Source organism: Nipponia nippon, unplaced genomic scaffold, assembly GCF_047370975.1.
Source record: "Nipponia nippon isolate SJK-2023a ecotype South Korea unplaced genomic scaffold, ASM4737097v1 scaffold_31, whole genome shotgun sequence".
NCBI lineage: Eukaryota > Metazoa > Chordata > Aves > Pelecaniformes > Threskiornithidae > Nipponia > Nipponia nippon.
In genome coordinates, this window is record NW_028262349.1 from 2695777 (window position 1) to 2763954 (window position 68178).

The 68178-nt window shown below is 46.5% G+C and overlaps 6 protein-coding genes across 16 annotated transcripts; 2 read left to right on the plus strand and 4 right to left on the minus strand.

Annotated features, from left to right (window-relative positions):
• Positions 1 to 5867: 5867 nt before the first annotated feature.
• Positions 5868 to 15237, minus strand: AP1M1 (adaptor related protein complex 1 subunit mu 1). Its single transcript, XM_009471893.2, has 12 exons — positions 15115 to 15237; positions 14304 to 14460; positions 13855 to 13922; positions 13158 to 13288; positions 12865 to 13012; positions 12150 to 12276; positions 11644 to 11786; positions 10709 to 10780; positions 10260 to 10418; positions 9494 to 9619; positions 9218 to 9293; positions 5868 to 8633 (listed from the first exon to the last, which is right to left on the minus strand). Exons 1-12 carry the CDS (start codon positions 15154 to 15156, stop codon positions 8611 to 8613), a joined length of 1272 nt encoding a protein of 423 aa, XP_009470168.2. The 5' UTR covers positions 15157 to 15237; the 3' UTR covers positions 5868 to 8610.
• A 492-nt stretch (positions 15238 to 15729) lies between these two features.
• On the minus strand, positions 15730 to 16982 carry FAM32A (family with sequence similarity 32 member A). The gene is made up of 4 exons (XM_087769690.1): positions 16855 to 16982; positions 16641 to 16779; positions 16449 to 16502; positions 15730 to 16264 (listed from the first exon to the last, which is right to left on the minus strand). The coding sequence occupies exons 1-4, from the start codon at positions 16929 to 16931 to the stop codon at positions 16196 to 16198; spliced, it is 339 nt and encodes a 112-aa protein (XP_087625816.1). The 5' UTR covers positions 16932 to 16982; the 3' UTR covers positions 15730 to 16195.
• Positions 16983 to 17622: 640 nt separating this feature from the next.
• Positions 17623 to 23063, plus strand: CIB3 (calcium and integrin binding family member 3). The gene is made up of 6 exons (XM_009471894.2): positions 17623 to 18116; positions 18404 to 18438; positions 20147 to 20258; positions 20626 to 20773; positions 21695 to 21890; positions 22386 to 23063. Exons 1-6 carry the CDS (start codon positions 18066 to 18068, stop codon positions 22405 to 22407), a joined length of 564 nt encoding a protein of 187 aa, XP_009470169.1. The 5' UTR covers positions 17623 to 18065; the 3' UTR covers positions 22408 to 23063.
• Positions 23064 to 26129: 3066 nt separating this feature from the next.
• RAB8A (RAB8A, member RAS oncogene family) lies at positions 26130 to 31709 on the minus strand. 3 transcript variants are annotated; one of them, XM_087769687.1, is made up of 8 exons: positions 31382 to 31695; positions 30809 to 30869; positions 30495 to 30555; positions 30023 to 30100; positions 29469 to 29558; positions 28754 to 28819; positions 28193 to 28243; positions 26130 to 27246 (listed from the first exon to the last, which is right to left on the minus strand). In XM_087769687.1, the coding sequence occupies exons 1-8, from the start codon at positions 31503 to 31505 to the stop codon at positions 27154 to 27156; spliced, it is 624 nt and encodes a 207-aa protein (XP_087625813.1). In that variant the 5' UTR covers positions 31506 to 31695; the 3' UTR covers positions 26130 to 27153. The 3 variants fall into 3 exon arrangements, with proteins under 3 accessions (XP_087625813.1, XP_087625815.1, XP_087625814.1); XM_087769689.1 differs by having other exon boundaries at positions 30495 to 30589; positions 31382 to 31519; XM_087769688.1 differs by lacking the exon at positions 26130 to 27246 and adding an exon at positions 27253 to 27515 and having other exon boundaries at positions 31382 to 31709.
• Positions 31710 to 32024: 315 nt separating this feature from the next.
• On the minus strand, positions 32025 to 41614 carry TPM4 (tropomyosin 4). 4 transcript variants are annotated; one of them, XM_009471899.2, is made up of 9 exons: positions 38713 to 38838; positions 37763 to 37986; positions 35570 to 35703; positions 35183 to 35300; positions 34772 to 34842; positions 34452 to 34527; positions 33767 to 33829; positions 33604 to 33673; positions 32025 to 32320 (listed from the first exon to the last, which is right to left on the minus strand). In XM_009471899.2, the coding sequence occupies exons 2-9, from the start codon at positions 37892 to 37894 to the stop codon at positions 32238 to 32240; spliced, it is 747 nt and encodes a 248-aa protein (XP_009470174.1). In that variant the 5' UTR covers positions 37895 to 37986; positions 38713 to 38838; the 3' UTR covers positions 32025 to 32237. The 4 variants fall into 4 exon arrangements, with proteins under 4 accessions (XP_009470174.1, XP_009470173.1, XP_009470172.1 ...); XM_009471898.2 differs by lacking the exon at positions 37763 to 37986 and adding an exon at positions 41312 to 41614 and having other exon boundaries at positions 32059 to 32320; XM_009471897.2 differs by lacking the exons at positions 32025 to 32320; positions 37763 to 37986 and adding exons at positions 32824 to 33054; positions 41312 to 41612.
• A 10036-nt stretch (positions 41615 to 51650) lies between these two features.
• On the plus strand, positions 51651 to 66678 carry TINCR (TINCR ubiquitin domain containing). 6 transcript variants are annotated; one of them, XM_087769691.1, is made up of 4 exons: positions 51651 to 51943; positions 58755 to 59196; positions 61066 to 61190; positions 61879 to 66678. In XM_087769691.1, the coding sequence occupies exons 1-2, from the start codon at positions 51684 to 51686 to the stop codon at positions 58756 to 58758; spliced, it is 264 nt and encodes an 87-aa protein (XP_087625817.1). In that variant the 5' UTR covers positions 51651 to 51683; the 3' UTR covers positions 58759 to 59196; positions 61066 to 61190; positions 61879 to 66678. The 6 variants fall into 6 exon arrangements, 1 of the variants encoding a protein (XP_087625817.1); XR_015707373.1 differs by lacking the exon at positions 51651 to 51943 and having other exon boundaries at positions 58685 to 59196; positions 61066 to 61207; XR_015707374.1 differs by lacking the exon at positions 51651 to 51943 and having other exon boundaries at positions 58685 to 59196; positions 61071 to 61207.
• The last annotated feature ends 1500 nt before the right edge of the window (positions 66679 to 68178 follow it).

Sequence of the window (68178 nt, forward strand, 5' to 3'; positions counted from 1 at the left end):
TTCTCTGCTGAATTCATGTTTCCACCCCAATAAAAAAAAGAAATCTTGTTTGCTACAAAGAAATTTCACTTCATTAATCTAAACCCCTCTGGCTATACTGTCACAAAATACTGCTTGGAAAAAAGCAAGCTGCTTCAACACTGCTGCCTCAGAGAGCTCGGTTACTCAAACACTGAAGTCAGGAAGACCGAAATGTTCCCTCCTTTCCCGCCACCTCCAGCAGCATGTTGCAAGAGCGAGCAAGAGGGAGAAAAAAAAAGCTCTCACAATGCCCCATCTATGCAGTGTGTCAGTCCCTCAGAAATAACTCCTGTTGTCATCAGCCCCCGACATTTTTGGTATTCGACACAATACACAGAGATAAGTCTGGGGACGTGATTTTGCACAGCGATCCAGAGCCATTCGACGCTGCAGCTCCCCGGCTCTCGCGGCACGGCTCCGGCTTTGCCCAGAGACGTCCGGACCCTGGGACAGCGCTGCCCGGCAGGCGCAGCACCAACCGGCACCGGCGAGGGATGCTGCTTCGTGCCAAACGAAGCTTGTGTGACCAGCCGAGTGCTGGAACCAGCCCGCAAACTGCTCAGGGTTTTCTTTTGTGTTATAGAATAAAAAGAAAAACAAAATCCTGACTTTCCTTCGGGTAGAAGTTGATCTGATTGATAACAAAATGCCCCCTTCGCCATCCCTACCAAAGAAGTTGCTATACAGAAATAACAGCGATTTCTGAAGTCAAGGGCTGTTTAAGAAAAATTGTAGTAAGAGTGGAAATTCGAAAATCTGACTTTGGGAACTCTACAAAAGCAGCCATGGATTAGTGCAGTAAAGGCTGTGTAGTGCTGTTTATTCTGAAGGATTAAAATGAACCCCCAGCTATTAGAATTTCTCATTATGCACTCTTTAGGAGAAATGTTGGGCTGTCATCATGCTGGGGTTTTGTTGTCGTTTCTCCTTCTCGGTAGTTACAGTTACTTCGGACCAAAACAGTGACGGCAGCTATGGAAAAAACCACTCCGGCTTTATCAAATGGCCTGAATGAGGTTTGCTATAATCAGTGAGCGGTGTAATTTGGTACAGAATATTAATTGCAATATTGGCCCCCTTCCAGCTCAGCTCTTTACAGCTCCATTTGAACGCTCTTTGCGCTGATCTAATACTAGTCATAGACGTTGCTGGACCTTTTTTGCCATGAACTGCGTGAGGCAGAAGGGCTGTTCCTTTCAACACGTAGATCATTCAGCGCACGGAACGCTTCTTATTTCAGAGCCCAAATATAACATTTTATCATCTAGCGAATCTGAAATTTGCTTGGATAGAGCTCAACCCTGCACCATAGAAGTCTGCGAGTATTTAACGAAAGCTAAACAAGGCCTGCATTGATATGATTTATGGATTCGTTGTTTATTTGCTAAAGGTTTCTTTACAAGACTTATATCACTATGTTAATTACTTTAAATGTGTCCGTCTGCACTCAAATAATAAAAATATACATATGCACTGTAATGAAATACCACCCCGAACCATGCAGGGCAAGAAAAATCATTCATGCTGCAACTATAGCAACTACGAAAATAGCAAAGCACACTGATTTCTGACATGAACCTGTTCCTAATGTCCAAAAGACACTGTGTGCTGCGAGCTTTATATACCAGCTCCCAAAATATCCGAGTCCTGATAGGATGAGAAAATACTGTCATGTTCTTGCACCAGGCCAATTACAAAGCTGTAGTTCCTGTGCTGGTAAAGATGTTTCCTGTTGATAACGCAAAAGGACAACATAGCACTTAGCTGCTAATGTTATCTGGGACCCTTGTGACCTCTCGGAAACTTTAACAATCGTGGAGTTCACAGCACGTAGAAGCGCTCTGTCTTGTGCTTTTGTTTTAATACATAAGCAAGAAAGAAAATAAACACTCGTTCTGCAGCCATGGGCTGGCTATGGCTCAGGCAGCAGTTCGCGGTGGCCGGAGGCAGAGGAGGGCGCAGCTCTGGCAGCAAAGGGTTCCTACCTCTGGCGTGGGGCAGCGCGTGGCCGAGAAGCCCTTTTCTAAACAAATACAGTGAAAAGGTGGAATTTTACACCGTAATATTTTCTTTTGTCAATTTTAAACATCTTCTTTTCAACTTTATAGACTAGTTTTTTATGTTTGAAGATGAAAAAGCAGATTTCATTTGTTTCTAACACTGGCATTTCTAAACAGACCTCACTTGTATCCTTCCTCCCAAGCTTTTTCTCCAACTTTTACACTGCAGTCTCTTCAAACTCCTCCTGTCTGCGTAGCTTCGTCCCATCTCCTTGGCTAGACTGCAGCAGCCACCGGTACGCAGCCTGGAACGCAGGAGCTTTAAGGAAGAACTTCTTGAAAATATAAAACCGCAGCTGGATTTGGGTATTATATTACCCCTTAACTCTCTGTTTCTAATGCACAGTCGAGATCTTTTACCCGACACCCAACTGGTGTTTGCCAGCCCACTCACAAAGCCCTTATGGCAAAATCTCCTAAATCTCGAACCGACGAGAAACCCAGTACCTCTGCTCCTCCTGGACTTGACGGGATTCTCGAATCCCTCGTTCCCTGCTGGTGCAGGAGCACACTCACACCCAGCAGAGCACGGGCAGGAACCAGCAGCTGCTACAAGCTCTTTAACTAAGGCTTAAAGTGGAAAAACCCAGAGCGAGATTTGCCCTCTCTGACCTGGAGCATAGGCTCGACCCCTGGTTTCCCAACAGCGCGACCCAGAGCCTGCCGGTGAGGAATGGCCCCGCGGAGCCTGCCTGGCGATCCGACAGGTACATCGAGGGCTTGGAACCCAGCGGCTTGGAGAGTCATAACTAACAGATTTGGGGATCCAGCCTCACCTGCCTGATTTCCCTAGATACTCCTCTATACTTCAAAATCCGTGGTGCAGCAACCCTGCTGCTTCAGATGGTCTAGCAAAGTCTCAAATCAGGTATAGGATGCTCCTTTTTAAAGCCTTATAATTGAATATTTGGGCACAATTCTGTGCTAAGGGCGAGTCCTTTCAATGCTGCTTAAAACACCCCACCGCTCTTCACCTATACCTGCCCAACTGGAAGAGCAGAGAGAAATCTAGTCAGCATTTCTCCTTGCTCAGTTGTTATTCCTGCTGGAAAGAGGCAGAACTTCTTGCAATAGTTTCCTTTGAGCAGTGCTTATTCACAGCAAGTCACAGTGGGAGAGGGTGGGAGGCAGAGTTCATTCATTTTTGTAGCATAACATAGAGCAGATTGTGTTTGGATTTCACTAGATATTTGTTGTTTTACGTTTCTTTGCTTTATATTGGAGAAGGGCCTGCAACAAATCTTTGATCCAAGGTACAAATCCACAGCCAAGATTTGAACTAAGCCTACAAAACTTTCTCCAGAACAGGCCGTAGCCCAGCACGCTGACTTTGGGAGCGTCTTGTTCTTCACGTTGCTGATCATTTGATTCAGGCCTGTTTCTGCTTATTTATTTGACCATCAGCCTGCAAATGAACTTGGAGTTCCAGGTTCTAGTCCGTAATTGTTTGAGAATAACCCAGAGGAATTCCACCTACAGCACAACACAGTTGCATCAGTGCGATGCTGCAACGGCCAGGGCAGTCAACAAGACCAGAATGAGCATAAAGAGATGCTGGCAGCTTGAAGGGGGGAGGAAAAGAGGAAGGAGAAAGAGGTCATAAGGTTAAGATGGGCATAATTCCTGATATTAAACTCAAAATTATCCAAATTCTCTGATTCAACCCGTCTGCCAACAACAGAGCGGCAGAGCAGCTGAAGTGGGAAAAGCAGCTTTAATCTTCCCGTGCAATGCCATTGGTTTTGCAAGGCTATTGACGATCTCCAGTTCAGATGGCTGTTTGCACCGAGTTCCTGGGAACTTAGCCCAGAACCCGTCCTAATAAAACAAGAATCCTTCGTTTTCAGGAGAACAAACACAGAACCGAGTTTAGCTACAACTCCTATCTTTAAAAACACATTACGGTTTTCTGTTTAGGAACTGGTGCGCAAGGAACAGAGCCGGCCGCGCTGCTGCCCAGAGCAGCGGTCACGACGTCAAGAGCCGACGGCCAGAGCTGGCCACGACCCGCACACGGACCCTGCGCTGCCAAAGCCAGAGATCAAAGTTCCAGCCCAGTTCACCAGGCCGGGAAGGGAAGAAATACAGAAGGACCCAAAGTCTTTAACTAATGTGCTAATAACAAAGTGAAAAAACTACAAAAGGGAACCTCCTGCATCTGACTACAGCGAGAGCTGTGACTAACTGCGCTTTCATAAACGCTGAGTCAAGACAACGTGCTGCAACTACAAGAGAAACAAGTTTTATCTGTGCGTAGGGAGGGCATGACTTCTATAACACTCCAGATTGCACAAAATTCAGTGGAAAAAAAGGTTTACGATCGTTTGTGATTTCAGTACAACTTCTCCTGTAGCATAAACAACATTGTTGTATAATTAATTACCATAGCAATGAAGATTATTCATATTGTCCCTTAACTTTGCTCTCTCATGCTATTTCTGCAAGGCCATCAACCCTCGTGGTGCCAGGGCTGCTGAAATTACAAACAGCAGTGGGTGTCAACCACAGAGGGGGAAAAAAAGCGCTGAACGAATTGCAACATACTGCCTTTGGCACAAGATAGAGGTGCCAAGGTTTAGCCCATTTCTTGTCACAGATTATAAAGTCAGAAATAAACAGGTGCAATCTCTTAACCCGCGACAAATCCCCTACGGATAAAGTCGTATTGTCTCTCTTCACGCGCAAGAATGTTTTATAGACAAAACCAGCTCAGATTAGAGTCAGGAAGCAAATATAAGCAGTCCAGACAGTGTACAGGCATAAAAGGATGGCAATAAGGAAGGAAGAGGAGAAACACGTAAAAGAAAACCAACAAAAGAATCTCCCCAGCTGGAAGACAGAGGTGGAATGCAGCTTTTCTAATGCACCCGTTTGACGTGACTGGGAGGTAGGGCCTGGCTTCTTTTATTGAGACAAACCCAGTTTTCTCTAGAGGTAATCAAGTGGGCAAAGGGAAAAAAACCAAAAAAAGACACCCTCTCTCATATGTTGTATCAAACGGGAGCTTTCAGACCACCAGCTGAGTCTTAACTTTGTGACCCAGCAATGTCCACCGCCACCAGCGCCCAGCCCGAGGAGCGGCTTCTGGGGCGCTGCAGGGCGGCTCGTCCCTTCCCTCTGCGCGATGCTCTCCGCTCTGCTTCGCGTATTGCCCTCAGCGGCCACGGGAGAGGAACAGAGAAATGAGAACGTCAAGAGAAAACGGTCAAACTAAATTGAGAAGTTATTGAACTCCAAAAATCATGCTGTATAAGGCTAAAAAAAAATAATTTCATTACAGTTCGGGTTTTTTAAATGAACTCAGAGGCACTAAAATCGAGTTACCTTCCAAATCAAAAGGCACGTATTGCACATACTGTTTGTGCGACTCTTTCTGATGATTAAAGGGAAGCAGGCGGCGTGCTCAGAATGCCATCTGCTGGCAGAAGCGGCCAGAGGAACAAAAAAGCAGCAGGTTGTTGCAATCTTTCCTGGTAAGCAAGCCGGCAACCAGCTGGACACCCAGCGCTGCGGGAAGTCAAGGCCCCGTTCGGCTCCCGCCATCGGATCAGCCAGCAATTAAACCACGCGTAACACGGTGCCAGGTTTGCCCGCCTGGGGACAGGGAGAGTGGGATGCTTGCTGCTGCTGAAATACCCCGAGCAAAGACAGGCCAGGACAAACGCTTCAGCCTGCTGAAGAAAAAAAAGAGCCTGCTGCCCAGCTTATTATAAAACCAAGACTGCGGAGAACATTTAAACATTGCCGGCTTACTATTAGGAACAGACGTGCATTTCCAGAGCCACCTAAGAATTGTAGTCTTTTAATGTTCCAGATTCCAGGGAACACAGCTGTGAAACCACGTCGAGCTGAAAACACAGATGAGACACTTCACTGCTTATTTGAATTATGCCAATTGACTTTAAACAGTATTTTATATTAGGCGCTTACCTGTAACATAATGGCAGACCATCAAATTTACATTTTTCCACATTAGGCAGAGAACAGAAGCCACCAAGAAAAGAAAGATTTAGCAGTTGCTCTAAGAACAAAACTTAGCAAAAAACCCCTTACTCCTTGAACAAGAGCTAGTGCTAGAACAACACCCCACCGCTCTGCTTCTGCCTCCGTAAGCACTCGGGGACCCTGCATTCCTCCAGGGAAGGGATGAAGAGGCGGGGGTTTTTTGCTTTCTGAAATAGAGGGTGCTAATGAGCACTAATTTGATGGTGCATGAGCGAATTTTGCAGAGAACAACAGAAATGCAAAGATTTTGTCAGTATTTGGTCAAATCAGGAATATGAATACTTTCAGCCATTATGAAGTCCAGTTCCGCTTATCCAGGCCTCCTACCAGAACAACGGAGGGTGCTGTAAGATTAGAGGCTACAACTTGCCGTAGATCAAACTGCAAAAAGAGCGAGTGAAGTGCAACTAATTCAAAAGAGGACTTCTTGCCCTTCATTACTCCCTGGACAAGCACGGCCGATGCCCCAGCATCAAGAGAGAGTCAAATTGTGACAAAATATGAGAAAACGCTGTTCTGGTCCGCAAGATACACCTTCAACTGGAAAACAAATGAAGCTATTAGGAGTCACATTTTACAGGCAAATAATTAAAGCGAACACTGAAGAACAGAGTCATCAGAAAGTGATTTGTCAACCAGTTACAGTTTTAATATAAAAATGTTTAGTCCAGTCATAAGCTTAATTGTTCAAATGAAAATGAGCAGTGGAACCAAAATCTTGACCAAGATGATTTAATTTGTTTCAACATCAAGCTCGTTGGGTGACAAATACAGTAACCTTTCTCCAGAATATACATGTCCACACCTACCGCTGCTTAACCTGCCATCCGGTTACTGCCCAGACACCTTCGGGTGCCGGTCCTTCCTGAGGCAGATCCTCCTGTAACCTTACAGCAGCTGCACCTCAGGGGAATTCGGTTCATTTTTTGCTAAGGGGATACACTGCATACACAGGTATATCTCTATATATCGTCTACAAGGATTTAGTGGGGACAACGACTGCAGTATCTCCGCCGTCTCGCAGGAGAGTCAAGGACTGTCGACAGAGCGGTGTGGAGAACCTTGCGCACAGCATATCACGTCACCTTTGCGGACATATATATTTAGATTTGGATGGTTTAAGTTTAGCATCTGTCAGGAGTACTAAATTCAAACAAAAACGGTCTAAAAATTGTTTAAAGAAAATACTGATAACCATCAAAATTCTTCTGAAAAATCAAAATAACTATGTACACCCATGCCAATCTTAGCTTCTCAGAAAAAAATGAAACGGCATGTAAAAAAAAATAATACCTTTAAGTATAACATTCTGAACTGTTATCCATTCTGCCAGGAAGTTGTAATAATAGTTGTTTACAAATGGAAAAGACTGAGAAAGAAAGCATTCCCCCTTAGGGCAACTAAAAGTTAAACAATTCTAGTGAGCTATAGCAAAAAAGGGAAATATTTGCCCTAAATTAACACAAAGGCAAGCTGGAAGAAAGATGGCAACTGTATTTTTATCACCCTCTTCATAAACAACAATCAATTTTCAGAACAGGTTGGAGTATATTACTACTATCTGGAAAATTAATAATAAAACCCCCCCATCTTTGTACCAAATTTAATCGCCTCCAAAATCGTTTTGGTCTTTTTTTTTTAATCATTAATCTAAGCTCTTATGCCTATGTATTACAGTTCTGAACTTGTTTTACGAATAGAAATTTAAAAAGGCAAATACTACCCAGTCGGCATAGGGTTTCCGTGCCCTAGGGGTACCTCAAGGCTGAAACTCTCCAGTCTGCGTTTCAGCTGACTTGAACTAGCAATCATCGTGCTTCCACAGAGATGTTCCCATAGACATTTACTTCTGTGATCTCTTCTTCTCAGTTAACTTAGTCTTTAACAAACCCATATTTTTGTTTCCAAACCCTTCGGTTGAAGTTGTTCTGTCAGATAAATTGGTTTGAAAGGACGCAAAAAGAGCAAATGGTATTTTTGGACTTCAGATAGCTTTAACTCATATTCTGTAAATTTTTATAAGTTAACAGAGCTTTGAATGAATTAAGGCACCCAGATGCCCAGAAAAAAAATAAATACCTTGGGCTAAATACAACTAAGTGTTCAGCACTCATTTAATTGCACAATCGTCTCCCTAATTTGTAGCATAACACTGCCAATGTCTTTAGAGATCCTAAACCACAAATACTAGAAACTTTGCGAACGTAAGGGACAAGGCATTGACAAGACATTCTCAAGGTTCATTCTGTATTCCTGGCTCCTCAAGGTAACTGCTACTCCTAATGTAATTAGCGTTTAGCAGCAAGATCAGCACGTTCTAAGAATGAAATAAATATTCACACAATCAATACTAATGGTTCAAATGCTCAAACACATTATTGAAAACAGTAATTTTCTCCTGCCAATCCAAGATTGCAGAAACAAGACCCTTGGCAACAACATTCACAGCTCTCAGTACCACAGAAGCTTCTGCAAACAAATTCTAGGCCTGAAGTTTTGTCGTCTGTGGTGCTTGTGAGGTGTTTTACTGTGTTCGGAGCTGGTAGTCTGTAAAGGCGAAAAAACCCCAAAAAACAGATTCAGTAAATTGTCTCGCTAAAAGTAGTAAAGCAGATCAGCAAATTCGGGTGAAGTGATATAAAATAAAACCAGATCTTTGCTTAGAATGGTCATGATAATGAGCTCTAAAGTGATTAAGATAACTGCAGGCGGTCATGCTTCCATGCCAGAGCGTCAGATCAGAAAAACAATAAAAAGAAAACAGGAAAACCCCCAGCACTTTTACTTGCTAACAATCTAGTGTCTTTCAGTAGACAGTGTCTTACACATCTTAAAGCTGGCAGAATGATACGTGTGAGCAATTTCTTTTCAAATTTACATTCCAAAAATCTCACCGAATCCCAGCTTAATTACAAAATACTTGAACGGCATTACTGAACTATCCCATTGGGTCTTTCATTAAGACACCAAAAAAGGTGACTGGAAAAAGCAGCATACTTTAATCTTAAACATGTATCTAAACCGTATAGTTTAATACTCAAGAATATGAGCAACTGGTTTTGTGTATAGGTGTATGCTGGAGAAAAAATACGCAAGTTGGAGAAGTCTACAGTCTATTGCCTCCCATTTACCTCCGTTCTGCGTAATATAACGAACCCACGGGAGAGCCTGATAGCCACTCTTCTCAATTATCTTTAAGTAGCGAACCTGGAAAGAAAGATATGTGAAGAAATAAACTCTCCCACGTCAGCCGAGCAGCATTCAGCAAAAAAGAAAAAAAAATTCTTTTAGTCAAAAATATGTTTTATGGATAACACTGAACAGGAATCATCAAGAAAATGAGAAAAACTTGTGTGTTAAGAGCCTAGCAGGTTAACTTGCCAGTATTTCTATTTTCAACTACTAACCTGGATCCCTGAAGTGGTGAAATATGGAATCTCAAACTTTACACTAATGGGAGGCTTTCCTTCCTTGTCTTCAGCTTCAACACTTGGTAGTCCAAAGTGAGCTCTCATCAGGTATTCTTTTCCACCCTACCCGAAAGGGACAGATTTTTTTTCTCTTGAAACAAAAAATAAAAAAAAAACTTGCAACGATACGAGGGGTTTTCTTAATGCCAAATTGCTGAACTCCACTATTCATTTCAACTCTTCTCTAGGGCTTAAAAGTGAGCACTTGTTTTTATTTTAAGAACACTTTTTTTAGTGTTAGGACCAGCCTGAGGCATAATTAATTTTCTTCCAGCCTCATACTCAAAAGACTGACCATTCTGTTTAAATGGTGACAGACAGCTGTACTACCACACCATTAACATTTGAAAGAGCTCATGCTCATGGAACCACCCAAGAAGCACAGTCTGACAAACTGAAACAGCTGCTGCTAAATCTAGGCCAAGGGATTACACCATTCACAGACATCGCTCAAAAATCTGCTCTCTAACCTAGTTCTGAAAAATTAACCCAGTTAAAACAAACAAAAAAAATACATAAACAACGGTATCTCAAACATCTATTAGCAAGTTCCAAGCCTTCACCCAAGGGAAAAGAGGAAGAGGCCAGTACTGCTTGTCTGATACTATTAGAATTTGCTTTAGACAGAGTCTAAACATTCATAAAATATTAACGTTAAGTAATTATTACACTATTAGGCAATAAGACTAAAAGTAACACTTACTGGAAAAGATTTAATGGACCAGACAATTTCACTGTTCTCTGGAACCCATTTGACACTTCCAACAGTGGTTTTAAACTTAGGTGAGTCCGCATCGTTTGGAACCGGAATGTGAATCTCCACGTTGTTGGCAGTTGATCTACGCTTAAATTGACTTTTTGCCTAAAGAAGAAAAAAAAAAAAAAAAATCAGAAAAGCAGGCCTCTAAATATTTCCATTGTGCAAGTGAGTTCAGAGAGCTGCGAGACACACAACTCCCCTCCGCCCCAACCTACATACTGAGAAACAGAACTGTAACGGAGATTGTAACATAAAAATGAAGTTTGCAAAAAGATGCAAGTCCCAGAGAAATACTAAATACTTGTACAAAAATGCACATGCTGCTGGTCAAGCTTTGACAACAAATGAAAGAGAAGACTAAAATTAGCCATAATTATTTTAGAACTTCTGACCTTGATCATGTACTCGATGCGGCTGTGGGAATGTTTCTCAATCACAGACTCAATCCAGATCAGTGGTTTTACCTACGGGGGAAAAACGCTTAACAGCTGTCAGTTTTACTTTGACACGGTCATGAAAACGTTGCTTCACCTAAAGCTACACTCAACACGTGAACCCCACAGAAAACAGAAAGTCTGCGGTGTTTGAAATGACAAACAAGTTGTGTTTTTATTTAAAAAAAATAAATATACAAATGAGCAAGCACTGATATACCAACGACCAAGGGTTACAAGAATTATAGGCTCAAAAAGGTGTGTCTCAGAGTAATCCCTAAAACCAAACTCTTGCATTCCAAAATATTTGATCATTTAACACGCTAGGGACTGAGCTATGACAAGCCCTAAAAATAACTCTCATTCAAACTACTGCCCTTAAAATAAAAAGTTAATACTGAACTTTTCATTTGTTGTCTCCTGTTGCATATTATAGACCTTCTCTATACTGAATTTTTCCTTTTCTGAAGGGAAAGCTACCCTTATCACTGTGGCTAGCATACTCTAATAAAATTAAATGACTTAAATACCATTGTTGTCAAGCACAATGAATTGCTAAGCTGATATTTCATCACGTAGTTACTTAAAAAAAAAGTCATTACAGGAACGGTATTTCAGAAACAGTTTCAACAGTAGTTGAAAATATAGAGACTTATTGCCAAGTTACTTCTAAACTCATTCTTACTTCCTCCAAAAAGAGTGAGCACAAAGCTTTGCTATTAACAGTTGACTTGAAAACTACTACGCTGCCCATACTTTAAGCAAAAAAAAATTAAGGCAAAGCCTTAAGCTCTTGTAATTAAGCCTTAATTACAAGAGAAAGCCTTGTAGCAACTCCGCCTCCAATCTAAAATGTTACCATATTAAAAAAAAATGCAAACATCCAGACTTACGTGGGTATTAAGACGATAAGACATGAGTTCAAACTCTCCATCAGGCGGAATGAAAGAAATTGTCCTGTCGTTTTCAAAGCGAGAGAGACGAACACACTGGTGAAACTTTACATCTTCCAGTTCTACCGATTTACTCTTGCCGCCTAGCAGAAAATACACATTTCAAGGTGCTACACAAATCATGTCCAAAGTCTCATTGCAGCCAGTTACGCAGCAAAGTAGTTGTCTGCTGACATTTTAGCCCATACTTTCTTTAGCTTGCTGTAGGTTTTTAGGACTACGGAAGTCCCAGTGAAAAAAAAGAGATGAGGAAGCCTAGACGGTTACCATGTATTCCATCTTTGCTCGGTATCGTCACACAAGACCTAATGTGGTTTTCTACCCTGATAAAGGGAGTATTTCTTTCATCTCAGAACAAATCCTTTCAGCTGAACCTCAAGCATCCCAAACCCGAAGACTTCAGATAACATCTTTCATGATTACCGAGATATCACCAAAATACTCACGGCCTGTGTTATCAAAGAGAACTTTGTCGTTTAAACCAAGGCGCAGCTCTGGCATTCCTGAGAGAAAGACTCGCATTTTAATGGATCCAACTATCTCACTCCGTAATACATTTCCATTGGCACTGACCTAAACAAAGAAGAAAAGGGAGGTAAGATTGGGCTGATGTGATACGTCATGACATCAGACAATACTCCCACCCCACCCCCATGTCCCAAGTTTTCTCTGATGTCTTTCTCCTGAGAAATGAATCCAGTAGAGTAGAATTAGGTCAGGGAGGTGATGGGCACAGACGGAGGAGGAAAGGAATCATAATCACTTAGGTTGGAAGAGACCTTTAAGCTCATCAAGTCCAACCATAAACCTAACACTGCCAAGGCCACCACTAAACCATGTCCCCAAGCACCACATCTCCCCGGCTTTTAAATACCTGCAGGGATGGGGACTCAACCACTTCCCTGGGCAGCCTGGGCCAGGGCCTGACAGCCCCTTCAGGGAAGAACGTATCAGAAATTAGCAATACATCCACATAAAGCATTATGTGTCTCCTGGATGTCCTCAGGGGTACTCCGTCTTAATGACTGACATTGTTCTGAGCATCACAGTACACTAGCCACAGCTGGTTCGACTTTTTGTTGTACCCTTGCAGATTTTCAGACAATAAGTTCTTTTCAACACTTCCTATTACAATTCTCATTACAAATTAAAGGTACCCACCAAAAGGTTAACAGACTCTATAACATCCAGGAACACTTCATTTTTCCTGTATTTTATCCCTTCTGATCTCCATGAAACAGCATTCGTAACAGTGGCAGGTGGACGTGGAGCTCCAGTTTCAAGTTTGTGACCTTCCTGAGTGATGTACCTTTACAGCCACATAATTGGCATGAAAAAATGAATATTAATTTTTTTGATAACTAGACCAAGCCAAAACATTTGCTTTAGCATGGAAGAATGCTCAAAACTTTCCAAGGAGTTTGCCATTGTAAGTGATGCAGAATGATACTTACTCTTGTAAAATTTTACTATCAGTGGTTTGTGGATAACCAAAATCCATAAGCTCGTCTAACAACTCATAAATAATAACAAAATTATCCCTAATGCTCTCTTCTTCCAACTCCTTGAAATATTCAGAAAAAACCTGAAACAAAATGACAGGAGGGAGGGGAAGAAGGAGGACATGAACTGAGGAAGTACAGCACATTCAGAATGTATTCTTGCATCTAAAGTAATCGTTTTTAAAAAGTCCCAAACCAAACCCCGTAATTCACAAACAGCATTCTGTTCAGAAGATTACCCTCAGGAAACCCACCTCAATTAAAAGAGAGCTAGAGAATCCTAGAAGCGACTCTAATATTATGAAAAATATTTATTCTGGAGGAAATATTTTTCATGCCAGGTGCAGATGAACCAAACATAGAATCTCTATGATATGCCACTACTCATGCATCAAGTTCACAAAATTCTCCTTTGTGCTCTCAGGTCTTGTGCAACTACTTACAGCATTGTGTCACATCCTTTGCCTACTCAGCTACAAAAATATCAATTCCATTATTAGTGGTTAGGAAGATAGCTCTACAAAATAATCAAATATAAAGTAAAAACGCTATTACCATAGAGTTCTTCAAAAACGGGAAAGCTCTATGCACTTCTATTTAGATCGAACTGAAAAGATGACAGAGGTTACTTTTGAAATTTCATACTCACCTGAACTACTTTATATAAAAACGAAAACACCAGTGATACACAAGCATTTTTCTTCGAAGTTGCAACAACTGAAAAAGGATGTTCAGGAACATGCATTCAAAGTCACCACTCAAAAAATGTTTACTAAGTGCATTTTTACAAGCCTTTAGGCAATTAGAGGAGGCCAAAAACCCCTAAGAGTTAATTAAGAGTACCTCTGGTCTAACGAGACATGAAGATAAACATTCAGGAAATAATTTATTAGAGTAAAACTAACAGAAACACTTTTCTGCACCCTCTGCTGCTGGTGCACATTACGCTATGTAAAGCGTGAAACGAATTCTTTTAACAGAGCCTCCTTATGTCACCTCGCTCATCCTCCAGCTTTGCATTTAGACACAAACAATGACTATAATATAGCAGCACTTGGCATATCAGCATACGCGAGCTATCTGCAGTGTAAAGGATACGATACAGGTTGTTATGTTTGATCCACATAAAACGAACTCCTCCATGTGCTAGAATAGGAGAAAGTGTCCCCTCTTCTTCCTTTTCCATAAGGATTGGCATAAAATGCTCCACCTCTGACATGTCCACATCTCCACGGTAATTCCGACAGATAAGAACCTATAAGAGAGGAACAAAATCCTTATATTCTTTCTCTTTCATGAGATGATGTTACCATGCAAGACCAACGCACAAGATATTTGGAAGTTACTCTTTAAGTAACTTTAAAAAAGTCACTCCAGCCTCTATGCACACTATAAATGCAAATCACAATGCCAAAATACTTTGCTGATTAGAATGCAAATCCTAACCTTTCATTGTAAAATCATGTATTAATATTTTCCAGAGTTATTCTCCACCTATTGCTGCACACGCCCTAATAATGCTTTTAAGAGGGAAAACATTAAAATCCTCTGAGACAAACTGCCTCCAATTACGGCAGAGACTAATTACCCCAGGCGGAGGCCCAAGGGCCCTGCTGGCACGGCTGCCACCAGCAGCCGCCTCCCTCAGCATCTGGAACTGCGGAGAGGAGGCACAGGCCACGGCTCCCCTCTCACAGCTGGGACCCGCAGTGCCGGGTGAAACCGGGGCTGGCAGCAGGGAAGGGCCGGGAAGGAGAGAGCGGCTCCCGGAGCCCCCGACGAGGCCGTGGGACCCGCGCCATCCCGGGGCCCCTCACAGACCCGAGCGTCCCCGACCCCCTCAGCAGCCCGGGCCGAGGGAGGCCCCTCCGCTTCGGCCCCGCAGAGCCCCCCGCGGCCCCGGCCTCACCTTTCCCTTCAGGTCCAGCACGTAGACGGCGCTGGCCGACATCGCCCCGCCGCCGCCGCCTCCCGCCCGGGCCGCCGTCTCGCCCGGTCGCAGACACACCGACTTCCGCTTCCTGCACCGGCACTTCCGGCAGGAAGTGACGAAACGAGCCCCGGCTGCTGCGGGGAGGGAATACGCGCAGGGCTCCGCCGCGGCAGCGGAAGAACACTGTGACTGAGCGAGTGCTAAATAGTGCCGGTGTGGGATGCCCCGGGGTCTTTTTTCCCGCTGGGAAATGGTCCCACGCCGCCCAAACAGCACCGGGAGCGGGGCTGGGCGCTAACGGCGCCGGGCCGAGGGGCCGCAGCCCCCAGGGGAGGGCTGGGCAGGCGGAGCGGGGAGCAGCAGGCCGAGGCTGAGCACCCAGGGCCCAACCAGCGACAGCAGGGGGGCGATATTCGGGTTTAAGAACAATATTCGGGCTTCAGAGGCGTGTTAGGATTTTAAACATCCAGATACACGTCATCTCTCCACGGGAGTAAGAACTGTAAAGGCAGGCAAGGCACTTGAAAAACTCCACGCACAACTTTCATCGGAGCACTGCCCCCCATGTCACAGGCAAGGCAGCACCAAAAAAAGGGTGAAAGCAGCATTTTAATAAGTTACATCAAAGTTACAAGTTACAGCAGAGCCCCCACCTCTGAAAGAACCCTAGACAGAAAGAAATTATACAGTTCCTATAACCTACAAGAGAAGCTCAGGCTATGTGAGACTGTCAGACTCCTCACTTCCAAAAGGCAGAACTGTTAGTATCCAACAAAGGAACGTTTTCCAGCAATCGATCTGGGCCTTCATCCCGCTTTAAGCATTTAAAAAAACTAGCCCTCTGCACCTACATAAATCAGAGCTCATCAGCCAAGAAGAGACTTTGCTGAATATTTGGTTTTAAAAAACAAAACAATGAAATAAGACAGTACAAAGTCATAAACACTCAGATTATATATTAAACATTCAATATGGAGAATGCACAGATTTACATGGCAACCCCGTTCAATACAAAAAAAACACAACTCCTGATCCAAAGCCTTGACAAGCAGTCCGTTCACTTCGTCCAGCTGACTTTAGGAATGTCGTAATGCTCGGTCAGAGTATCCAAGTGCCTGTTGAAATCCTAGGGGAGAGAAGGGGAAAGAAAACCTTTAACGTTTGGTGCTGACATCGCCACCACTGAACCACACGACCCTCTGCCTCCCCGCTTCTGTGTTTCACAAGGGTGAAACAGTTCCTCCAGCCCAACAAGCCTGCGTGCTGATAAATACACACCGGCCTCAGGAAATCGGGATAATTTAGCCTACCTCCACTCTCTGCTTATGGGTTTTCGACGCTTTCTTCAGGATCCTCTCCATTTGCTGGGGGAAGACACCAGAGAGGCCGGTTACTTCCAGCACCCGTAGCCCCTCAGGGGCCGCATCTGAGGGGTCGACTGGGGTTTTTAAATCCCCCCCCGGGCCCCCAGAGGGGGTCTGGCCCGGGCAGGGCAGCCCTACCCGCTTCTCCTGCATCTTCTCGTAGGCCACCTGCGCCGGGGTCCGCTTGTCCAGGCCGCGCTTCTTCTCCTCCTCCTGCTTCTTGCTGCTCACGATCTGCTCCAGGATCTGCGCCTTGTCCTTCGCCTTTTTCTTCTTCCTGCGGGCAGAGGGCGGTCAGCGCCCCGGCCCGGCTGCCCTCCCCGGCCCCCCCAGCCCGCCTCCCCCGCCTCACCGCTTGCCGGCCCCCAGGGCCGCCCCGCTGCCCTTCAGCCGCAGCGGCCCGCGCTGCACCGCCTCGTAGTCCGCCATACCCCTGCCGCCGCCGCGCCCGCGCGCACCGCGGCGCCCCCTGGCGGCGGCGGGCGGCTGGCGGCGGGCTCCCGCAGCGCGCGGCGCCGTTGCCGCGGCAACGGTGCGTCCTCTCCCCCCCGTGAGGGAAAACCGCGGCGAGCCCAAGCCGCCCTCGGAGCGAAGTCCGGAGAGCCGGGCTGCGCCAGAAAGAACCAGCCCCAGCCCTCCCCACACGGCGTGTTCCGTGCCGAACGGAACAATTCTGAATAATTTTTGCTTATTTGAAGGCGCCGACGGGTGAGGCTGGCGTTCCTTCGCTGAGGGGAATAGATTTTCCACCGGACAGAGGGGCCCACCCAGCCGGATGGTAGGAATGACCAAGAAATGAACATTTTACAGCCTGCCTGTGATCAGTAAATAAGGCATATGCTGCAGTTGTGCAGTCAGTTCCTTCTCCTACCCTTGTTTTTCATATTTCATACAGCCTGTAACCCCCCATTTCTGTTCACATGTATGAACTACATACTCACACGTATTTTCAGTGTAAAGGTCATATATATATCAGTATATATGTATCATGTCATGCTAATAATCGTTAACTAGTGGTAATGTGTATTAACAGATAATGCAGAATAAAGGGAGTGAGCAAACTTTATAGATAGTACCTCCAGTAAAAACTACCATTAGCATTAGTGTATTAGAGGGAAAAGTGAGAAGGAAAGCACAAGGGGTTACCATCACTGTTACTAATTTCTAGCATTTGGTGTTAATTCTTAAAGAGGAAAGACATTACTAATACTTTTCAGGTAATTTACCATATCTGAAGGAATGAAAAAGTATGATCCATGAAGTCTACCTGCTCCCTCAAAGGCACAAGCAAGCAGCTATTAGTTGTTATTGGCTAAATACTGTAACGTGAGTCTTCGCTGTGCACGGAGGAGACAGGTGAGTGATGTTGGCCGAGAGCCTGAAGTAGCCAGACTAAAGATTTATGATACTTTGCAGCCTGTGGAACAGGGAAGCCGGTTACTTGATCCTCTGCTGTACCTGAACCTCACTGTTGCAGCTTTTAATAACTGAATATCCAGACCTCCTATAAAAGTGCCTTTGAGGAAAGAATGATGGGACAAGAATCAGCCTTCAGAGCTAGAAATGGGCAACAAGCAAACCATTTTCACTCCAGAGCAACTGGATGCATATCAGGTATAAAACAAACTAAACCGCTGTTTGGACAGCTGTTTGGACAGAACATTGAATTTCTTTAAACAGTCTCTTCAAAAATTACTAAGTAGGAGTACTAAATTACAGGAAAGATTTTAGTAACATAGTTTGAATCTTATATCAAGAAGAAGGGTTATAAAATACTCCTAATTATATGCTTGGCTACATATATTGCGATATAACTCCATTTAAGTCACTGTACTGGAAAACTTTGGGCCAATGCATGCTAAAAACTGTCATTACATGTTACATCTTTTCTTATTTCATAGGACTGCACATTCTTTACACGGAAAGAAATTCTGAGGTGAGTCTCGTGTGCGTTTTGTGTGTAAAGTACAGAGATTGCTATAAAGACAGGTTACATAGAGGGGGAGGTATTTTAAATAATTTTGAAATGGATTTACACAAATGTAAAGCAATACCTTTGGACAATCTGAACATTTTTGTTGCTTTTTTATGTACAGAACCTATGTTATCTATCTTAAACTGAGCCAGAATTCTGAATTTTGTATTAAAGTACCAGTCTCTCTATCAGAAATAAACTTATCAAGTTATATTTTAGTGCATGCTTTTCCAGTGACATCCATGTTCCCCTCGCCTTGTTTTATGACAAATGCTTCAAAGTATACTGTTATTCTTTGGGATACTTTGCCTGTTTTATGAAAACCTTAATGGTTGTGTCAAATTGTATTCACATTTTTTTCATGTCTTCATGTGAATAATTATCCTGGTACTCAAAGGTGCATTTTCCCCAAGCCTTCACACACCTCATCGAACACTCCATTTAACCTCTGGCCAAAGGAGCTGATAAAGACAGGTTCAGCATTCTGTTCATGGGGGGTTGAGAGCCTCCACTGAAACCCTCAGCTTCTTGTAAAAAATGCTGACCCAGATAGTAACGTACGTAATATTGAAGTTGCATTTGCCTTTCCTAACCATTGGGCGTGTTAACAGACAGGGAAGTGTTCAGTTTCTGCATCTCTCAAGATGCCATCACGCACTTCTTGCTAATTTCTCTGAAGGGCAGAGCACAAGTGACAATGTTGTACTGAGCATGTCCCTCTTCAGAACCTTGATATCTGTCTTTGAATTCTATGCAGGGTAAAACGGGAATGGTTCTGTAATAATTGAAATCTACATCTGTCTGCCTTTCCAGGTAGTAAAGAGAGGCCAGAACCATAACTGTGTAATGAATAAGACATTTATTATTGATAAGGATCCCCTTTAAAATTCTCTCCTATTGTGTTGTTGATAACAGCTGTGAGTGGGATCCTTACTCTAGCACAAGACCTGAAGCAAATAGCAGGCTGAAAAAGTGGTGAATACATTCAAATTATTATGCACATTTTCTTCTCTTGAACCTGAGTTCTATGGAAAACCGGGGAGATACTTGGGGTGGATGAAAACCTGGTAGAGTTGGTCCCAGATCTCTCTTCCTGCCCGTGGCTTTAGGCGTCCAGGGTTTTATTCTGACATTGAAACTGAATCTTTCATGCTCCAGCTGAAGCCCATTATTTTTGGTCACATCCATTGTGGACGTGGAAAGCAGATCCCTTTCACCTTGCCACAAGTTTTTGTCTGTTTGGAAACTGATTAGGTGGACCTCCAGGTTGAAGGTCTTGTGCCTTGTTATTATAAATACATAAATCATCACTACACTACATGCCTGAATACCCCTGCTGACAAGGTAGAAGTAAGCCTGAAACTTCGTGAAAATCTGTTTTCAGATGTGCAGTACCTAGTGGTTTGGCTGCCTGACCTGTGTAAGCATTTTCTCCAAATTGTTCTGTAAACGTGAAGGCTTTGTATTTTTCGCCAGTTACACTGTGGTGTTCTTTTTAATACTGTCTCTTCCACCACCAACTACAGAGCATACTAAATGGTATTCAGTGACTGGCATCATCCATCTGGTAAAGATGCAAAGTGTGAAGAATGATATGGAACAGGCAAACACATTGTTCTCAGTGGTGTAAATAACTTGTTCCCTAAACAAGCCTTCCTTTCTGTTGCAGGCTGTTTTACAGATACCGAGATCTAGCCCCGCAGCTAGTCCCACTCGACTACACAGATAAACCAGACGTGACACTTCCCTATGAACTCATTGGCAGCATGCCAGAGCTGAAGGTACAGAACAAGGAGCACGACCGGAATCGAGTGACACATTTCAGTTTATTCTACCCTTTTTTAATAATTCATCCAGTACTAATTGCTGGGAGGCTGAAAGACAAATAAATTTTGGCTATTGAAGTAAAAAGTCTTTCTGGAAGCTTCTAGCGATTCCCCGAAAACACCTTGAAATTGCACAAAGGTTAAAGGCTGCAGCTGTGTCTCCCTCTGACACAACATTAGACAAGAACATAATAGCCGAAGGGGGAGCGTTTGCCAAAAGGGGGTTACAACAAAAATAATCTCGCTCCAGTTGTGTCTTACCTGCACCGAAATAAATGCTAGTAAAGATGACCTTCCCTTGCTCCTGTCTTCTGTTTCCCAGGACAATCCATTCCGCCAGCGGATAGCAGAGGTTTTCTCAGAGGATGGAGACGGCAATATGACTTTAGATGATTTTTTGGACATGTTTTCAGTGCTGAGTGAAATGGCTCCCAGAGACTTGAAAGCTTATTACGCTTTTAAAATTTATGGTGAGTGAGATATGCATAAAAAGTAAACGTTGGGGAAATCCTGCAGCTTCATGTAGGGATGTAAAATATGTGTTTTGCCACCATAATGATTCCTAGTTAGGTGTGTTTTTAATACAGCCTTTCTTTTCATTGCATTTGAATGCCTGTTCTCTCTCCTAGAGACTTCCAGTCTTCTTTATCCTTTTGTCTCTACTCTTATTTAGGATTAGGACTTACTACAAAATTTACAACCTGAAATTATCTGTAGTTTTCAAGAGCCGATAAACATTTAGGAAATATTTCTGTCTGAGGGGCTGCTTGGAAAAGTGCAGCACAAGGGATTTGGCTGCCCATAAATCTGTGGGGTGGTTTTGGTAGGGGGAGGCGGGAGGCAGGGAAGCACACTTCTAGCATTTTTCTCCAAGGACAAATATAAAGATTTTTTTTTTCTTTACAGTACCATTTTCAGTTACTTTCTTCATGATCAGCTAAAGCCAAACAATATATCAAACAACCAACCCAACGTTCTTTGTGATTTAAACTGTACATGATTCAGCAAAAGATGTTAAAAAAGTGAACTCTCACCAAAACCGAACAGCCCATTCTCTTCCTTTAACTTCAAACTATTTCTTGCCCTTAGTTCAGTAGTGCTGATGTGCTAGAGTGATTTAATTATGGCTAGGCTGTGTTTAGCCATTAAACTATTTACAATGGTTACCCTTACGTAAGATAAGGAGAAACGATTCCAGGATTTTTATTTTGTTATCGAATTTTTATACAAGCAAATATGGATAACTGCAAGACTTCATTTCTGATTTGCAGGTTCTGCTTATACAAATACATTATGGCCTGGGAACCAAACCCTTCTTATTAGGTCTTGGCGGTCAGCCATGTAAAATGCTGACTTTTGTCACTTGGAATTCATTGTGTTTCCTTTGACAGATTTTAATAATGATGATTACATATGCAAATCAGATCTAGAGAAAACTGTTAACAAATTAACCCGAAATGAACTTACCCCAGAAGAAGTTAGCCTTGTGTGCGAAAAGGTGATTTACGAAGCTGATGCGGACAACGATGGCAAGCTTTCTTTGGAAGACTTTCAGCACATGATAGTACGAGCTCCAGATTTCCTCAGGTAATATGTGCTTTTAATTTCTAACACAAAATTGCGCTTAGTTTTTTCGTCAGAGGTCTCTGAAGTGTGTGTTTTACGTCTCCCCAGCCATTACAGATCATCACTCTTCCCTGACAGTTTCTAGTAGAGGTGCCCACCACAAAGACTGGGAAAACAGACGCTTGAAAAAGCGTGGAGGCTTCTCGACTTGCTTTTCACGTACTTTTTACATGACAAAAAGTCCTTGTAACTTAAAAAGTTAATATTAGCACTTAGGCTCCATTGATAAGGATACGAGATTAGCTCACTCAATGCGTAACATAATCTCAGCATGGTTTCTGCTGCATGTCTTGCACAAAGCAGCGCTCAAATCTTGCATGTATTTAACGTACCTATTCTCTGCAAGTGCTTTGCAAAAGAAAGTTTCCAATTTATTGTACGGTCCTAGAATTAATTGCAGTGAATCCCTTTGAACAGAGGGATACGTAAGTGATCATTACTTCTTTTTTTTAATAGCACATTTCACATTCGAATCTGAATCCAGTGAAACATGCAGACGAAGTGCTTCTTGGACCTTCAACAACTATTACTTCACCCGAGATTACCATCCATGAGAGAGCAAAATGAGAGGAGCAAAGAGGACAATGTCTGGTAACTGAACCAGTCAGAGAACTCTGTCTCTTGCCTGCTTCTTTAAAAGGAACCATTCATTAAGCTCTTCATCAAGATTTCCCTGTAATTTAACAAAATGTCTATTCCCCCCCGCAGCCGGAGCAAATCTGGCCTAGAGAGTGAGCTGGGAAGTATTTTTTTAAAGTTCAGACACCACCAGGTAGTAAAGGAACTTGTATCACATTATAGCTCCTAAAAAAATTCCTAAGAAAATGCCTTATCCAGTAAAAACCCCTCAAAAATAGTTTCAAAAACATCACGGTTAATCAAAATTGCGTAAGCAACGCCCCTGATCAGCTTTAACAGTCAGCTTTAACGAACAGCCCGGTGAATCGATTTGCTAAAGTATTCTCCTAGGGTGTCACAGAAGCCCATGGCAGGTTCTGAGAAGAACATAGAGAAGAGCTCTCCGTTCCAGAATTTGTAACAAAAAGTCAACATCCTTTAAAGGACAAAAGAGCCTACCCTGGGCTCCTGTCCCTCCTTTCTCTTTGTAGAAATACCCTATTTGCCACCCAAGAATATATGCACGAATGATGAACAAGACTGACAAACTGAGTTTGTAAAATTCTCTTTTCATAAGAAGTTTATTTATGCAGTGCTCAGGGTCCTGTACAACAGAGTAAAAACATACATACTGTAATAAACAAGTTTTGTTTTTAATACAAACATGAAAATCAATGAGAAGTGTTTAAGAAAGCAGTTGTAATGTGGGAAGGGTGGCAGCCAAAAGTGGTCATTCTAAAAACACAATTTACAGTTATTTTTAAAAATGTCGGGATGCATTAAGTGCCCTTCAAAACAAAGTCCCAACTCACGCTCAACGTCGAGCAGATGATTCCTGCAGAAGGGCTGGAGAGACCAGCCCGCTCAACGCGTGTTACCCACAGAAACAAACACCCCCATGATCAGTGGAAGAGATGGGTCAAAGAATCAGGCAGCCTGAAATAATCAGACTGCACATTACCATTAACGTTCAATCGAACAGATCTTTATTTCATCTGGAAATGAAGCCAGAAGTTAGTCATCATTCTTTCCCAGCCCCTATGAACAAATGGAGACCATCTTCTACGCAGCTGTTTGTCCACTGCCTCTCCAGCGTCAGCCCCAGCCCTTTCAAGTCCAAGAGAACAAGAAATCACGGTAGCTTTTGAGCTCGATCATCAGCCAAAGACAACGCCACCGCAACAGTAAAACCCTTACCAATTGTCAGCGAGATGATTAGCATCTCGCATGAAAGGAGAGACCAAATAAGTTTCAGCAGCAGTAAAGAGACGCACAATAATCCATAGGATTTATAAATCTGAGGCTGAAAGTCTGATGCTGGCATAAGGCTCTGATGTCAAGGAACATTAGATGTGCCTATCGGCAAAGGACCCAGACAACGCAAGTGTTCAAATGGCAAAGCGTTGAAACAGCAGTTCCACCGCTTGCTGACAGGCGAGCTACTGACAGGTCTGCACCTGCACGGGTGAAGACTCTCTGAAATATTGCAACCAGCCTCGAAAATAAGGTCAACCACAGAATTCTATGATACTTGTTAAAGCAAGGGAATTTGAGAACGTGCTCAAAAGTGGGTTTGTTTCTCTACAAACCAAGTGTTAAGCGATTACCTGAAATTTTAGTGGCATTTAGACACTGAGAATGTGTAGTAAGCACATTGTTAATTTTTCATATCTACTTCAGTTCCTCAGTTTTACAGATTTTGTATCCAATTTCAGATTTTTTCCTCCTTAAAGAAAGCTTAGATATAAATACACTACTCTACGTGTTTACGCAGTACCTCTTTCGATCACTGTGTTTTCCATAACGTTCATACGTAAAAAACAGTAATTTAATTATGCGATGGAAACACCAACTACATGTTGTACTTCTCCAAGATTTGCTGTCCGTACTTAGCAACGCGTAGCCAAGCATACATGCAACTGCAGCGTCTTTAACCTTCTCCTGTCTTACATTTGCATTTTAGGTTTCGTATTGCTTACAGTGATTTAATTTCTGTGTAGTCTCTATGCCCTAGAAGTACAGTGATGACTGTAGTCACAGTAACTGTTTGAAACTTCCTGAGATCAGGCAATAACGTAGTCGTTCATTGAGTAAAACCGATCATTTTGTAAAAGGAAATCATGCTACAAATTAGGTACATAAACATGTGCAACAACCAGCATAAGTTTAAACAAAAGGTATTCACATACGAAGAGTTAGCTTTCAACGCAGTAAGAGTAACTTAAGATTTAGAAAACGAGGAGTGAAAACCACAATTCCATCCTTCAAGTTTTATCCACCTGGAAATGAAGATGGTTTTCTTTCTCATCTCAGGATGAGTTAGCGATTTAGCTACTGTCAACAGGCGCTACCCAGCGTGGCGGTGGACGGCCCGTGCTATCGAGTTAGCCGAACCACTTATTTTTCCAGTCACTTTGAAAAACAAGTCTGGCTGCAACACCTGGCTGTATTAAAGGAGCAGGACGGATGCGAGACAATCCACGTTTACTACTAAGCCAGAACCAAATCATTAAACAGATCTGTTTTGTGTAGGACAACAACATTCAGACCGTGCCTTAATCGCCCCCCCGGTTCTGCCTCAGTCATTTCCCGAAGCACGCACAAAGTCCTTCTTTAACAGCATCCTTATCTCAAGATGGAAGCATTGCTTGGGCGACCTATAGCTCCGTAGTAACTACACTCTGCAGCCCGTACTGACTAGCAGGCTCTTCAGTAGCTTAACGTGATTTTATCCTACAAATACAGCAGCGCCATCCGCTGTGGTGCACGTTCACCACGTCCCCGCGCTGAAAAGCCACAAGTAAACAAAAAAACCCCGTCACAAGTTTCTGGTTAGAGGAAAGCTTTACGTATGATTTTAATCGTGAACAGAGCTCATTGTAATCTGCGAGCTAATAAAAAAAAAAAAGGTTGGTAGCACATAAAATGCATTTTTATAAACCAGTAACTTATAAAGTTTCCTTTTCCATTTTAGAAAAACAGGCGATATTGCTGTTGAGCCCAATTGCACGCTGCAGATTTATAAAGTTTAATTATGAATCTGATAGATCTTTAACTACAGTAACACTTACGAGTGCTGCTTTGAGGCCAGAATATACTACCACAAACTTGAAGAAAACAAAACCGGTGAGTAAATTCATTACCTTTAAAATCAGCTTTAATTTTACCCTTAAGTGCAGTTGTCAATGTAAACAAAGCATGTTAACAATTCCAGTGAGTTGCAGGACACAGCTGATACGTTCAGCTGAATTAAATATACCAGGATTGCAATCGCTTGACAGCAGACCTCGGAGCTGATGGCTCCGACTGGCTCCTCTTGTCAGGCTCACTAAGTCAGGCCGACGGCCTCTGAACGGAGAGCAGCCAGCTACCCAGGAGCTCCGCTCGGCTGCTACATTTCATACAGCGGAATGTGACAGACTGCGTTTACAGGAATAAATACACAGAACGTTCCCACTGAGGACTAACATCAGCGGCACTGATGCACGCTATTAACGGGTTTGCTGCTGCTTGAAATCGGAAGTGATCAGTAGACAGCAGCAAGGCAAATCTCAGTTTAAAAAAGTTTGTTTTCAGAAAGTGTTCATATGTGCAACATTTATTTGCATATGTGAGCGAGTGTGCATGAGAACACACAACTGGAAGCAGTGCAATACAATTTCTTGTCACAATTTATAACTAGCTACTACATCATGACAGAGCCGGAGTCAGTCTCAACTGGAGAAGAAAAAGCCGCCCATTGTAACGTGACAAATTTTGTGTAAGCGTCCCTGCCCCGACCAGGGTCTGCTTCTCTCAAACCAGACGCCAGCGCCTCGGCACGGGCCTCGCTGTAGCCATCGACTCCTGTGAAACGCGTCTGAACGTCTGGCGTGCTTCATTAAGCACGGTGGAGTCTCACACGGATAAAGTAACTCCTGATGGTAAGGATCCATTCTATTTACAGCACGCTTTAGGTTTTTAAAAAAATAGAGATTCCTTTGAGGAGGATTATTTTTTTTTAAACTTCAATTGTACTTGTGGATTGTCTAGGACAAGGCAGCTGAACGAGGAACAGGCAGGTAAGGGATTTTCTCTGTAGTAGCAAAGAGGCGGAGAGGCAGAAAGCTTCCTTCTGCCTGCTGGAAAGGTACACGCCTGTCCTGCCTGCGAAGTGCATTTATGTGATGTTCTGATGCGACTGTTCTCTCTGCATCTGTAGAGATGGAGATGCACAGGTATCACGTACGCACACCTGCACTTTATTAATATTGGCATTTCCGTTTCTTATTTTGATCATAACTTAATCTCTCTAATTTGGACACATACAGATATGAACAAAACGATTGAAGCCTGGCAGCAAAGGTGCTGTATCACAGGTCGCGTTTGATCTGTACTCCCTCTGCTAGACAATACACGTGCCCAGTGGCAATCTGACAAAAATAAACTTGTTTCATCTCCAAAATTGAAGAGTCAGACAATTACTAAAATAAACAATTTCTTATTCAGATGGTCACAAAGTGACAAGGTATGTTGAAAACGCTAAGTCCACAGACAGAGGAGCTCTCACTCAGAACGGGCACAGTCCAGTTCCCTTGAGCAGGCGCTCAGATTAAGGCCGTGTCCCTCACAGAAGAACACATCGGAAAAAGCTGCTTTTCTTTTGCTGGTCTGGTGTGATTTTGACTCCCTGGTTGCTGCCTTGCGGGCTATTGCCTTCCTGAAGACGCAAAGAATATTAAGTTACTTATTTATACGTAACAGCTTCCGGCATCGCTGTAAGCTCCAGCACCCAGACTTCATCCCTTCGTTTGCTGCCTCGAGCCTGCCAGGTACAAACCCCGCTTCTAAAATCAACGGGGGGCTTCACTCACTTCTCTGAGCCTCACGTCAGCCACCACGAGAAGCCAGAGCACTGCCCCTGCTACTTCTGCCTTCGACTAACAGGCACCGCGCCTGGTCGTCTTCCTTCTATCAACTCAAAGACCGCTGAGATTTAAAAAAAAATAAAAAATTACAGGACGCGTTTGGCTCTTGCTGAAACACTTAGGCATCGTCAGCAAGCCCCAAAATACCGCAGCTCTGTCGGCGCGCGCCTGGCCGCGGGGAAGTGCGATGCTCGGTAAAAGCAGAAGGAATCTTGGTTAGCTTCCTTTCACAAGGAGCAAACCCACGTCGATACGCGTTTGTTTGCGGTACGAGGGGTAACCCACTCCTTTCTCAGGACGCTTTCGCAAAGTTATCAAAAACTAATTGGTTCGTCACCGATTTTTGCACACGCTAGTTCGAAGGCCGCCCTGAGGCGGGAGGGGGCCTCCTACCCGTCTCATTTACAGGGTTCCCGTGTTCAGACTGCAAGAGCAAGCACTATCGTTGAACTGCTCTACCACTCACCTGACTTTCACTCAAGCAAACAAAAGATAGTTTTATTTAGAAAACCTCAACCCTTGCAGCTAATTCCTGAAATGCAGAGACAATTGTTTATAAGCCAAGGTCAGAGCGTAGCTTGACAAAACTAAAAATAAGCGTCTATAACCTTCAGTGCATCCCCCATGAGAGAGGCCACAAAATATTTTCGTGGACGGTGAACCAGGACTGGCTCTTTGGCTTTTGGTTGGGTTTTTTTCCTATTTAAATACAGCGTGGACCAAGTAAAAGCTACTCACCAACTTCTTGTCCATTTTTGCTTTGATATCTCTTGCAAGAGTGAAAAATGCCTGTGACGAGTAAAACAGTTAAGTGTTACACGGCAAATAAAATATATTCTAACATTTCTGTTTAGCGATAAGCTGCCTTCCCGAGTTTCTACAGACACTGAGCTCCTGAGGAACATCATGATTTCAGGTTCTTCCCCCCCTCCAGGTTTTAGGGCTCCTTTTCTAACCCCGCCACCTCCTCCCCGAGCCTGGGAACCAGGACAGTGGGGCACGACCAGGCCTCAGAGCGGCAGAACGCCGCCCGTGCTCCATCACGTTACCGAATGCAGACATAAGCCATCTCAGTCTGCTGGGACGCCCTTGTGTTACGCTCTAAGCACCGAGTGCAATTTAAATAAATTAGCATAACGCTGGTTAGCCAGCGCCTTCACGGAACGCAGGGACGCGTCTCAGTAACCCGCCTGCAGCACCCAACAGCGGAGCCTGGGTCCAGCCACGACGGGCAAGCGTCCCCACTGCCGGCTTGCGCGCACGAGACAGTAAATACAAGAGAAAGGTTACGGTACTTACGTTCTCTATGTTTATATTTGCTTTTGCACTGGTCTCCATAAATTTAATTCCAAAACTTGCAGCGAGCTGAACAAAAGCAGGTTTCAGTTAGTTGGATAATTGCGGGAACAGCTCTGAATAAAACGGCCCGCCCGGGATCCGCCCCTCCTGCCGCCACCCAGAGCAACCTGGGGATCTGCTCCAGCGACTACATCTCCTCCCTGTTAGCACCTGCTCTTACCGGGCTTTGCCCTGCTGCTTTACACTCTGCACACGTTCTCATCTGCTCCTCTGACTTTAAGTTTTTTCCTCGCATAGATACCTCGTCAGTCTCGCAACGCCCGCAGCGCGCAGGGGCACCTTCCCCGCCTCGGCCGAGCAACATCTGACGCCAGAAAAGGCAATCCCGCCCGCCTCGCCTCCCCGGCCTTCAGCCCAGAAGAGACGGCTCCCAAACGTCCGACTCCAGCGTGCTGCTTCTTCCTTTTTCTAAGGAAGAATCCAGCCCCTTGTCTGCCCCTCGCACATCTCCACCAGGCAATCGACGAGAGCTCTTACCGCAGGCTCATCTTTTTACCAGAGCAGGGAGATGTTTTGCCACCACAGCCCGGGAGATGTTCAATGGTTCCGCTTCGGAACACCGCCGAGGCGCCAAAGAAGCGCGCAGACGGTAACGAACGCAATCTTTACACTCTGAGAAGTCTAAGCTGAAATGCGTTAAAGCTACGGCACTTACCTTCTCCCCTTGCTCTCTAGAAACTTGTCTTTTATCGTTTGCATCGCATTTGTTCCCAAGGATCATTTTTTCCACGTCCGGAGAGGCGTGCTGAGATAGAAACAGAGCACAGGCCTTTGCTGTGGGGGGCTGAGACAAATCTCGTCAAAAAGAGGAGGCGCACAGCAAGCTCTTAACGCGGAGATGCCGGTGCCAAGCGTTTTCCGCAGTTCCGAGCTCCCCAAAGCCCCCCTCCCTGCGGGCACCGACGGCCCAGCGCGTCCTGCGCGGCGACGGCTCGCGGGTCGCCTGTCCTGGCAGGAGAACGCCACCTTGGTCCCCCGGTCAGGAGAAGGGCTCCAACCCCGCGGCTGGCCCTCGCGCACCAGCACAACGAACCGCTGTTCACCGAGACGCCCCAGAACCCACCGCTGTTTTCATTCAACTGACTCTCCAAGGACCCTTCCGCTCCTGAATGCGGAAGAAACTGAGTGATTCTGAAGCGTTTCGGTTTCGACTGCTTTTGGAGGAAGAAACAGCATCTTCAACAGGCAGCAAGTAAAGAGGGACATTACCTCTTCAATATTCCTGACCCAGTTCCGAATGTTTTCAAAAGATTTCTCGTTGGTGATGTCATAGACCAACATAATGCCCTAAAGATTAAGAAGGAGATAGATCGTTTCAGCGAGCGTCAGTTTAAGCAAGAGTTACAGACTTGCCCACAGCAGAAAGGAGCAACTTGACAACGACCGTTTTTAAAAAAGCCGGTTCGCAGCTCTACAGCACGTGGAACGGCAGCTGGCGCCTCGCTAGACGTGGCTGCGGGACGCGCGTTTACGGAGCGCGTCAGGGAGGGAGCCGCCTCCGCGAGCTCCCACCTCGTCCCAGCGCCGCTCGCGACAGGAGCGCGACCGTAAACGTTTAGCTGGGCGGAGTTTACGCGCCGGAGGAGAGGCCGCCGCGCGCGCTCCGCGTTAAACCCAGCCGACGCGACTGCGGAAGCTGAACCGCCCGGTTTAGGCTTGGCGCGACCCGCACGGCTCCTACCATTGCTCCCCTGTAGTAGGCCGTCGTGATGGTGCGAAATCGCTCCTGCCCGGCGGTGTCCCTGCAACACAGAACGGGGGGCTGGCGCAAACCACCTACGCCGCCACGCTCAAGTCAAAGCCACCACAAGGTTTAATTAAATACCGTTGAACCGGTTTTTAGCTGCACCGAAACGATCTCGCAGTTTCTAAGATAGCGCTAACTGCGGAAGAGCGCAACTGGAGTAAAAACGTAACGATGACATCACCATCCCGCAGCGCGCGACACCTGGTTATCAGACATAGACTCAGGTAACTTTAGAAGCGAAGTCTTACCATATCTGTAGCTTAATTCTCTTGCCATCTAGCTCTATAGTTCTAATTTTAAAGTCAATACCTGAAAAGAGAAGCAACCAAATTACTCCCAGCGCCTGCCAAAGACCGAACCAACGCTTCTCCCTCCCGCGCCGCTGCTCAGACCGGCACCGCCTCGGCGGGAGCAGCAGCGGCAGCAGCAGCAGCAGCAGCAGCAGCAGCAGCAGCAGGGCACCCCCCGCCCCAGCCGACGAGGGAGCCGCCGGCAGCGATCGGAGCCACCGCGACGCCGGCTGAGCCCCTGCCCGGCTCCCTGCCGGGCCGCGGCGAGCGAAGCCGCAGCAGCCCCCGAGCGCCGGCAGCCGGGGCCGAGGCGGGGCGGCACGGCCGGGCCGCGCACCCCTCGCCGCCCCGGCCCCCAGCGCCGGCAGCCGCCGGAGCCACTCGCCGTGGTGCCAACCCGCTCCCGCCGCCGCAACCCAGCGGAACGAGCCGCTCCCAGGCCCGGGGCCGGGGCCGGGGCCGGGGCCGCGCCAGGCGGGAGCTCCGGCCGGCAGGGCCCGGTCCGGCCCGGCCCCGCCCGGCCGCGCTCACCGATGGTGGAGATGAAGGTGGCGTTGAAGGCGTCCTCGGAGAAGCGGAAGAGCGCGCACGTCTTCCCCACGCCCGAGTCGCCGATGAGCAGCAGCTTGAAGAGATAGTCGTACGTCTTCGCCATGTTCGCGGGCGCCGCCCCGCCGCCCCCCGCGCCGCCTCACGGGCCGCGCCCGCCGCCCATCACCGCCCGCCGCGCGCTTATTGGCTGAGCCCGGCGCACGTCACCGCAGAGCCCGACAGGAAGCGCAGGGAGCCGGCGCGCCATTGGCGGGCGCCCTCCGCCCGGCGCCTTAAGCGGCGGCGCGCCCCTCTGCGCGTGCCCGGCCGAGCGTCACTTCCTGCCGCGGGCGGAAGGCGCGTGCAGCGGTGCTAACCGCCAGGCGTAGGCCGGGCAAATACCGACGTCACGTCTTTAACTCTCCGGTGGCCCATGACGTCACCCGAACAGAAGCGCGGCACAAAGACCAGGAGGAGACCGCGGTACCGTCAGAAATGGTTTAATACGAAACGTCAGGAGCAGGCGCCGCCGCTGCGCCCGGAGGAGGGCCTCGCCGGCCGCGAGGAAAAGCTACAGCCGCGCTGTCGATAACCTGCGCGAGGGGAAACGAGGGGGCTCCCGCGGCCCGGGCGCGGCTCGCGCTCTCCCGCGCGCGGCGGGGCGCCGGTGGCCGCCGCCTCCGGCAGGAGCGCGCCGGAGGGGCTGGGGGCCGCGCTGCCGGCGTCGAGCTGCGCCCGGAGCCTGGCGCGCGGCTGCGCTGCTCATAACTTAGTTGGACAGAGAGAGAGAAAGAGAGAGGAGCGATACGGTAAATGCAGAGAGGTTTCCGTTGGCCGCCGAGAGCCCCGCGCAAGCTCATATACAGTTCAGTTCGTTTAGCGTCTGGTCCAGTGTCTGGTGCAGCCCCAAGTTCTCCTCTTTGGCTTGAGCAAGTTTTTCTAGTGAGAAAGAAGAAAAAAGCACGAGTTAAACCCGACGTTATCTTACGGCCTTTCCTCTTGAAATAAAACCCACGCTGACTCACCTTCGCGTTCAGGACAACGCCGTAACTGCGTCCTGACAATGGGGCCATTTTTTTGGCAATTGCTCTCATTTAGCGCGGTTTTTGGACTCGTTTTATGCGGGATGTGGCGGACTTGCGTTTTAACACGTGATTTACAGGACACGTCCCTCCGCGTTTGCCTTCTCCCGACAGTTTTTAGCCGGGCAGACGGAGCCCCCAAGTACCGAACGCGCCCACGGCTTTTCGCTGCCCTGCGCGCCCTTGGGAACGCTGACGTTGGGGTGTTTGCCAGCGCGCCGGGGCCTGCCCTGGCCGAGGGGGGCCCCTGCGCTGCCTGCGTCTGCCTGTCCCCGGCGTGAGGAGCTGAGCTTACTTTCGGTGTCGTTACTGGTGTATTTTAGGTGAAGCATAAGGAAATGAACCCCAAGAGCTGGAAGGTAGAGGTATCTTGTTTTTATTGAGCTCAGTTCTTACAGAGGAGCTTGAAGGATCGCTTGTGGAAGTGGCACAGAAGCGACAGGCACGGCAGGCAGGAAAAGCTAAAGCAGCGCAGCGCGGCAGCGCGGCCCCGCGCCCCCGGAGCCCGTCACAAGGAGGTCATGTCATTGAGAGCATGGTCAAGCTCCTCGCTGATGGCTTTGTACTTCAGCTTCTGAGCGTACAGCTCGTCTAGCGGGCACGAGGGCAGGAGGCGGGATTCAGCAAGAAACGCAGAAAAACAGTCCAGAGGAAGAGGCGCAGAGTGGGAGACGCGAAGGCAGTCAGAGGGCAGCAGCCAGAGCGGTTGAGGAAGACAAAAGAAGAAAACAGATGCGTAACTGAGAACCGGTAAGAAAGCAAAAAATCCACACAGCTGCCAGGTCAGAAGCTTCATCTACATCTCCTTTTTTTTAATCTCTCTAAATGATTTTTCAATCGGATGAAGCAGGGTTGTGAGCTTGTTATTAACGGAAAAAGCCCCTGAGCCCACGTATCTGCGAGCTGGCCAAAATCCGGGTATTGCTACCCGCTTTTGAAAGAGAGCCTCTTTCAGGAAGCCTTCCTGCGGGCAGGAGGTGCCGGCGGGACAGGCGCCTCCGTGGGCGCATCCCGCCGCTCCGCCAGCACGCCTGACCCGCGCTTCTGTCCCTTCCTGAGAAAATCTAATACCCACTCCGAGAATTTTGTTTTCTGATCTGAAATTGACCACTTCTGAATGAAACCCGAGCGATTTCCTACCTTCCAGGTCATCAATAGACTTTTCCAGTTTGGCAACTGTTCTCTCCGCAAATTCAGCACGAGTTTCAGCCTAAAAAAAATTAAATAGAGTAAGTTAGTATGCTGCTAAGAAATGCTGCTAAGAAATGCTGCCAAAATACAGGTTGGGGATGGATGAACTTACTTCTTTCAGCTTGTCAGAGAGAATCTTGATTTCTTCTTCGTATTTATCTTCTTTTTCCGAGTACTGTGAAAACAATAAACACTCTTTAAGGGAAGTTGTAGCAATGGTAATAAATGTTTATGAAACGGTGACCTATTTATAACCACTTTTCCTTTTGCAGCAGCTGCACACACCCTCTCCGTGCTTTCCCCTCTTCACCAAGACGCTCAGCCCCGGGCTCATAAACCACCATTTTAAGGCTGGGGGTGTCCACGCTCCTTCGTGCGTCATCTCGCACCCTAACGGGCTGCCCTGCTTGTGCAGCACAGAAGAGCTCAGTGTGCAAGAGAAGACGAAGCCTTCCGTGCCAATTTAGACCAGCCAGAAACAACCAGTTACGGAAATCAAAGAGTTTTAACAATTTTCATTATTGAGGGCAGAACCCTCAAAAAGAGCAAGAGCAGAAACCCAGGAGCCATCAGCAGCGCGCTGGGGTGGGAATGGAGCTTTAGGTCGGGCTTTGGTAACGATCGGCTTCCTGACTCGGGTCTGGGCAGAACGGCTCAGCGGTATCGACGGACAGTCGCTGTTGGACAGGCAGTCCGCTGAAGCCCTCCACTTCCCTGGTATTTCTGGATTATTTCTATGGATTTGATTTACAAGTTCCGACTTCGCCCCTATCCCTTAGGTGACGGAAAGAACCAACCTTTTCAGATTGAGCTTCCAAAGACTTCAGGTTGTTGGTGACGTTCTTTAACTCCTCTTCAAGGTCACTACATTTACTACAGGGAAAAAAAAAAAAGTATAAATTATTACTGTCCCTGTTATGACTTAATTTTTAAGAAGTCTAAAAATAGAAGGGATGAAGTAATTATTAAGTCTGAAAGGAGAAAATTGGGTATATAGGGTAAAAAAAAGCTTTTCTACTTATACTACATGCCTGCCTAGCAGTCGATTTTTGTAATGAAACACGGCTTTGAGCTCTACTATATTCTAAACTGCTTCCGTGTATCCGAAGTTACTCACACTTCGGACACCTCTGCACGCTCTTCAGCTCTTTCCAGTTCACCCTCCAAAATAACCAGTTTCCGGGCAACCTGCGAAGAGAAAACAGCCGTATCAAGCCAGTCTGTGATTTCTGACACGTTTCTCTCAAAACACTATGCTCGTGCTTTCCTTCTGAATGACGGAATTAGGATAAAACATACATGCACAGACGTGACGGGCTTTTTCCCCAAATAAATTAGATTTTGCAGTGTTCTTAGCATTAAGTATCTAAGGTGCCGCTCAAGTCACTATTACAATTACTCCTTTCTGGGAACATTCCAAAGTCGAAGCGTCACCCAGTGAAGAGCATACAACGAATGACCAAACGGGAAAGTAACAAAGCTGCTCGCGGTTCTCCCGTGCGTTTAATCACTTCCTTAGCCCTTTTACCTCCTCGTATTTGCGGTCAGCTTCTTCAGCAATGTGCTTCGCCTCCTTCAGTTGCATTTCCTGAATTTCCATTTTCTCTTCATCTTTCATTGCTCTGTTCTCAATAACCTTCATTCCTCTGCAGAAATCAAAGCAAGCGTGGTTAACGCGGAAGCATTTTAGCACTTTTATCTCAAAGGTCCTACAGCGGAGCTCGGTGGCCCATTATGACCGTACCAGCGTGTTTTTCAAGGCCCTAACAGAATTGCTCAGTCAGGCTTTTTAAGTTCCAAGTCTCTGACCTGCAATCCACATTAGCACACGCAGATACTAAATTATACAGGAATATTTTATTTGGATATATTCAATTTTTTACAAAGTAAGAAAGAAAAAGAAGAGGAAACGTACCTCTCACTCTCATCGGCTGCTTTCTCAGCCTCCTCCAGTTTCTGCAAGGCTGTGGCCAGCCGTTCTTGGGCACGATCCAACTCCTCTTCCACGAGCTGGATGCGTCTGTTCAGAGCTGCCACCTCACCTTCAGCCTGTGTGAAATACAGCCCCCCCAGCCGAGGTTACGCACAAGCCGCTTGCTGGCTGACAGATGTTCTCAACTAATCGGTTTCCATAAACCTGCAAAGGCTTCTCCTTGGTGCAGGTGGGGAAGCTCTAGGGACCTTTCCGTCTCTGCTTTTTGTTTGTTTAAACTATGGCATTTCAGGAATTTCAAGGTATGGAGTATGTGCTTCTCCTTTCTTTTTTAATGGTACTTATCATTCCTCCCATACAATGAAGGATTAGACACCGATTGCCAACGGAGAACTGTGTTCAGATCGCTTCACAGGGCAGGATCTACCCGTAGGATTCAAAAGTTAAAAACCGAACTGTTTCCCTAACGGCTTGTTCCAAAAACTTCAGTTGATTTTTATGTTCTTGGTTTCATCACAGACTGCAGCGATACCCTGTCCTAGCCCACTGCCGAAGCTAAAGCCGTTTCGTTCTCCATTACGGGCTCCTTTGCCTGCAAATGCTATATAATCTCTGCGCGGTCAGCTGGGCAGACACAGCTGGCCCCAGCACGGGAGAGCCCGTCGTCTTTGTAACATAAATTGGGCAAAATTAGATATGGTCTTAAAAGAAGTTCACTTTCCTTTTTCATTGCTTCCTGTGGTACTTAAGGAATTAGGCAGAAAGCATTTCTTAATAATAAGGCCTGTTTATATATTATTGAATAAACTGCACAGTAATTGGAAACACTATTAATGTTTAAAAACCAGACTAGATAATAAATGGAGAGGTTGTTGGGAGAAACGCTCGCATACAGCCAATATGAACAACTTGGTGTCCAGAAATACATTGTGTTTATTAAGATATGGCTCCTTGAATTGCTTATTTGAAGGAAAATAAACCCCTACTCTAATCAGTTTTGCGCACTTAATTGTCCCCAAATCTGAGCAAGATTGCTACGTATAAGATTAACTTTTTAAAAAACAAAACAAAACCACTTTTATGGGCTACAGATCCTGGAAGGGCAATTGGTTTATGCTTTATGTTAAACACTTTGAAAAAATATTTGTTTTGCTGCAGCTTCTCAAATTTGGTTACTGACCGCTCCTCCTAAGCTGGAGGAAGCGGTTTCCATTCAGAGCTGTACCATCTTGGAAAGGATTTTGGTGACCGATCCAAATGGAAGCTGACCCAGGATTCCTCTAGGCATAAATTATCCAGCATTTCATTTGTTTTTTACCCAGTGCTGTGTGTTTAACTTCTCGATTTACACACAAGGCATCAATCGTGTAGAAAACTGGCATCTCTTATGTGGCAGCCTGCAACTCCTTCCACTAGACGGGACACTTTTAAGTCATATTTTAATTAAGCAAGATTCCAAAGCTATGGAGACGGGGCCACTGGGAAGCTGGAGTTAGTCTGGCTCCACCTCTCCCAGAAGCAGCCCGCAGTCCTTATACGGTAAAACTAACTCGCTGACATGTGATAAAATAGCAGGAAGATGCCGGGAAGGCTGATCACACACAAATCTAAGTGAAACCAGCTGTCCAGCCCCGGGAGAGCCGCACACTAGTGGAGAGTTCTGATTTCTCTGTGAAAACCAGGAGGGAAAGTTATTTTCCAGCAGTTCGGACATTTCCCAGCTGTGCCGGAGCCAGCGGTGCGGCGCCGAGAGGCGGGAACTCCCCGCTCGTTGTCATGCAGCGCTTTTTCCTAATTAACCGGCCATTTCCTACTAAACTCGTAAGCGCTTCCCGATGCCGAGCGGTGCTCGCGACGCCTTTGCCGAGGGGAACGGCCCCAAAGCGCGATAAGCAGCGGGCGCCTGGGAGGAGGCGGCGCCGCCGCCGCCGGTGCCCCCGCAGGACGGTGCGGGCGAGGCGCTGCGGCAGCGCCGGCGGCTCCGCAGGGAGTGCGGAGCGGAGCAGCGGGGGGACAGCTGAGGAATGAAGGCAGCCGGCGGCCGGGCCGTCCTCCCGGAGCAGGGGAGAGGCAGGCGCGCCCCAGCGAGAGAGAGCCAGAGACAGGAAGGAAGGAGCAGGGCAGCCCGGGAGAGAGCGACCGAGAGAGGCGAGCAGGCAGCCCGGGCGGTCTCACTTTCTCCCGCAGGTCCCGTTCCAGGTCCAGCTCCCGCTGGAGGACCTGGGCGCGATCCTCCGCCTCATCCGCCTGTTGCTGCAGGCACTGGATCTTCCTCTTCACCGCTTCCAGGGAGCTCGGCGCGGCCATGGGCGCGGCGCAGGCGGCGGGCAGGGCGCGGAGGTGCTGCACGTGGCGGCGCGCGGCCCCGCGCCTTTCAATGGGCCGATGACGTCACGCGGCTGGAGGTGGAGGTGGGGGTGGTGACGTAGCAGAGAGGAGTCGGCGCGAGCAGCGCCGGGACGGTGGCGCCCCGGGGCCGCCCCGCCCGTTTCCCCCCCCGCCATCCCGCGGGGTCCCCGCCGCAGCCCCGGCCCGCTCCGCGCTGCCCCGGGCGCCGCCTCGCCTCGCCTCGCCCGGTGATGCCAAACCGGCTGCCGGGCCGCCCCGGGGCCCCCAAAGGCGGGGTGCAGCAAACCGCTGCCAGGTCCCGCGCTCCAGTTGTGCTGCTGGCGCGTTGGGGCCGGCGCAGGCGGGAGGGAAGCCAACCCGCACCGCTCCCAGCAGAGCCCGCGGCCGTGCGGCGGGGCAGCCGAGGCCGAACCGCATCCTTAGGCCACAGCAGATCCCGGCTGCTGTCCCAGCCTCCCTGAAAGATCTCCATTTTGTTTACTTCGATTAAAGGAGATTTGGTCCTTCCTAAAGGATTCCCGCCCGCAAACGCTTCCCCCCCCGTTTCGGCATTCCCCTTTGGGTACCCGCCGAGCCCGAGCGGCGCTGGCTGGCGGCGCAGCTGCGCGCGCCGTGCTCTCGCTGCAGATGAGCCAGCCCGAGCTCGCCCTTCCTACCCCCCGATCCAAGGGCTGCAATACAAAAATTCTCAGCGATTGTTATCATCAGCGTACGACACACGTACTGCAAGATACACGGAGCATAGTTACAGGCAAGCGTTAGCTGTAGGTACGTACATCAGTGGCCTTCTTTTCAGCCTGCTCTAGTTTTTCCTGGGCATCTTTGAGAGCCTCCGAGTACTTATCCAGCTCATCTTCAGTTCCTTTCAACTTCTTCTGCAGAGCTACCAGCTCATCCTCTACCTTTCAAGAGAGGAAAAAAAAAACCAACCAGTGAGCATTCTGCTGCATTATCGGTTACAGTTTAATATGGTTAAAACCTCTCTTTACTATTAGTTTGAACCCAACGTAACATACAAGAAGTCACCAAAGACCAGATCAAAGTTCTGCTGGGGCACGTAGTCTGGGAATGACTGGTGGCAGTTTCCAGGGAAAGATCATTAAAAACGGTGTCATTCCCTGCCACTGCACACACAGGATCCAGTTTAATACATAACTCGGTATAAGCCCTTTTTCACCTCATTTCTATTTTGGACTCTACAACACCCTGCAGCAGTGAATTCTACAGCATAATTATACATGTTTTAAAATTGTGTCCTTGTGTTTGTTCTAACACCTGATGATTTATTAGGGAACTATTCAATTCCTGTATAGCTAGAAAAAAGAAGCGGCCGTTCCCTAATCATCTGTTGCCAAACGTGATACTCTGGAAGCCGGAGGGAACAGGTCTGGCCCGCCGCAGCCCCTGCGGTCAGCGGGACGCAGCGACCTCCGCAGGTCCCTTCCAACCTGAATTAATCTCTGACTGATTGTGGGCCAACAAGGTACGCTCCATCCTACCATGAGGTTCAGACTCTCTCCTCCATACCATATAAATCCATACTCTATGCCGGAACGGTACTATTTATAACCTGCCGGGGGACTGTTTAATGACAAACTGTCTCATGCTCCCTGAAGAATTCACGTTATCGGGAGGCTTGCTGCTGATAAGGGTGGGCCCGCAAACCCATCTGCTCCATCACTTCATTTGCAATACAAAACAGTTCAGTCTGCAGAGAAACCCGTTTAACCATTTAGCTCCACCTTCACATAAATTTATAGTCTATCAAAATAGTTCACTCAAAATAGTTTGTGTTTTAGCGCCCTGACTTTTTTCATTCTAGCTTCAAAGACAGCTTTAATGACATGTTTGGTAGCGTGCTATTCTTGAACCTTGTTATGTTGCTATACTTTCACTCAGAGTAAGCAGATAGTGTGAGCGCGGAATACGCTTGCTTGGGTGCTTTAACAGAGGGACAGTAAGCAGGATGAAGGAGGTGATGCTTTGTGTATGACATTAAAATCACGACTTGAGTACTGTGCCCACATTAAGAAAAAAAGCTGAAAAATTTGAGACAATTCAGAGAAGAGGAATAAGAGCAAAGATTTATTTTTCTGTTTTAGCTTTTTATTGTGAATTGCCCTCATATGGATACTTGAAAATTCCCCACAAGTGTGTCATTTATCACTCCGTCGGAAACGACCTTTGATAACTAAATGTAACGGAAGGCTAAGCATTCCATCACCATTAACTGCTCTGAGTAACAATCTGCTGTGGCTGTTACTGAGTGCAGAAAGATTAGCTGGGGAAGCTGTGGCCCAGCAGAACAGCATCTGATCCACACCTCTGAAGCTAGCAAAGGAACAGGGACACGGGGCAATGTGTGCAGCTTGTAGAAATGAGAGAGAAGAGAGAAGCAGTTTTCCTTGTGGAGGGGGTGGAGGGGGAAGGCAGCAGCAGCTGACCATTTTGGAAACTTCTTTTCCTGCTGCTTTAGCTAAATGGATGATCAGTTGAAAGTTTAGTTATATCAGCCAGGATCTCAAACTGAACTTGAACATAAGAAATATTTGGCCAAATGAATGCTAATAATGTATTCTAGCAGTCTGGAAGATGTAGCAGAAGCAGCCACATTTAGAGGATGTAAAAGGAAAAGACGTGGTCGTTTTACAAGAAGCGCTGTAAGAAACTCGAATGTAGTCAACTTACACTTCAAGATCATTCTGAAAATACCATAGCTCAAATATGAGGTAGATACCCAGAATAAAGAACATTGAAAAGCAAAAGAACGCAAAAATGTTACCAGTATAATTCAGTTAAAAGAAGAGCTTTCAAATTAAGATATTTCTGATTATTCTTAGCAAAAAAAGTAATACAAATAATACAACATTATCTACTGTTCAGTCACAGCTGGTACCTCTAAGGGGCACTCTGTATACCAAGGACTAGTCAAGTGAACTTTATTAATTGACTTCAAGGAGAGGCTCAATTAATGTTTAGACACAGCTGACTCTTCAGGAGGTACTAACACTAGTCCTACAGGTGTTCAAGGTATACAGCTATGATTTTGAGTACGTCAGGCTTTTTCCATGGAATCACAAGCACAAGAAAATTAAGGCAATTATGTAAGATCCAAGAAAACTCAGGCAAAGTACTCTTAATAATCTGTGGATAGCGCTAATTTTGCAAAGACTCAGGTGGCTGAAAACAGAAGTTAATACCTAGCCCTGGCTGGACGAGTGTAACATCATAAAACGGCAAAAGACTTCAAAAGAAGATTAACAGAAAATCTGATTTCCAATTATTTTGCTTTCTGAATCAGAAAGTTGCAACGTAGTATTTTGTCACACTTACTTCCACAGCACATACACAATCAGTGATTTTATTTCTACTTACCTGCTTGCATTTGTCCTCAGCTGCCTTCTTATCCGTTTCAGCCTGCTCCGCTCTGTCAATGGCATTCTCCTTGTCTAACTTCAGCATCTGCATCTTTTTCTTGATAGCTTCCATTTTTGTTAAGGGATAGGTTGTATCTGTCGCGCAACTGAAAGAATTCTGAAGGGTAAAGTTTAAGACTTTTAACAGCTTGGGCAGAGAAAGAAGTTGTACCCAGCCAAGTCACAGGGAAAATGAGCTCAAGTGGTTGTAGAGAGCTTTAAACCCAGAGACCCCTGGACAAAACCCAGATCTATTGGCCTCTTCTCTGATCTTTCATACACAGCCTTTCTAAGGAATGAGCTGGAACAGACTCACTAGAGGAATCTTCACCACTCCATCATCTCCTTATTTGGGTCCTGTTTTCTTAAAGAGAAAACTGTTTCCATTTTTAAGCTTCTGACAGAAGCAAAAGTGTTGACATACGAACACATGCTTGAAAGCAAGCTTATTAGCACACCTCTGTGTTTGCAGAGCAATTAAACAGCCCAACAGATCTGTTGGGATGGCCTGGCTTCTTATTATAATGGCATAAGACTAATGAAGGAAAGGGAAGGATCTTTTTAGATTACTCCAAAATAAATTCCTGCATAAAACAAAATAAAAAAAAATCTACACTTAAGAAGCAGCTAAATTTATGTTACAAAAAGAAGCAGAATATGTAATGAGACAGCAGGTTTTTTTGCTGTGAAAATAAGCACTGGTGTTAAGGAACTAGCTATAACCTGTAATAGTATAATACATAACAGAGGTCAGATTTAGATCCCAAGTTCAGGCTCAAAGGCATTCAGTGAGTTTGAGTGCCTGTCTTTGAAATTTCACTCACTAAATACTTAGGGAACTGAACAATACCCCTGAAGTTGCAGTCTGATAAGCACCGCAAATTATTTCTTCTGCTGTATGAAGCTGTCGCCTTCTCTCTGTCAGGCAAGGCAAGAGTAGACTCCGGGAAGAGCATCAGGAGCAGCTCCACTGAGGACACCAACAAGAGCATCCAGCAGCGCCAGGATGAGCCCTATTTCCTTCCCCAGCCCTATTAAACACATACCCATGCCCCAACAGCCCTCTCCCATCCCTCCGTATGTTCTAGCTTAGCTTCACAGCCTGTGGCTCCCGCTTTGTCCTGACTGCAGCAAGGGCCAACTTACTCCACTTCCCAGAGCAGACTGAAAGCACTTGTTGACTTTGCTACACAGGGGGACCTGCATGCCCTCATATTCCCCAACTTCAGGTCCCATTAACCACTCCACGGTCCCTTCCCTCCCAATTCTGTACCTGCTCTGCTCTCCACAGCCCCACGCTCCATCCCAGGCCGCACACAGCCCAAGCTCTCTGCACACCCTCACAAACCCCGTCAGGCCTTCCCTCAGACGTGCTCGCAGCATCCCCAGCCACGAGGGGTGCCAGAAGACTCAACACAAGACCCAGGAACTTGCCCATCCTCTGGGGTGAGCTGGCACGGCACTGAAAGGCCTTCAGGAGAGACTTCTGAGGAAAAATTGCCCCTTGTTTATCTAAGCTCAGTAGCAGAACGGACACAAAGCCAAATACCAGCACAATGCCCATGAGGAGGGCCAGAGCCCCACAAACCATTCCCAAAGCACCACCAGGCCAGTCAGAGCACTCACTGGGCTGCTGAGGCTGCCTTTCGCAAGAGATTTACTGCTGTTTCGATTCAAAATAAAAACAACGCTCACACCGCTACTAAACCCAAGCCCCCAACCCCCAGCGGCCCCACCCGCTGCCTGATAAAGCGGGCTGCGGCCCCCCCACCCCAAGATGGCTGCCAGGAGGCGCCCCCAGGCGCTGTGCTCTAGCGGCGCCAAGATGGCGGCGCGCCCGAGGACTACACCTCCCAGAGGGCCGTGCGCGCTCCTCCCGCCGGCGCGCTCCCTCATTAACGGCAATTAAATAAGCCCAGGTTCAGCCGCTTGGCGGTTTTTTTTCCCCGCATATAAAACAATGGTTTAAATTTTTAACAGCTAAGTTGAGCGTTCTCTGGGAAACCGGTGCTGGCTCTTCCCTCCTCGGTGTGCGCCTGTACTCCTCAGCACGCCTCACATAACTAAATCTGCTTTTTCCCCCAGAAACTGGCATATTTGCCTCCGCTTCCCTGGCCCGCAGGTACCGCTGCAACAAGGTGGCCTCACGGGCGTTTTCTGTCCAATTCCGATGGTTCGAACAGCGAAAGACAAAAACACAGGTTCTGAGCCTGGGAATAGGTTTAAGGAGTTGAGGTGAGGCACTGAATTAACAGTGCTGCTGAACCTGCAGAAATGGCATTAAAAACTAATAAACCCTATTGATTACCATCACAGCTTGCATTTCCCCTCGCCCTCCTCTGACGTGAGTTTGCTGGCTCAGCCCTGGCCGAGGACAGTGGGTTGCTGCAGGGATTTGGGCTGACGGCACAACCCTGGGTGTGGATTTAGGGTCAGAGCCGACGACCACAGATCAGCAGGGAAGCGCCCGAGGAGACACGCGGGGCCCTGGCAGCCACCACCATGCTGCAGCTGCCTCTTCGGCCAGCCGGTGCGGCGCGGCCGTGACGATCTCCACTGGCTTTCTTCAGGGCGACGTGCACCTTCAATAACTTTCTTCTGCTGGCTGCGACCTGGTGGTCCAGCTCACACGCTGCTCCTGTGTGTTCAAACCAGTTGGCTGTGTTTTACGGCTGCTTCGGGGCTTCCCTCCCTCGATCATGCTGTCGCTGGCATCCTGCCTCCATTCGGACCCTGCGCCCTGCCACGAAGGGTGGATGTGCCACAGGCCCCGTTTGTAGCTCTTTTTCAGAAGGAGCAGGCTTTGGGGCACAGCTTTGGAAAGACATCAAGTGGGGGAGGAAACGGAGGGGGGAAGGACTGCGTTAGCCCCGTCTGACCTGGCACGTGGGAACTTGTGCGATGGAGGCAGATGCAAGACCACGCATGCCTCTCCCCAGGACTGCAGCTGCATGTAGCCTCAGGCGCGCGTTTTGAGCTGTTTCTATGGCTGCTCTCGCAGCCTCTTCATAATTTCTGATTATTGAGATGAGCGGAGGTGGCTTTCCAGCCAGCTCACCAGCCCCTCTCCTGCCGCAGGCTTGGGCAGGCTCAGAATCGGAGCTGGGGAAGTGAACACTGAACAAGACTCTTTTACCTTTGTATTTCTACTGCAGGAAGATAATTTTTCTAATCAACTCCATAGCATGACTCAGAGCCACATTTAGAAAGGAACATCAAGGAACATGTCACCCTGTGTAGCCCTTCGACGAGGTACATTCCCTTCTTCCCCTCCCTGCTTCACGAACTGGAGAGAAGTACCTGAAAAATTCACTCTGGTCTCTCAGTAATGTTAATCCTATCACTCTCACCGCCTCTGGCTTTCATTAGCTTGGGAAACAGTGAGCAACCAAGAGAGAAAGAAGAGCCCTCCAAACCATTTCTTTTTTTCAGGCAGGTGGGAGGGTGCTATTAGGAGTTCCTTTGCTTTTCCTTTTCTTTCAGAGGGATTGTTTGGGCCTAGCAAGGCTTGGCAAGGTTGGCTGTGTAAATATGAGAGGATACCAGAAGGAAATGGAGTTGGATTGTTCGAGAGTGTGCTCATTTCTTTGGCAGCACGCTGCATGGGAAGCATGTCGCAGCAGGCATTTTAACAGACTGGGGGGGGGGGGGCAGACCTGTGGCCCGAAGTCTGGCAGGTCTCAAAATTTTCTACGCTCTCAATCCCTGCTCCTTTTTTGTTGCCCAGAAGTTAGCTGGGACCCACACTACGTCCCATTTCACTATCTGGGAAAAGCAGACACTTTATATCCCCATTTTCTCCCCCCGCTCCTGCTCTGTTGTAAACTCCTGGTCATAAAAGATCACCTTTTACATTGACTGAGCTTCAGCCCCTCACATGCAAAGCTGCATGCGTCACGGATAGAAACGTTTCAAAGCAGAAGAAAGAAGCTGTTGGCAATCCTTTACCAAATTTCCTTCGGTTTCTTAATGTGTCTTCTAATAGTCCACTCTCTTGTAAAGTTTCTGTTCTAGAAACTATCTCACTGAATTTCTTTTCTTTGTGGGTTCTCCGTACAGGGCTGTCTCCCAGCGTGAAGGGTATGGCAGGGCAGTAACAATCTGTAATACCCTCTTTCTGATACTTTCTCATTAAGTATCCATTACTCACCACGGATGCACACAAGGTACTGGGCTAGGTGTGACCAAAATGGTACATCTACTCTTCCTGTGCCTAGATCCAAGGGGAATTTACCTCTTTTCTTAAATAATCCTGGTTATCTGCATTTCCCAGCAGGGTCCTGAACACCTGAGATGCTGAATTTGACACTGTTTTGAATAGGATGGCAGAATTCACTCAGCACCTGAAACATGCACCTGCTCGGGAAGCCTGTCTCACTGCCAGTATCTGGTACACCAGAAGAAAGCAAATCCCATCCTATACGCACGTTAACATTCCTGGCTAATACAGAACGGAGTGGAGAGGATGCCAAAAGAGGAGGAATCAGCAGCCTCTATCCCAAGACTCTGGCTACCCGTCCTTTCTCTGGGCTGGCTGTATTGCCTTCACCGGTGAGACCCATTCTGTCGCAGAGAAGGATTTCCCTTTAGAACAAAGGACAATGATCCGTATGGACCATCCCCTCTTCACTTACTTTGCTGTCATAGTCCATTTCTGGGCCACAGTGAAAGCTTTAAGCTATTCCTTGCCATTAGGTGGCAATGTAGATCCACAAATCCTCTTTCTTCCTTGAGCCCCTGGAAAACCATCTTGCTGCTGGTGGAATGGCTGGTAGAGCCTCAAATCTTCTCTTTCCACCTACCTCACCTTTTAAGACTGAGGCATCCTGAATCTGTTTTGCCTGCAAAGGAATGGAGCTGGCTGCCTGGGATGCCAGCTCCTCTGGAGTCCTCAGTGGCGTGAACGCGCTCGCTCTCTCTCCATCTAGGGCCCTACTTTGTGCACAGAGGTTTATTTTTTTGCTCTTCCAGCAATTAATTCGTCTCTTGTTTTGCTGTTTCCACAAGACATTTTGCTGTCTTGCTTGTTTCTCAGCTTACTGCCAAACCTGGTAGGCGAGTGAGTCATAGGCTGCCGCAGGCCAAACCCTGGAGCATACAGACTTCTTCCTAGGGTCATGAATCTCCCATCTGAGAAGTTATAAAGGACTGCAGTGAGAAATAACTACCACCGCAAAATGCTTTCCCCCATATCCATTTTTCAGCTTTTCCATTGTCTGCACTTGACTGGTTCATTTAACATGTGCGTTACTGGGTTTTTTCCCTTCACATTTCCCTTTCCACCAGAAAATGTCACCAACTCACATCCAACTTTTGCTCAGAAAACTTGCAGGATCATTTGTGTTCCAAAACCAGGCAAGTTTGTTCCTTCAAAGCTGAATATACATAGCTTTTTTTCTGGAACCCGTTTTAAGTTCAATCCCATGCCAAACAGAGTCCACCAGCTCCCAGTAACGCAATATTGATGCTGGGCAGCTAGCCAGGGAAGTTGTGGGATCTTTTGGAGTCCGATTCTGATACTGCAGACGGATCCGTCTGGCTTGGTAACTTCAGCTGCCTTAGTGGCAGAAATCCTCATATGTACCAAAAAGAACGAAAGGAGGATCAACGCCCCTTTTTGAGACATCTTTTTAAAAAAACACCTGTTATGCTGCCGGAGCAGATGGAGAGCTCCTGACTGTTGTCTGGAACAGGGCAGGATGACAGGGACATTTTCCCCTGTGCCAGGCAAGGACGGGATTGTGGCTGGGAATTCAGTGGAACAGAAAGGCCATTTGGCCTGGGAGCACAGGACCCTATAGCTTGACAGGCAGATGACAGGACACAGTCAGTGCAGAGACTGTCACTTCCCCTCGTCACTCACACCTCCCCTATATGTTAACATAAGCACCTTCCAGCTTTTCTGGATTTTAAATGGGTCTAAACAATGAGGATTTTGCCCTAATCCCCAGGAGAAGCGCTCCTTCGTCACAGAAAGACTCTCTTTATTCCTGGTGCGCAAGAAGTTAATAGCATTCCTAAGCACTCTTGCAGATGTAAGCAGTATGCTGTAGATAAGTTATATCAGGAGAAAGTGTTATCGCTTGGGCTTACATATTTTGTGCTTATCCATTGGACTCTAAAAAGCTGTTGCATTTAATTACCCATTTTTTCAAAGCATTTATTAATCATTTATTAGCTCTTTGTTCATTTGCTGTAGATGTAACTTGACATATAAAGTGAGCCCAGTCATTTTATAACCAAGCACATCTCAGGAGGAGGAAAGCACTGGGTGACAGAAAAGGCCTTACTCATCTTACTTATCTGTAAAGCCCTTGGGACATGGTGGTACAGCTCTAGCTGGGGCCTTTGGGTACTTCAGGAATAGAAGTACTAGCGCCTTAAGCTGCCCCATCACCTGAAATATCTGGGGCACTGAATGAATTAGGTGGCAGGCTGCATATTGGACTGGAGATTTCTAACCTGAAGTTATCACTGTCAAGCCTCATGATTTGTCCTGCATGACTGTTCGCTCCCTGTGAGCGAACCTTTCCCAGCCCCGTGCTCCCTAGCACCCAGCATGGGTCTTGGAGCTCCCAACGCTGCAGCCTTCGCTCTGTACCATCAGGTAACAGAGCAGGAGGACAATCCTGGGGTAGAGAACGTGCCCGCCAGCAGAATCGTGTGCTTAGGGGAGTCTAACACAAAGCCCCTCTTTGGTACCCAGTGTTGTAGGGTTGCAGGTAGAGCATGGCCACTCTGACAAGGGCAGTCATCTCTCGCACTTCATCCCTTGCTGTCTATCTGCTCCCAAACACAAACTCGCCCCAAACAAACATCAGGGAAAATCCTTAGTGTTCAGCATTACTGACCACAAGTCCTGGGATCAGAGAGCTTCAGGAAACAGCAAAGTATCTTCCTTGCCTGAAAGGCCAGCACTGTGAGAGTGGTTTCCCCAAAGACTTACAGGCTCTGCCAGGGGAATCAGGGTCAAATTTTCCTCAGATCTTGCAATCTCCCTATGATTGCTACCAGGAAATAAAGAAACCTTTACTTCCTTGTAGAGCAACATCCCACTTCTCCTCTGTTGTCCTCTGAAGGTGGGCAGCACAGCAAGCAGCAAAACACAGCCATTGCCAATAAAAAAAAAAAAAAAAAAGCCTAAGAAATGAGCGTCTCTATTCTGGCATTACAAGAAGACATTTTAAGGCCCAGGATCACCTCAACCAGCTTGAGGCACCTTAATGAAACATTAATTTAGGCAGGTGTTTCTCTTTTGCTCTAGTCAATGGTGCAAGGAAGCTTTGAGAACAGGAGACATTTTATAAACGCTGTTGCTTTATTTCTTCCCCCACCTGGGTTTTAAATTGCTTTTCGTGCTTTCCTAATGAATGTTTCTCTGAATGTTTGCATGTCTTCTGTTTGCCCTCAATATGGGGAAAAGCTTAAGTCAATAAGTTTTTATTTGATTTGTAAATAATGCCAGAGTGACACATTATCACAGATTCTCAGAACTCTGACTCCATGTCTTGTCCTCTAGCTATGACATGCCAGAGACATCACTCAAGAAGGCTGCAAGGCGCAGGGTAGGGGATGGAGATTAAAATAACTTTGGGGAAAGACCATCTAGAAGTTTATCCTGTACCTCTGTTTAGCCCACAAACTGTCAGGACCTGGTGAAATAATTGCTTTGGACAGATAATAAAACATCCTCCAGCAAAACTAAGGTACTTAATATACTGCCCAAGTCAATTTCCCTTATTTCTGCTGTCCTCTTGCTTTTAATAATGGTTTAATGAAAAATTCAAAATTAATTGGAACTGGCATTAGACATTCACGTGTTCCAGCGAAGGTTCCACTGCGTCAATATTTCATAAGCTGACTTCACTGCTATGCTTCTCCTCATCCTGGCTTTCATAGGCTAGAATATCATCTCTTTTCATAAAATGAAGGGTCCCAACATGGGTGGATGGGGGTACATGAGAAAAGTTTGCAACCACATCATAGGCAAAGAAATAAAAATAATAGCTGTGTTTTCTTTCCGCCACCATCCCCCCTTTCTATGTAATGATACACATCTGAGCCTTGATTGGAAAGAGCTGTCCTAAAAATAAACAGGAGCCGTCTGAAAGGTGTCTGAGGGAGGTATTTGGCAGCTGTCAGGCTGTCACGTATGCTAGAAGGATGGAGCTGATGGACTTGCTGACACCAGACGGGCTCTGCTGAAATGAGAATGCCTTATGCTTCCCTTGGCACTCACTGGGCAAATTCTGTTGGCTGGAGCCATCAGACCTCAGTGTGTCTGGGGCCTGATCCAGTTCTGGCTGCCGTCAATGAGAGTCTGCCCTTGGATGGCAGTGGGAATTGGATCAGGCCCTTGCTTTACCCCTGAGACTCTGGCTTTACACCAGGGATAAATTTTGGCTCCCCAAGTGAATGTCACCCCAATGGAGCAGGATATACCAGGCCCCAGGCTTGAAAGTTTCTGTAGGTCTCTGAAAATGAGACCTCTCACTGAGATGCCTAGATACAGCAACCAGAGCCTAACCTTTGACATTTTTTGTTCTAACAGCTTTGCACCACTGTGCCTCAGTTTCTCCTTCTCTAATAAGGGTGGTGGTATCCTGTCTTCAAGAAGATTATTGACATATCTGTAGATCCAGGCATTTTTAAATGCTTCCAGACCATGACTGTGCTAAAAGCTGTTCCTATTTCCCACGAGGTGCTTAATGGACACGTGTTAAACGACGCAGCAATCACGAGATGAGCAAACAGAAACACGAAGGCATGACATGACTCATCTCGAGCCTTTGCAGCAACTCAGCGGCAGAGTGAGGACCCCAGAATCCCAGTCCCCACCAAAACAATCATACCTTTACAGTGACCGAATCTGGAAAGAAAATCTTGCTAGCAGAAGCTCCAGTTCTCCTCAAGTGCACAGGGAAATCTCCATTGCCTGTAGTGTAACTGAAGATATTTGCTGCTGTTCTTGGCAGAGACATAATGTGCTGGGGAGGGAAAAAGAAGGGAGGTGTGAAGACAGAGTGGAAACCTCCTTGTTTCTCAATGAGAGAGCGGACACCTCTCTTGTTCTCAATGGGAGCTGGCTGCTGCCATATCTGAAAATCTGACAGTTTGTTTTGTTATCTAATGGGCAAAAGCAGCCCCTTTTTAGTGAAGAGCAGAGTCTGAAGTCAACTATCTTGGAGTACTTTGGTCTGAAAATACTGGTCTGCGTTGAGAAGAATGGACAAGTGAATTAATTCCTGTAATATGGGCTACGGGAAATTACCTACAAGATAAGAGGGTGACTTGATCTTTTTGAGAAGAAGAAAAAAAAAAAAGACTTCCTTATCTTGATGATGTTTGCTCTGAAGTATCATCCTGTGACTGCCAGAGTCTGCCTTGCAGGATCATTCAATTACAGCTGGCTCCCATGGCTGGCATTGCTTCCTTCCTTTCAGAGGTATCGTTGTATTTACTGAAGTATTGCTTGTTCCTGTTGGTGTTCTGAGGCCTCTGTTGCCGCCTGTTTGCGTGGTGTGCCTGCAGCCCCATGATGCTGTTCCCGCTCATGTGCTAGAGCAGGATACGATCAGCCCTTCAATTAGGCAGGGATCTGAAAGGAAGAGGAAATCAAGATGATGAACCAGTGAGGAGCATGTGTGAGTCAATATCAGATATCTGATGGTATGACGAGCAATGAGTGAGTCCTACCCCTTTTGGAGGGTCCCAGCCTGTGTGCCTACAATAACTACACAGGACTCCTAGGGGGAAACTGCACTGCGCTAATGAAGGGTGTTCACACCAGCCAGGCTCTGTGTCTCCTTCAGGGTGCTCTGGCTGTCCCCCATGAGGAATTTTTCACTATGCAGAGTACTTTTCTTCATTAAGACAGCCATGTTAAATAGCTGTGAGGTTCCTCAACGCCTGCTTTGTTGAACTGAGCTATTCCACAGCTGGCAGCTTTTTAGAGGAGGAGACATAAGGTTACTAAACCCATTCATTTCTCACATGCACCCACGTTTCTAATGGCTATGGAGACCCAGCTTTAAAGTCCTCTGAGTGTCATTGGAATGAAGAGCACCTTGTGAAGACGTTATAATTATTATGGGATTTAGGGGTGTGTGGAAATGATTCATGGAGACGTTTCCCAGCCAGCAGGCTCTTGGAGCCAGGTGAGCTCTTCCCTGGAATGTGAAGCATGCAGCACAGCAACTGGGAGGAACAGGTTTGGCAGGACATTTTAAGCTGCTCACGGCAGACAGCCTCTTCAGAGCCACATCCCTGCTTTACCGACCTCCCAGCTGGATGTTCCTCTCTGCCACACTGGCCCTGGTAAGCCAGAGAGGATGGACACGCTGCGAAGGAGCCTTTCTCGCTGGAAGAGGTACCACATTAAGGTGCACCTGGCTGATGAGGACCTGATGATGCCCCTGACGGTCAAGCCCAGAGACACAGTGATGGACTTACGGGCTCACTTAGTACGGGAGGGCGTCACTTCCTGGAAGAAGACATTTTATTACAACTCCAGGCAGCTCGAGGAGCACGAGACTCTCAAAGAAGCTAATATCCAGAATGGCTCTGTCCTGCTTCTTGTCAGCAATAAAAGGTAGGCAAGGAGTTTGTCTGCAGCAGAGGCGGTGCAAAGGAAGGGGAATGCTCTGTGTATCTCAGCCCCTTGGGACACTTTCCTTTTCCTGCAGAAAGCAGATCAGGAACTCAAACCCCGCAATTTCCAGTAGGTGGATGGAGATTCAAGGCTCTTCAGCTCCAGACACGCTGTGGTGTGAAATAAGGGGGTAAGAGGAGGAGGAACTCTGGTTGATGCTGCCTGTCCTGTCTCTGATCAGGTCTTTCCCAACTATGTAGCCGAACACAGAGGGAAAGACAAGATGTGCAAAAAGGCAAGGGAGATTGTGCGACATGGAGGAGTGCTCGGGGAGCCTCTCATCCTCATTCTTTCTTGTCATGCCTGGCTCTCTCCATTTCTTTTTAGCAGATACTTTCTGCAACTATTTGGGGGTGGCGCAGTCCTGCTTTAACAGGGAAGAGCTATGAGCTGCCAGCTTACGGCAAGGCACAACGGGTGCTGGACAGAGATGGCAAGAGGCTGCAGCTTCCCAAAATGCGGCCAGATCGCAGCAGTTAGGTACAGTGAGACTAGAGACTTCCAGGATAGCCAGTGCAAAGGAGATCAATCAGGGCAAGCCTTATGTTCCAATGGGAATGAAAGCTGAGATAATGGACCTGAGACCCACTGGCCCACAGGATAGTTTAGATTCAGTGGGGTGAATTTATGCCCACCTGCGCTGTCTTTCCTAATGCCTGCCAGCATGATTAATTCTGTGAAGCATTTTGGGGATACTGGGTAGAAGAGGTGCACAGCAGAGCATGGGTGTACTGTGTTTAATTCATCTTTCTGAATCCTGAGCCCTCTGAGTTATGTGTCTATGCTGATCAGAGTTTCCTCTGCAGAAAAACCTGCACTAAAGACTTCAGTTCCTGATTATATGCCACATACTGGAATGGTCCTATTTTCCAGTTCAGAGGCAGCTTGAAATCTCACACAAAGAAGATTTAATAAAGCATTTCCTTTCAGAGCTCAGCCAGACACAAGAGATTTCACATCGCTCAGCTAACTGCAAACCCCAAGTCACCCATGGCCCCTTTCTCCAACATCTCATTTCAGCTCTCTGATTAACTTGGCTCAGCTCCTCCTTTTCACCTTGTTTTTAATGGCAGGAGCATTTCTATTTGTTGTTGTTTCCAGTGTTTATTTTCCTAAATTGTACAGCCTGAATTTTCGAGAGTAAAAAAGGATTCGGAGGGACTCAGTTGATAGAGTGCACATATTGACGCTCTTTTGACAGATGCCCGATTTCCATAACGTGTTATGCACCTTCCCACATGCTGCAAAAGCAGGGCGTAACTGCAGCAATGCAAAAATCACCAGGAGATCCTGTCCCCAGTGTGCTCAGTTCAGGGTGCCCACTTGGAGTCACTAGCCATTTTTGAAAATTTAGAGCCTTCTGCTGAAAGCTCCAGCTCAATTTTTGTGAGTACATGAAAACAGAGTGGGATTTCTAATATTTTTCTCCTTGAATTTCATCAAAACCTTCCTGGCTCTTGAACAAGCACCTTTCTCCAATCTCTTATTCCTTTTCCCAGGACTGGCTGCATTGTGGGGGGTGGACAGCCTCTCCCTGAAATCACGTCTCTCCTTCACTTCTTGGACATGAAGGATTATTGGGTTGTGACAACCTCAGCCACTCCCAAAGTATTTTGTGTGGCAGGAGTGATAAATGCGCAGGTATTAGGGATACAGTCTAAAGGCTCACGAAGGTGACTGAGCTATCGTTGGAGCATGGACGCCGTAGATATTTCTGAGAGATGCTTGTGTGTGGCCTGGCAGCCATCACCCTGCTCGGTACGTAGTCCTGGGCTGAGTGCAGCCTCTGTGACTCAGCACCTTGCCAGATCCTCAGCATGCAGAGGATGGTTTTTTAGAGGGCTCTCTCTATCACTTAAACTGGGAATTAGGAAATACTATGTGTGAGAAGGCAGGTGCTGCATTGCAATTGAGATTACAGCACCATTTTGAGCCTTAAGATTATTCAGCCAGATCTTCAGGTATTATAAATCCATGTTGCTCCAATAGCGTTCATGGAGATATGCTGGTCTGTATCAGCTGGGTAACAGTGTGCAACCTTGGGGAATACGAGGAGAGTAGCCTACACAGTGTTGGGATTGTCTAGGAGGCACAGGAGCAAAGAGGAATAGAGAACGTGGTGCTGGGTTTGGCCAGCAGCCCTGAGGATTTAAGAGTTGGTTTTAGTACTTCACTGACTCCGTGAAGTATGGACCCTCTCCATCAAAGGTCAGCATCTGCTTCTTAAGTTCTCCCTGAAAATCTTGGTGTCTCCTACTTACTCTTTTGTACTGAGATGCCAGCCAAGCAGAGCTCTATTAATTCCAAAAGTGCAGTTGCTCTGATTGCCAAGGTCTACAGCTCAGTGTCGTGTCTATAAATATTAATGGTCAGTCTGTATGCTATGTGTTCCTACAAGGGGCTCATGGGACAGTTTACTTTGAACCAGAGAAAACATGAAAATGACCCTATTTTTCATTCCCCCCCCCCCTTAATGCCTTTGTAGATAATTGGCATTTAGCAAAGGCCAAGTCAGCATTTCCACTTCTTGCTCGTGTTTTCTGGGGTTTATAACATAGTCATAAAAATTCACTTAAGGCTGCAGCTTGGCAGGAAAGGGATCAGCATACCAGCTAATGCTGAAAATTTATTTGGACCTTAGTGTTCAAAAGTTCGAGCAAACCATTTTGGAGTTCAGTCAACATGACCTCTCGCCCTGGAAAACACACAGGCAGCCCAGAACTGGGAATATCACATCCACTGAGGATGCAATTCCCCCTTGTGCAGAGCTTGTTAATCACATTACTGCTGCACTGATTGAGATTGCAATCCTGTTGCAGTAGAAGCTGAGCAAAGAACAAGCTGAAAAACAGTTTCTGCCCTAGAGAGCTATGTATTACAATGACATGGTTTGCAAGTGGGTAAAACAAGCAAAGCAAGGCTTGAAATGTGAATGAACAAGCAGAGAGAGAAACCCCCCGGCTCAGCGCCCTTGGGCCAGCCTGTGGTGTTCACGCCATCGGTGCCCAAGGCAAGGAGACCACCAGCAAGTCTCGACATGAAAAGAGCAGCCATCCAGCACAGATGCAACAGCATCCACAAGGGCATGCAGCAGGCTGTCCCAAATGCCCGAGGCGTGATCAGTCCTGGCACTGTGGACCACGCCACGGCAGAACCTGTTTGGCTCGCTCTGGAGGCGGTGCAGGGCCCCAGAGCCAGGTAGCTGCTCAGCTGGTCTGGTGGTGATGTGGGAGTTCCTGAAACTGGCACGACTCTTCCCAAATTCCGTCTGCCGCAGTGAGCCACCCGAATGCTCTTTGCCGGCTGCACACTGTGGAGCACCAACCGAAGAGGCCTCCCACGGTGTAGTCAGCAGCAGTGCTGGATAGCGGGTGTATGGCATTAGCGGCTCCTTGTTGATGATTTGTTGGCTGCATTTTGATGCTAGATGTCAGGTGGAGGGATATTGTCTTGAACTGGTGAATCCACCACTTAACCCAAGAGCTATTTGAAATAGAGGATAGAAATGGGTGATCCGGAGTGCTTCCTAGATGCGCTGTGTGCCTGTCACTGACTGTTCCTAAAGATGTACAGCTCCAGCTGGATCTGGACATGGTATAAGCACAAGCACGTTGACAGAGCCTTGGCAGTTGGTTTCAGGCTCCTTTCTTGTGCGGTCACCTCTAGCAGTCAGTCAGACAAGTGCTGTACTAATAAATTAACCAGTACCACGACTGCTCTCTGGTACAATGCTGGAGTATTGCACTGCAGTTTTGGCCCAGTCCAGATGTGTTTCAGGAGCTAGCATGGGCCATGGACTGTTCCTCATGGGCAGTCTGGATGTGCATGCAGATTTGGAGGGTAAGAATTTAATATGCAAACATTGGCCATTCTGTGCCAGCTGTCCTCTCAATGCAGAAGAAAGTCACAGGCACATTTAATTTACTGGCATAGACTCAACCGCAGCACATGGGATCCCCTCAGTCTTTTAGAAGCTGAAGTTCACTGAGGCCAAGCAGCTATCGTCATCATATATAGCTTGCCTGGAGAATGGAGTTCAATAAGTCATTGGTGAATAGGTTAAATAAAGTAGATGCCGGCACTGAGTTTAGTAGAAGTCTATTATCTGGAATCTCTTGGTGTTGATTTTCTGGCCTGGAGCCACCTGAAAACATCTGTCTCGAGGCATTAGCAGTTACCATAACAACTCATCTAGGAACAACTCCTGACAGGTCGAAGAGCAGACCAAGGTCCCACGTGATGTATAAGCCACTCTTAGGCCAAAATAAGCATGTCCAGGATTCTCCCTCTTCTGCAATCCAGCCTCAGTGTCCCTGGTGAGTGCCAGTGCTTATACAAGCTTTAATATGCTTGGGACCCTGCTTTATCATTCAGAGGCTGTTCAGCCTAGTTTTCCAAAGGTCCATCCACTCAAGGAGCTACCTCCTGGCAGAATAACAAAACCATCCGTCTTTGGGGAACCCGGCTAATTCCCTTATTTGCATTCAGTTTACAGTCTCTGATTTTTGGCTTCATAAATGAAAACTATGACTGAGCCTTGGCATGAAAACTATGACTGAGCCACTTGCATAAGGTCCAGTTTAGCTGATGCTAAGACACTACTGCCTACATTTGAATCCCATGCTGACATAAGGATCGGTGTTTGACATAGACACTCGGCAGTGGCTCACTCCAGGCTTATATTACTCCACTCTCCTGTCACCCCTTCTCACTCTCCCTGGAATTGCCTGAGAAGCAGTCACCAAGCACAGCAGATGATGCTGGGTCTCTAGAAAGAGAAATCAGAAAAATAATGGGATCTACACAGTTTGATAGAAAGCCAACGTTACAGCCCAGACAAGAATTAAGTCCCTTAGACTGGGTTTCAGCGTGGCTTTGTGATGCCTGCTCCTTGCACTGACCTTCCAGCTCCTGGGGTTGCTCAGCAATTACTCCTCAGCATGGAGGGGAGACTTTGCGCTCCCATCCAACTACTACAGACTTGCCCTGTTAAGCTTAGGCCTAACAGCAGGCTCCAAGGCATCTCACAGTAGGATAACGATCCTTTAAATAGCACTGGGAGTCTCTCTTCTCAGGGAGAACTAATTAAGTTCTTCAGCACATGCTTAGACATATGTTGACCTGGTATGGCCTTAACAGGCCTGCTTCCATCTACTGGATAAATAACACTGGCTTAAATAATATCCTCCTAGAGATGTGTTACTTAGGCAACAGCCAGGTGGGGGACTGACTTCATCTCTGTGGCTGAAGGTAGTATTTATGTATATTAGCAACGGGCCAAGCTCTCTGCTGGTGTAAACTCCTTGAAATCAGTTAAGTGATTTTTAAGGTCTGAAAGCACTGGTGCAGTTACCTCTGCTGATCTCTTGCAGTGTACAGGCCAGAAAATGACACCTGTATTTAGCTCAGTTACTTACTGTTCACCCCAAGAAGCTCATTTAACAAAAGCAGAGGGTTGCATCAGTGGAGAACATGGCCCCTAGGATCTGAACTCCTCTCCTGTGCAGTTGCATGGGATTGCAGTAGATGAAACTGAGCTGATGTGTCCCATGGTGGGTCTGTCTTGGCTCTAGGCAAAGAATTAATGAATGGAAAGTAAATTCTAAACCAAGTTCTCTTCTGGTGTGATATGGCACAGCTTCCTGGACTTCTCTGTAGTTGTGCTGATTTATACCAGGTGAGGATTTTGCCCACTTGGGATAAATATCCTCTCCTGTGTCCTGGAGTTTTATGGGGCAGATGTGCTACAGGGTAGACTCACAGCAAATCCTTGGCTATTACAATCCCCTGAAATTTCAAGTGAGGAAGTAAGTGCTGGAATATGAATCCTGTTCTGGTTTTTGCAGAAAGCCCAAGCAATGATTGGTATCGGCCTAAGTAGACTTGTAGTGTCCTTTGCTAGGACCCAACAAAACCCCCCACCCCATAAACTTTGAACTTCTCTAAGTCCTGATGAAATATTTGCAGCACAGGCTCAGTTTCTTGTCTGCATAATTGCAAAGAGCAATTCACAGGAGTCAAAAGACTCAGCCCTGCACTTACTGGCTTGGCTGGGTGGGGTGACTGCCTGGTAGAGCTGCTGCCTACAGGCCACGAGGATCTTGGTTGCAGTCCAAGGTGTGATAATGAGCTCTCTAAGCAAATGCTAGCCCTGAAGAGGTACCCCTAGAAACTTGCAAGAGCTTCAGCCTCCGTTCTGGAGACCCCAGGGGGTAGCCCTAGATGATTTCTAAGGGTCTTCAGAAGAGTAACTAAGAAAGTAATCCTACTTTTGCTAAGCTGAAGTCTTCTATGCAGGATCTGTACCCCTGTCAGAAAATGTTTATGGAATTGTAGCCCAGAAAACCACCATTTAGTGCTAACGCATGCGGGTGAGCGTGTTCAGAGCAATTCAAGCTCTGTCTTACTGTAAACATCCTCAAACTGCTTCTAAAGCTACAGGCTGCCCTGTTCTGAGATGAAAAATGGATTTCCAGGAGCAGACACTAAGGAGGGAGAGCCTTGCCTATGGGAAAAAGGCTTCCAGACAGTTGCAGCTTATCGAGGGTGAAGGCATCTTTTGCGGAAAGATAAACAGGCCTGAAACCCTGCAAGTGGCTTATCCTCAGCTGTACAGTGTGACTGAAAAAACAGAACAGTCAGAGGATCAGGTTTATATTCTCCCCACACCAGGGTCAGTGCCTCCTTGGTCAAATGCCATTTTTGATTGCATGTCTGCAGTGCTCCAAGTATTTGCCTCTTTCTTATTCAGATAATGCCAAAGAGCACAGCCAAAGCCATGAGAGACAGGGAGTGTGACAAGGGCTGAAGGGAAGCAGATGGAAGAGAGCTTGGCCGTGGAAAGGCAGCCCGGCCACCAGCGTTTGGTAAGTCCCTCCCTGCACGCCAGCTCAAGGACTGTTCAGAAAGCAGCTCCGAGTGTTTTCAGCACAGTACCCATGAATAATTAACCCAAACAAAACAACAAATAACGTTTCCTCATCAGTGTGCTGTGTGGTCTCAGCTGCCAAAGGAGAAGCGTGGGTAAGAGTGACTCAGCTCCTGAGGGCAGTGAATCAGAGTGAAATGCCCATGAAAGGGTGACTTCTGCCTGGGTGACGAAGCGAGGAGGAGCTGAGGTGGACTTTGCTTAGGGCCCTAGATGGGGACACTGGACATCTGAGACTCCTCCGACTCTCTCACAGGATTCCTCAGTAAGTTGATCTCGGCTTTTGTTTTCCTACGTGTAAGTCTGAGATAATTTATTCTCCCTTTCTCCCACTCTTTGTCCATCCAGCTGTGACTCAGGTTAGGAACTGTCTGGGCTCCTGAGCAGTTCCTGTTCAGCGGGGCCCTCATTTCTAGGTTGAAGGCTCTGTACAGCAAATAAGCGGTAAGCACACTATAGACAGTCCTGGAGCTTGACAGCCTTTATCTATCCAAAGGACAGAGACTGGTTGGTCACTGTTAGGACGACTACCTCACCTGACATTAGGGACCCATTGTTATACCAAAACTGCCTTATTTTTGAGCCAGGGTTTATAAAGCAATGAGCCTCCTTGTGTTGTTCTTCCATCTGTGTGCCAGTCCTCCCGCTCCAATAACTTCTGAACTAGCTGACCTGATTCAACCCAGTTTGATGGAAAGAGAGAGGTCTCACAGACCCAAGATTCCTGCAATTTTCATGAAAATACAGCAGCTGGATAGAAGAGAGACATTTAAGTTAATATCCTTGTGAAGGAAAGGTAATTACACCTCTTGCTCCCTGTCTGTTTTGAGAGGCAGCAGCCAGGTGACCGTCTGGCATTTAGATACTGGCTGGTCAATCAGTACCTGCCTAGCTTCAAACCAGCTACTGCGCTTGCTGCCCCTCGCCTGCAAAGCAAGAAGCTGCTGGAAGAGCCGAGGACTTTGCTGGGGAGGTCTGGAGGGGATAAGGGTGCCCTGGGGATATTACAGTGAGCTGCGAGCACTAAGAAAAGAAGAAATAAAAAGCAGTTGTAATACACAAATTGGAAGGAGAACGGGTTTCGCCAGTTTCCCTGCTCACAGAACAACTTAATTTTTAGGTTCAAACTTATTTTCAGGACAAAATAGATGTTTCTTTAACCACTACAGCACTTTCCCCAGAAAATTTCAATGACTGGCAACTGTCTTACCAAACCCCCCAAACCTGCATTTTCTGTTTTTCGACTGAAAAACATGCCTTTCTGGACTTTTTTTGGCAGTAAGAAAACATTTGATTTTTTTTTTCCCAACAAAAGCATTTGAAGAAATGCCATGGAAAATGGAGTTTCTCATTTTCCATTTTTTTTTTTTCCCTAAGAACAAAAATATTTCCCCAAGTACTTCCTTGGACTTCGCACAGAAAGAGATTCTAAGACAAAGACGTGAACATAGTCACAGCTGAAGATCTTTCAGTCCAAGCAACTGAGATGGACAAAGAGTGGGATGGGACTGAGCATGGGAAGAAGGAATGTGACTTTTCCAAGGTCAACCAACAAGCTAGGCGCACGGTGGAGAGCATGCTGGCGCTGTTGGGTCAGCATTTCTGCCACTTGACCATGCGGCGCCTTTGCGCGTCTGTCTGTCCTGAAATAATGAGTTTCTTGGAGCAGAGCCAGTACTTTCCTGAGTGCTTGGAAAGTGCCTTGTGCAGCCCTAACTGCAGTCATAAATAATAATTTAAATGATAATAATAATATTAAAGTGGAGGTGTGCCACTGAAGGTGGGACACACTCAGCAAGAGTCCTAAATCGATGTCCCTCTTCTAGTGAAAGGTACAGTTTGCCTCACAAAGCCTGGGAGACCAGCATTTACTTCTCTGGACCTGATAATCACAGTCTTTTGCTCTGCAAAAGGCAAACTGACCTGAGCTGAATTAGGTCCAGTATCTACTCTAACACCTCATGCCTGTAGCTGGCAGCTTTGGTCAGCTCTGGAAGGCTTTTTGCAGCTCAGGGGGATATCTGGAAAGAGTAAATTAACTGTGGTGGTGTGGCGAGCTGCCTGGACTAATGTTTTTTTCAGAGATAGGCTTTGATTGACACTTCAAATCTGCCTGACAATCTTTTATTCTAAGTGCAGTCGCTGCCTTTCTTCAGAGCAGGAAGAGCTGGTTTGGTTGCTGTCCTTCAAATGATGGATCTTATCACATGGGAAAAAGAAGGAAAAAAAAAAAAGCAAACCACCTGGAAACAGCCACAGGTACAGCATAAAAAGAGGTAAAACTAACTGCATCTATTTGAGGTATTTCTGTTTTTTCCCCTCTATGCCATAATCCAATGCAAGATATACGAGAAAAGAGGCTATACTCTGAGGAATAGAACTGACTTTTCTTTCTTTATTTGACCGTTCATTATGTTGTTGTTTTCCTTCAAGAGATTTGTTAATGCTTTGCAGATAGGACCATGCCACCCTCCAGTGATGAGAGGACTGGGAAGTCAGCGGACAACTCTTTTCCTTACTTGTTCTACACTGCCTCTTCTGCCCGTCCTCCCCACATTGCCTCTTACTCCTTAGTTTCAGGTGTCCTTAATGCTTGCTAAATACTGGCATCACACCATTCAGCTGCTCACAGAAGAGGCAACAGCCACTTTTTACAACGTAATTTAGACATTTGGGGTTTACCTGAGTCTGGGCAAGAAGAAGGTTGGGTCTCCAAACGGGCAGAGGCATGCTTCGAATCCTCTTCTGGACACCCACTCAGGTGGCAAAATAGGTCTCTTGTTTGAGATGTCCTGTCTCTCCTCGCTTGTCTAGGTCCATCAAAAAACAGCCAGGCTCTTTAGACTGCAGAGTATGGGGCTGTTGTTGTATGTCCAAATACCAGGAAAGATGCTGATAGCAAGAACTGCTCTGAAATGGATGTTTCCCTTGTTCTCTGTGAACACAGGTGTAGACAAGACCGAAGACCAAAGCTGAAAGGTGCGCAAGCTCTTGTCTGCATGCCAGCCTGGGCGTATTGCAAGATGGAAACATTTGCAACTTCGCATGCTGCACCATGGATGGGACTTCTTCTTGTCAGGAGTGTTTATCTTTGGGATCCTGCTATTCGTGAGGTATCACAGACAGGATTACCAAAAGCATGGCTGTTCGCTGCTGCATTCACCTCCACCTTGGAGCCACAGCCAGGCCTTCCCAGCCAGCTCCTTCTCCTGAGCTCCATGAGCAGAAGACAAGCCCAGGCAGGCCATCTCCACCAGCTGCTGTGCTTCAGCAAGGCAGCTCAGGCTGAGGCATGCTTCAGCAGCTCTTCTGTGCTTCGCCTGTACCCGAGTCGTGGATGCATCAAGTGCTTCAGTTTACAGGGCCATCAGCCTGGCAGCTTTCCACAGCACTAAATTTACTTTTTAAAGTTACATCAGTGTTGTACCCAGAGGGAACGGAGGAACAGATGCAGCCTGTGAAGTCTGGCTTTAATTCACCTGCCTCATTTAATTTCCTGCCCTGCCTTCTAATCAATGAGTCTGCACTCGTGGCCCTGGGAATACAGAGATTTTTTCATATACAGGAGAATTCAACACAGTAGCTGTGCTGGCTGAGCTCTCAGGGTCTCGAGCAGGCTGTGTCACATCTCCTTGGAGGCTGCTTCATTATGGATTTCCCTCCCCCAGAAGCACTTGCACACACTCTCCAATCCATGGCAGCTGCACCACATTTCCTTGCAGGGGCCTGTTGGCACAGGGCAGCTGTGCCATGTTAAGCCTCTCTTAGTAAGGCCGGCTGTGCAGCATTCCCTCCTGGAAGTGCTCTCCTTCCTGGTTTTCAGCCACATGGCTTTCTTTTCAGGGCCACACGCTGCTTTCTGGGGCTCTGTCCCCATGGTGGCCCTGCCGTGCTACCTCGGACAGGCTGCTGAGGCCAAATGTGCCTCATTATCTCCCAGGGGCTCCCAGCAACATCGCGGGACCAGTGGTGCTTCACAGGGGCTCCTTTCTCGAGGCAGCTGTGCCGACGCTCCCTCGCAGGGCCGTCAGGCCCACTAGCCCTGTGGCGTGTCACTTCCCAGGTGTCCCTTCATCGAGGACAGTAGCACCATGTCACCTTAAAGGTGTTTTCAGGACTACATCGCTTCAGGTACTCAGGGCTATCAGGACGCCCCAATGAATGGCACTTTTCCTTTGGTTAAGCAGACGCCCATTGTCCTGGTTATTTTTGAGCTCATGTTAATTCCAGGCAGTGCTGCCCAGTTGCTTACTCAGCCGGTGTCAAAACCCTGGGAGACAGGAAGGCTCTGTTTGGCTGGTAGCACCTATTTTGTGACGTTGCTGCTTTACCTCACGTTATTATAATCTGTATCAGATTGCTCTTTGCCTGCTAAAATGGACAATTAGGATCCAGTTGTAATGCAAATTGCACGGTGGAATAAAAACCATGGGGAACAAAATCACAAATAAGTATTTATGTCAGCCTTTCTTACTCTGTGATGGGTCCTGCTCAGTTACTGCTCGCTGTGAAGCATCAGACAGAAGAGAACCTGGTGTGCCTTTGTGTTTTATAGGCACGAGCTGCCGAGCTGCTCTGTGTAAGACTGCCTTTAGGCACTCATGGGCCTCGATAATGTGTATGTGTGCAAACGTAACAGACAGATTGCCGCCTACACTGGAAATTTGATGATTGCCTTGTTTTTTCAAGGCTCTGTTTTATATACTGCAGGCCAAACCCATGGGTAATTTCCAGTCTCTCTGCACAGGGCTGAGATGACGTGGTGAGAGAAGCGTAGAGATGCTGAAATTTCAATCTGCCACATAATGTGCTCCTAATACTGATAGCCTTGTAAGCATGTTGTTGTCATTGGTGTCGTTGTTGTTGTTCTTGTAATTGTTGTCTCCCCATGTTTGGTGCTAAATGTTGTAAATTAAGAGAAATATTTAAATTCGTAAAGGAACCTAAAGATACTGTGGAATTAAACACACAGGAGTCCTGCATATGCAAATGGAAGAGGGATGTCTTCATTTAAAATGGCAAGCCATGTCAATGTAAAGCAATATGCTGCTGATGTCGCTGCTTTTACTGCGTATCAGCTTTGCATTTCCCCAGGCCCTGGGTAACAAAGAATCAAGCTGCATGTTTTCATAGCAAAACTCATCTTTGAGAATGGAGGTGGAATATCCAGGCTTATAAAGCGTTATAGCTGGCAGTCAGGAGGCAAGTGTTTTAAGGGTTAGCTGAGCTTGTACAGTACCTGTAAGATGCAGAGTGAGAGCAATGCCTGTTCATGTCCCTTTGAAATGGTGGCTTCTAGAGGACAGCAAGGAACAAGAGTGAGAGGTTGTGAAGCCAGATGGATGAGCTGAGTTCAAAGTCCTCCAAGAAGCTATGGCAACATAGCTTGTATATCTACGCAGAAAAGCCTTTGCAACTACCATAAATGACTCTAAATGGCCTTATTTTCCCGCTAGCAGTGAAATAAGCAGCTTCAATGGGGAGGAGTAAATCCATTTGATTGCACATGTTGCCGGGAATAACCCTCTTATTAGTTATTAGCAATAACCCGATCTATCGCTAGCAGCGTGGCCACCAAAACAGCCAGCCTTATCTGCCAGAGAATCATTGTATTGCTTCTAATGTTTCCAATTACAACTGAACAAGGGGAGTCAGAAGGGCCTCAAGGGAAGAAGCTCTGTAGGAAGCAAAAGGCAACATGGAGAACTTGGGTTATAAACAACGTGTGTGACAAATGAAATACATCAAAGCCAATATATCTTTTGAGGAAGACTTCTGCCAGGCAAGGCTGAGCTCTTTCCGTTCCTAACTTTCTTCTAAGCCAATGCGTGGTATTGGTATGTTAGCTCACGAGATGGTGGCGGTGTTGGCTTGTTAGATCATCTTCTGAAGGGAAGAGGGGCTTCTGTACCTTGGGTGTGCGAAGCAGCAGCTCTCAAGCTCAGGGCTCCAGTCCAGGATTTAGATGAAAATTCTCCATTGAAATCGATAGCAAAGAACCTGATCACTTCACTGCAGCAGGGGTGTTCTCACACGGCAATGCCCTGGGATATTCTCACTTAGAATAGATCAGATTCTGCTCTCATTTATGCAATTATAAATCCAGTGTAGCTCCATTTGAAGCAACTGTTTTCATCCAATGCAAATGAGATCAAGATCTGGCCTAGGCTGGTTTTGTACACAATGGAAACAGACTGAATTATGGAAAACAGGAAACAAATCTAATGTAAATCTAAATGGAAATATGCTGTCTGTTACATCAGAATAAATTGGAAGCAAGTCTGTTGATTCTAATGGAATTCATCTGGATTTACACCAGACAGTGGCTCAGCATTTGTCAGTTGGCTGCACACCGGCATCAAAACGCAAACCATGTTACCTCATCTGAATAGCTTTGAACAATTTCTTCCTTTTCCTTTACATTTAAGCAATTGCCTCTGCATCCTGATAGCTGATTAGCCTTTTCAAACAAACCCCTGCAAACAGACATCAACAAATGAGCCCTGCCCTCACTAGCATTTTCAGAATCTAAATGATGAGTCTGAAGTACTGAGCTTGGTTTTGGAGTCACTTACACTTGCTCCTGCTCCTTTGTGTTCATGATGCAGAGCAGTAGGATTGAGCTCACGGGAGGACAGACCTTTGCAACAACTATTCTGATTTCCCCAAAGTACGCCAAATTCACTGCCTTCCCATCAGCAGTGGCCAGGGCCAGCTATCTCCTAGGATGCACAGGAGACCTTCCGGTAGATAAGCAAAATATTGTCATACTTCTACTCTTGCTGTGTTCAGTCGGATGGTCAGAACGGAGACGTAACCCTCCCTAACGGACCTAATAGGAAATTGGGTCATGCTGTGTTACCGCAGGCAAGTTACTGCTCCTCTCCGTGCCACCGTGCAGCTGGCCACGGGAGCCCGTTGCTCATGGGGCAGTCTTCATGGGGAAACCAAGAGGACTAACTAATGTCTGAGCAGCAAACTAGACTCCCTGGGTGAAAGTCACTGGAAAAGTGCAATGTGTAAGAGCACAGCCGTGTCAGCCCCTTCCCTTGAATCTCAGTTACCCCAGCTTCTTACATAATTCAGTTCTTAAGCTGTGTTCATGTTTCTTTTTGGATAATTAGTAAAATGTATCTTAATTAAAACAAGAGAAGGAGAAGACAACACACAAACGAAAGCCCTAAGTCAATGAAATTCAGGGAGTGGCAAAGCAATTATTCAAATACAAATCTTGTTGGTAACCAGGCACACATGGTAATAACAGTTATGGAGAGGGTTTCAAAGGTAAAGAGTTTTCTGAAAGTTGGATAACTGTTTGCCTGGACACGCTTCTTTCAAGGGACTGGCTAGAGCCTGATATGTGAATGCCACGGAGCCGGGCCTGCAATCAGTCTCCGCGTGAGAAGAGCTAGGGGAGCGGTGTAGTCAGCAACCCTTGTTTCTATTTCTGCCACCGATTTTCTGTGGGATCCTCAGGAAATTAATTGGGCAAGATTTTTGCAAGTGGCTCCTGTCTATGGTTCCTTTAATGTGTAGATGTTCAACCTGAGACATGCACAATCACCCTTTGCTGGATCGTTAGCAAGAAAGCACGCATGGATTTCAACCAGCATCTGAACATGCCAGCCACTACCTCTCAGAGTCTTTATGTTCCCATCTGTAAGTTGTTATAATAAATACTTTCCCGATTTTATAAAGCTATTAAAGTCTCTCTAATGTAACAGAGGCTTTCAAAGAGCTGTGATTATTATGGCTTACTCTTGCTTACGCTTATTCCTGCAGGTCAGCTGTGCTTAATTTGTGGGAGCTTTCTCATTGCTGGCACTGCAGACCCTATGTGGCATGCAATGTCTTGCTATCTTATTTCTGTTCTTTACAGCATCACCTGGAATAAATGCCTGCAGCCAGGATGCACCTGACAGTTGTGGTGTTGATACACAAACAAAAGCTCCAGCTTACTCATTGCTCGCAGCCTCTATAACTCTGTTTGCCATGTACCACAGGCTTATTTCATCCATGTCGGTGAAGCTGGCATGTGCGAACTGGAAGCAAACAGAAAGCAGAAATGAGAAGTAATTGGGTCCCAGCCCAATCCCAGCTCTCTGCAAGAATGCACCATATGCGGTCATGGGCAGCACTGGACTGCAAAGTACATGTAATCCTAGGGAACCAGCTAAAGTCAATTTGCCAGCCTCCTTGGAGAGTCTCAGCAGCATCACTGCTCTTTACTCACTGCCTGTAAACGATCCTAGTGCACATGAGAATAAAGCCTATATTGAGGTGGGTGTAATAGGACCACCAAATACAGAGTCAAGAGAGAATCACAATGGCAGAGGCATTTTCTGCTTCAGCAATACGAGAAGATGGAGGGCAGTTATTTGCTTTTATAGGAATAAAACTATTTAGGCAAGGACCTTAAAAGTGGGAATAATTGTAATTTACTGTTCACACTGAGCAGTGGGGAATCAGGCCCAAGCTTGTAGCTACAACCTTTAGCTATAAATGCTGTGGACTAGACTGTGCTGTGCAGAGCTTTACTGAGTGACTAGTCACATTGATTTCGGAATAGCTTTCCCCAGGGTACATCACTGCTTTATACGAGTATGGATGTGAGACCCTATGCTTGATTCTGATCTTGTATTCTGAAAAATCGAGTGATTTTTGGTGTGTATATGCCTGACTTACTTGAATATGCATGTAACCTGGCTTCAAGAGCTGATACAACCTTGATAAGATTCTTACTAAGCTATTCTTCTAATTAAACCCTATCTATGTTGGGCAGAATCCTACCCAATTCAGCATATGGACACTCTTGTGAACACAGATCTGGGTCCCATGTCAGAAATCAGGTTTGGCCATGGTGGCGATAGAACAGGTTAGCCTATAAGCCCAAAGTAAATTTGCAAACTCCATCTGTTTAAAAAGAAATGCATTAATAGATTCTATGACTGATCTCCTAAAATGTCATTTGAATAGTTTTGACTGTGCATTTGTTTTATTCCTGGGAAATTTCAGAGTACAAAAAGACTTCTATTTTCCTTCTTCATTTGCCAAGAATCCCTTTGAAACTTGTTTGTAATATAGACTGAGACTTGGACCAGATCTTTAGCTCACATAAACAGACGTATCTCTATTGACTTCTGTAAAGGGATGCTGATACACATGAGCTGAGGATCAAGGACAAGAAAATGAAAGCAAGAAACTGCTAGGTATGAAGCTTTTTGACCAGGGAATTAGTTACTCCAGG

Bases quoted from the DNA above. Each gene is read 5' to 3' on its own strand.
- TPM4 (XM_009471898.2), bottom strand. From the start codon at position 41,425: ATGGAAGCTATCAAGAAAAAGATGCAGATGCTGAAGTTAGACAAGGAG. The intron at 35,704-38,712 runs GTACGTACCTAC...TATTTCACACAG, and splicing joins CTGAAAAGAAGGCCACTGAT to GCTGAAGGTGAGGTGGCAGC. The intron at 34,528-34,771 runs GTGAGTAACTTC...TTTTCCCTGTAG, and splicing joins CGTGCAGAGGTGTCCGAAGT to TAAATGTAGTGACCTTGAAG.
- TINCR (XM_087769691.1), top strand. From the start codon at position 51,684: ATGGACACGCTGCGAAGGAGCCTTTCTCGCTGGAAGAGGTACCACATT.
- AP1M1 (XM_009471893.2), bottom strand. From the start codon at position 15,156: ATGTCGGCCAGCGCCGTCTACGTGCTGGACCTGAAGGGAAAG. The intron at 14,461-15,114 runs GTGAGGCCGGGG...CCTCTCTTATAG, and splicing joins TGCTGGACCTGAAGGGAAAG to GTTCTTATCTGTCGGAATTA. The intron at 13,289-13,854 runs GTGAGTATGAAA...ATTTTGTTTCAG, and splicing joins TTTTATATAAAGTAGTTCAG to GTTTTTTCTGAATATTTCAA.
- FAM32A (XM_087769690.1), bottom strand. From the start codon at position 16,931: ATGGCGGACTACGAGGCGGTGCAGCGCGGGCCGCTGCGGCTGAAGGGC. The intron at 16,780-16,854 runs GTGAGGCGGGGG...CTCTGCCCGCAG, and splicing joins GCCCTGGGGGCCGGCAAGCG to GAAGAAGAAAAAGGCGAAGG. The intron at 16,265-16,448 runs GTAGGCTAAATT...TCTCTCCCCTAG, and splicing joins CCCATAAGCAGAGAGTGGAG to GATTTCAACAGGCACTTGGA.
- CIB3 (XM_009471894.2), top strand. From the start codon at position 18,066: ATGGGCAACAAGCAAACCATTTTCACTCCAGAGCAACTGGATGCATAT. The intron at 18,117-18,403 runs GTATAAAACAAA...CTTATTTCATAG, and splicing joins AGCAACTGGATGCATATCAG to GACTGCACATTCTTTACACG. The intron at 20,774-21,694 runs GTGAGTGAGATA...TTCCTTTGACAG, and splicing joins TTACGCTTTTAAAATTTATG to ATTTTAATAATGATGATTAC.
- RAB8A (XM_087769687.1), bottom strand. From the start codon at position 31,505: ATGGCGAAGACGTACGACTATCTCTTCAAGCTGCTGCTCATCGGCGAC. The intron at 30,556-30,808 runs GTAAGACTTCGC...TCTGTGTTGCAG, and splicing joins AGAATTAAGCTACAGATATG to GGACACCGCCGGGCAGGAGC. The intron at 29,559-30,022 runs GTAATGTCCCTC...TTTCTATCTCAG, and splicing joins GGGTCAGGAATATTGAAGAG to CACGCCTCTCCGGACGTGGA.